The sequence below is a fragment of the Lissotriton helveticus genome, chromosome 5_1 (assembly GCF_964261635.1).
Source record: "Lissotriton helveticus chromosome 5_1, aLisHel1.1, whole genome shotgun sequence".
Classification (NCBI taxonomy): Eukaryota; Metazoa; Chordata; class Amphibia; order Caudata; family Salamandridae; genus Lissotriton; species Lissotriton helveticus.
The window spans coordinates 2,075,473,280-2,075,545,368 of NC_136065.1; the positions used below are offsets into that span (position 1 = coordinate 2,075,473,280).

The 72,089-nt window shown below is 42.1% G+C and overlaps 1 protein-coding gene across 1 annotated transcript; it reads right to left on the bottom strand.

The window, feature by feature from the left end:
• Positions 1-879: 879 nt before the first annotated feature.
• LOC144756314 (natural cytotoxicity triggering receptor 3-like) lies at positions 880-53,075 on the bottom strand. Its single transcript, XM_078646010.1, has 4 exons — positions 52,950-53,075; positions 25,753-26,094; positions 6,604-6,729; positions 880-2,505 (listed from the first exon to the last, which is right to left on the bottom strand). Exons 1-4 carry the CDS (start codon positions 52,990-52,992, stop codon positions 2,498-2,500), a joined length of 519 nt encoding a protein of 172 aa, XP_078502136.1. The 5' UTR covers positions 52,993-53,075; the 3' UTR covers positions 880-2,497.
• Positions 53,076-72,089: the final 19,014 nt, after the last annotated feature.

A 72,089-nucleotide genomic window follows, 5' to 3' on the forward strand; every position in this document is an offset into this window, starting at 1 on the left:
ACCGCAACTCCCTCCACGGGCAGCGGCTGGTCCACAATCTGGTGATTTGAAGGCCCAGTGCTGCACCACCACTAGCCCACCAATGTTGTGCTGTGTAAGCATGATCATGCTCATAATCCAGGATACCAACTAAATCTCATTTATATTCAAATATAAACCGCAGTTCTTTTTTCATCATGTCAATTTAGGCTTTATTGAACCTTACTGAGGTTATCTAATGAGAAAGATTGCGATTGCACAGCTAGCAAAAAGTAAAACTGCTTGGCGACGCTAAAGTGTAACTGTTTAAGAGACTAACTGAATGTGAGAAATGCTTAAGAAGATATGAGGGAACAGCGAGCCACAGAATACATTGTAAACAAAAGGAGTCAAAATACATCTGGATACATTGATATTACAAGGCAATGGAGGGAGGCACTGTGACATTGGATACACTGTCATTGAAAGTTATTATGCAACTAGTTACATTGTCAAGGGAAGGAGGTACTGTGTCATTGGATACATTGTCAATAAACATGATTAAGCAACTGGGTACATTGCTACTGGATGTATAGATTGTCAGTGGAAGAAGGTGCTGAACAATTGGACAAATAGATAGTTAATGGAAGGTTGCACTGTGCCATTGTATGCGAATATTGTTAATGGAAGGAGGGCCTGTACCATTGAATAAATAGATTGTTAATGGAAGAATGCACCGTGCCATTGTATGGGAATATTGTTAATGGAAGGAGGCCCTGTACCATTGAATAAATAGATTGTTAATGGAAGGATGCACCGGAAGGAGTCGCTGTACCAATGAATAAATAGATTGTTAATGGAAGGATGCACTGTGCCACAGGATAAATAGATTGTTAATGGAAGGAGGCACTATACCATTGGATACATAGATTGTTAATGGACGGATGCACTGTGCCATTGGATAAATAGATTGTTAATGGAAGGATGCACCATGCCATTATATGCGAAAATTGTTAATGGAAGGAGGCGCTGTACCACTGGATAAATAGATTGTTAATGGAAGGATGCACTGTACCACTGGATAGATGGTTAATGGAAGGATCACTATATCATTGGATAAATCGATTGTTAATGGAAGGAGGCACTGTGCCATTGGATAAATAGATTGGTAATGGAAGGAGGCACTGTGGCATTGGATACAGAGATTGTCACTGGAAGGGGGTACTGTGACATTGGATGCACAGATTAGTAATGGAAGGAGACACTGTGCATTTGCTGCATTGTGAGCTCGCTGCTTGAATGAGAAAATGAGTCACTGAATGTATCAACATGCGATAGTGTCCCCTGCATACAGTTTATTAAGAGGGAAGATGGTTCTGTGGCATTGTATCGATTGAATTTGTCAATGGTAAAAAGCGATGTTCTGTTGGCCACATTACGAATGGAAGTAGGCATGTACCAGTATCTGTGAAAAGGACCATTGTGCCTCGACCCGAATTATCACTCCTGGTAAGTTCTGCCATTGCAAGATGGCATTGTGCCATTTGATTCTTTGACAGTAGAAGAGGGGCGTGTGCCATGGGATGTCTTCTTACCATAAAGTGGCAGTCCAGAAGAATGCAGCAATCAGTGGCTTGGAAGGCTTCTCTTAGGGCATGAATGAATGTGTGGCTATAGGATGTAGAGGTGAACGGCTGTGTCTACTAGTAAACTGACCTGTATGGATAAACCTCTGCTGGTGTAAAGGCAAACTCCACTGATTGATTCAATGGTTGAGTGAAAGAATGCACTGTTGCACTATAAAGCAAATGACCGTCTACTTGTCTAACGTGTGTATTTGTAAAGCGCATGTTCACCTCTTTGGGCTGAATTATAGGTGTTTGTTGTTATCCAGTTCAATAGTACTCATTCCATGGAGCTGAGAGCAGTGAAAGGCTGGAGGACCCTCTGGGATCTGATTCTGTGGCAATGAGGGCAAACACAGATTTCTGGAGTGGAGGCTTTAGTCCATTCAGCCACCAGGCCAGCATCCTCCATATGTGTTGATTATTGCAAATGAGGAACAGAGCCATTTGAAAAATACCAACATTTAGCTAGACATTTGGCTGTGGGTCTGACGGGAAGATGCGGGAGGTCGGTTTACATCTGGAACCCGTGGCGTGATATGCTAGCAATGATCAAAATCATTGGAATGACTGTATTTGGTAAATATCCCCAAGTGGTACCACGCAGCCCATAATTAAATGGGAACCACTTGGAATTATCAGTGTATATTTTGATAACTGGATTCTAATGGGAATAATATTTTAGCAAAGAATTTTGTGAATATTTGCCAGACTGAATGAATGAATAAAAGTATGTGTAAAGTTGAGATTCCTATGCGCTGGTTCCAGATGGAGGTGTTTGGTTTCTGCATGTTGAAGAGGGCAGGAAGGTGGTGTCTTCAATCGTGATATCTGTTTGGCTGAAATTCACACACTGGTATCCAATCTGGCATCTCCCCATCAATGAGATGCACCATTTTGTCGTATTATTCATTTCATGGTTCTGGAAAACAATAGAAAATAGGACAGTCAAATCTGGGGAAGAGGTGTCTACAAACTACAAAAACCTGTGGAAAAAGCAGCCACGCCTGTCCTATTCTCCAGTGACCCTGACTCAACGTTGTCCAGCTGTTCCCATCCTCATGTAATGCCACTCCAATGGTGTTCATGCTTGCCCCATTCTTAGGGAACCTGAGGCCAAGGTTTTCAAGTCATGCTACATTGTCAGATGTGTAAGGTAACTTTTTCAGGGTCAGACACATTCAGAGGATATCCCATATCAGTTCTGTCACGGTCGCCTAAACTCAGGGAACCCTCCAAGTTAAGCTTGTGGCTACATGATCTACACTCACAGACCCCTACGTAAACGACTTTAGGGCCAGCTAATTCTGTCCTCTGCTTTACTCCTCTATATATGGGACCCCTTGTTCTGTGTTGTAACATCCATTTTCCCAGGTGTCCCCTGTCCCCCAATGCTTCAGCCTACTGGCCTCATTTATGAGAAGTGTCGCATCGCTGCTTGAAAGCAGTGAAGCAACACTTCTCTGTGCGCAAGGAATGACAGATACGTCAGTATTGCTGATGTATCTGTCACTGCAAAAGTGGTGCATTGCTGGGGTGTATCTGAAAACAGACGCAACTCCAGCAATGTGACCTTTCACATTGGGCAAGCCCCATGTGAAAGGGCCTGTGTCACCCTTACGCCTGCCATGAGGCAGGTGTAAAGTTTTGACACATAGGCGTCCTAGAAGTGGTGCAGTGAAATCTTATAGATTTTACTGCACCCCTCCTTCGACCCTTTCCTGTGGAGGAACACCTGCCCTGCTACATACATTACACTTGATGCAGGTGATGAAGCAAGATTTCGCACATTACGCGGCTTGCTGAAATCAAGAACCTCGAATCACATTATAATCCTATAATTCAATTTGTATGTCCTACTAATTTCCTTTATTTTTGATATACATGTATCTTAGTGATGCTTGCCTATGTGTTTTACTAATATGAATAATCCTTGTCTTAATATGGCCGCCGCTTGAGAATTCTCTACTGCGCATGCCTTAGTCACACTCACGTGACGTGACGTAGTTGCAGTTCTGGTGGGAAAATGTGCGCATGCGTATTCGCCTCTAATATGGCTGTCTGAATACTCACATGGTTAAGCTTGCGCAGATGCTCTCGTGTTATTGTCTGTTGCACTAATTCGTAATCGCATAGTATATTTTTATAGTAAGAAGTATAAAGTAACTACTCATGTTATATTGTGAAATCATTTATTTCTATGTTTTAATTTGTTTTCGCTTACTTTTCATGTACCGCGGTATTGAGGGTCTGAGGCAGTGCTTAAAGACTCCATATTGATGGGAGGTTCTGCGCATGTCCGTATTCCTCCGGTGGCATTGACCAAGAGCCAACTGAAGGTCTCTGCCAAGAAGCGCCTGGGAAGATGCACCTTCACCCAGCCGGAGAAGCTGACTTGCGCTGCATTAGCAACAAATGTTATTTTTCCTATTGTATTCTGTCATATCTACCGTGAGAACCCCAAAATCACTAGGCGGTCCCAGAAAATGGTAATTTAGGCTTGTAGAAGTTTGTTCTGATTGGTGTGTTAACCTATCCTAAGTGGGGACCAATCGAAATTGGGGATTCTGACACTTTGCAACATTGGGGGGTGGTACACTGACCCGAAAACAGTATATCTAGCCTAGGTTCAGCTAGAGAAATTGTCCGACTTGTCTGAATAGCTGACCTGTCACTGACCCAACGCACTCAATAGGTGACTGAATACAGAGCGCTGCTGAGCACTCTGTCCGAATTTGGCCATAGACTTTAAAGGTTTTACTAAACCTTAAGTGCTGGCGGAGCACTTTGCTGGGGAGTTCGCTAACCCAATCGGGGTTCTGACTGATAGCTGCAGAGAGGGTGTAGCGCGATCGTTGCTTCCAAACTGCGGGTGCTGGTCGTGCCTTGGTGGTCCTGTCCTGATCCTAATCTGGTTTTCCTGTCCTGTCCTGGGTGTCCAATCTGCACCTGCTGTCCCATAGATGACTGTCCTTCCTTGGGGTATTTCCTGTCCTTGACTGATCCGTGGCCAGGGTTGGTCTGCACACCTTTCTAGGTAAATATAGTGCGAAACTCTTCACTGCATCTTCTATTTTTCTGTCTTTGCTTTAATAAAGACATTTCTTTGCATACGTTAATTTTCCATGCTTTCCGCAACCTACTATAAAAGTCATACAGTATATTTTCCTTAGCATGATCCTATGTTTCCCTACCTTTTAGAACACATTCTCTCCATACTGTTTATGAAACATAACTGTGGTATATACATTTCTCCTGAAATCTGATTTTGCGTAAAGATACTAGAACTATAGCGTGTTCCATTTTTCCCCCTCCTATAAATGTATAGGATTTCCAATCTTTACCTTGTAGTATTTTTCCCAACAGTAAAGTCTAGTTCGTGATCCAAGTTTCTAAGATCCCTTTAGTAGATCGCATTGTTATAATTTTCTTATAGACTCATAAATGATTGCCCTGACACTGTTCCTCTATGGCTATGTTCTTTTCGTTATCTTGATTATTGACTGCCTTTTAATTGTAAACTTAATGATTTCCGAATCTGATTCTTAGATAAACTTTTAAAACTTCCCAGTTGTCTGTGATCATTTAATGCAAATTAGAAACAAGTTGGGTTTTGTATTTTGCCTGCTTTTCTTTTACAGCTAGCTCCCTGATCCATTGTGGATCTTAGGTACCCGTAACGGTGGATTGGTAAGTCGGGTACAATAGAAATAAATAGGAAGGAACCAGGGTTACTGGTAGACAAATTGTTAGGTCACCCGATTAATGTATATGATTGAATTGGAAGAATATCGGCCTGGTACGTGTATGGTGAAAATTATTGGCCGGGTGACCTGCGATCTCTATCACAGGTATAATGCAGCTCAGGGATTTACGAAGTGACACATCTGACTAGATGTCACTTCGCAAATATGGCGCAACATGGTGTGTTATTTATGCTGCTGCAGCATCACTAAAAGTTCTGCAACGGCGGGGTAAATGTGATGCAGGCCTTCATAAAGAAGGCCCTACATTTTTAAGTGTCTGTTTCCTTCGCACGTAACTCCAAGTCTATTGTTATTTCTTTCCCATTCAAGGTGACTGCACATGTGTTTTTGAGGTCTATTTCACTGCTGGTGGTTTTACCCTCCTCTTATGAAACACTGACATCAAGCCAGAGTCCAGGATTTACAGGAAATCAAATTCCAAAGGCCAGACCTATTATTTTTTTTTGCGCCAAAAGTGTGGTAATCCGTTCAGGGCAAAATCTAGCAAAAACTATCTCAACATCTTCTAAACAGGTCACACGCCGACCACGAGACCAGGATGAAGATACTGTAATCCCTGCTCTGCCCAGGCAAGCTGACCACCTACAGTGATGCCCGTTCTCCCTTCCCCTTCCTTTATCCCCATAACCCCTTTTCCACTATCCAACCCCTTGTCATCCTTAGCTGTTTTCCAATCTCCCCATTACCAAGGAAATATCTTTCCTCTTTGTACAGTCCTCCGCTGCTATTAGAAAGGTGTAATTTAATCGCCATCAAATACAGCCCTTCATTACGAGTGAATTCTTAACCAGATCAGATTTATAATAATCTATGGTAACTCTGTGGATCTGGTATCTTTTATTCAGAGACCTTCTAAAAGCCAGTAGATTCTCTGGGTGAACTATCAAGGGTGAGAGTAGGAAAAACCAGAGGAACTAGGATCGAATTTGCAAATTCTCCCATAACTACCCATTTCTAAGTGAGCGCCCAGGGTTCCACATGTAATACGCTGTAAGTCTGCCCCCCACCCTTTACAAATAGACCCAGTGTCTGTCACTCTGCTGGTGCAGAACTTAGCACATTTAACTCAGAATTTGGGAAAGGTAGACAAATACCTAACAGTATCCATCACAAACAGAGACACACCAGTATAAAAGGAGATATCTAATCTGTGCCTCCTAAACATTGGGAACACACTGGTACCAACCACACATAACAGTAATGTTCTGTCTTTATTCTAAGTGACAGTGTTGTGAGCTCGTGCAGGTTATTACCTTTGTGCCAGTAGTAAATAATGGACGCAAGGGCACTCAGGATCAGGCCGAATGCATAGCACACTGCGCGGAGCAGAAGTACGAAAACCACGCTCTGCGTCCCTCCATTAGCTGCCCCGTCGGTGACTGTGCAGAAACAAAAGCACAAGAGGAGATGACGTGAGTTTAGCAAACACACAAATACAATTTACTATCTTTATTTGGTCATTGACTTGCGTGTGCAGAGAGCCCCAGTCATCTGTCTTACAGTAGCAAACAAAGCCATTGACGAATCAACTAAGGAAAAATCAATCTACCTCTTATTCCATCCCTAATAAATATCACAATTGTAAGTATTCCTGAATACCCATTTGTTGAAGCCTAATAGTAGTGTGGGTCATAGAAAGCCTCTTTGTGAAATTATGTTTTTTGATTTAAGAATGCCCCTGTATAAAGGTCTTCTTAGATTTTATATTCCTGGCCTCTCACTTGTTAATGAGGAATTTTTAGGTTTTAGATTCAGGAATGTGCCTGGGCTTGATTAGATGTGTTTGGGTTTTAGATTCTAGAATGCCCCTTCGTTTATGGGCAAAGGGTCAGAGCTGATTTGCATATAGCCAGTGTCTAACCCAGGGTGGTGTGGAGTGAAAAAAACGATGGATTTAGGCCCAGATCCTTGTACTGGGGTGAATGTATGACATTGATCTACATTCTGTCCATCAACTGTGATTTTTGTAATTTTCACCCCGAGTGGGCTGGGTATGCTCAGACGTGAGTCCCAGGCTCTCCACACCACTGGAGTCAAGCTATCCAGGCTGAATGAAGGCTGATAGCCAGAAACCGGTCTTGGATGCTTGATTCCGGTCTGGGAAAGACAGGGCTTGGCAGTTCGGACTGGACTTTTCCCATGAGGCAAAGGGTCAGAGCTGATTTGCATATAGCCAGTGTCTAACCCAGGGTGGTGTGGAGTGAAAAAAACGATGGATTTAGGCCCAGATCCTTGTACTGGGGTGAATGTATGACATTGATCTACATTCTGTCCATCAACTGTGTTTTTTGTAATTTTCACCCCGAGTGGGCTGGGTATGCTCAGACGTGAGTCCCAGGCTCTCCACACCACTGGAGTCAAGCTATCCAGGCTGAATGAAGGCTGATAGCCAGAAACCGGTCTTGGATGCTTGATTCCGGTCTGGGAAAGACAGGGCTTGGCAGTTCGGACTGGACTTTTCCCATGAGGCAAAGGGTCAGAGCTGATTTGCATATAGCCAGTGTCTAACCCAGGGTGGTGTGGAGTGAAAAAAACGATGGATTTAGGCCCAGATCCTTGTACTGGGGTGAATGTATGACATTGATCTACATTCTGTCCATCAACTGTGTTTTTTGTAATTTTCACCCCGAGTGGGCTGGGTATGCTCAGACGTGAGTCCCAGGCTCTCCACACCACTGGAGTCAAGCTATCCAGGCTGAATGAAGGCTGATAGCCAGAAACCGGTCTTGGATGCTTGATTCCGGTCTGGGAAAGACAGGGCTTGGCAGTTCGGACTGGACTTTTCCCATGAGGCAAAGGGTCAGAGCTGATTTGCATATAGCCAGTGTCTAACCCAGGGTGGTGTGGAGTGAAAAAAACGATGGATTTAGGCCCAGATCCTTGTACTGGGGTGAATGTATGACATTGATCTACATTCTGTCCATCAACTGTGTTTTTTGTAATTTTCACCCCGAGTGGGCTGGGTATGCTCAGACGTGAGTCCCAGGCTCTCCACACCACTGGAGTCAAGCTATCCAGGCTGAATGAAGGCTGATAGCCAGAAACCGGTCTTGGATGCTTGATTCCGGTCTGGGAAAGACAGGGCTTGGCAGTTCGGACTGGACTTTTCCCATGAGGCAAAGGGTCAGAGCTGATTTGCATATAGCCAGTGTCTAACCCAGGGTGGTGTGGAGTGAAAAAAACGATGGATTTAGGCCCAGATCCTTGTACTGGGGTGAATGTATGACATTGATCTACATTCTGTCCATCAACTGTGTTTTTTGTAATTTTCACCCCGAGTGGGCTGGGTATGCTCAGACGTGAGTCCCAGGCTCTCCACACCACTGGAGTCAAGCTATCCAGGCTGAATGAAGGCTGATAGCCAGAAACCGGTCTTGGATGCTTGATTCCGGTCTGGGAAAGACAGGGCTTGGCAGTTCGGACTGGACTTTTCCCATGAGGCAAAGGGTCAGAGCTGATTTGCATATAGCCAGTGTCTAACCCAGGGTGGTGTGGAGTGAAAAAAACGATGGATTTAGGCCCAGATCCTTGTACTGGGGTGAATGTATGACATTGATCTACATTCTGTCCATCAACTGTGTTTTTTGTAATTTTCACCCCGAGTGGGCTGGGTATGCTCAGACGTGAGTCCCAGGCTCTCCACACCACTGGAGTCAAGCTATCCAGGCTGAATGAAGGCTGATAGCCAGAAACCGGTCTTGGATGCTTGATTCCGGTCTGGGAAAGACAGGGCTTGGCAGTTCGGACTGGACTTTTCCCATGAGGCAAAGGGTCAGAGCTGATTTGCATATAGCCAGTGTCTAACCCAGGGTGGTGTGGAGTGAAAAAAACGATGGATTTAGGCCCAGATCCTTGTACTGGGGTGAATGTATGACATTGATCTACATTCTGTCCATCAACTGTGTTTTTTGTAATTTTCACCCCGAGTGGGCTGGGTATGCTCAGACGTGAGTCCCAGGCTCTCCACACCACTGGAGTCAAGCTATCCAGGCTGAATGAAGGCTGATAGCCAGAAACCGGTCTTGGATGCTTGATTCCGGTCTGGGAAAGACAGGGCTTGGCAGTTCGGACTGGACTTTTCCCATGAGGCAAAGGGTCAGAGCTGATTTGCATATAGCCAGTGTCTAACCCAGGGTGGTGTGGAGTGAAAAAAACGATGGATTTAGGCCCAGATCCTTGTACTGGGGTGAATGTATGACATTGATCTACATTCTGTCCATCAACTGTGTTTTTTGTAATTTTCACCCCGAGTGGGCTGGGTATGCTCAGACGTGAGTCCCAGGCTCTCCACACCACTGGAGTCAAGCTATCCAGGCTGAATGAAGGCTGATAGCCAGAAACCGGTCTTGGATGCTTGATTCCGGTCTGGGAAAGACAGGGCTTGGCAGTTCGGACTGGACTTTTCCCATGAGGCAAAGGGTCAGAGCTGATTTGCATATAGCCAGTGTCTAACCCAGGGTGGTGTGGAGTGAAAAAAACGATGGATTTAGGCCCAGATCCTTGTACTGGGGTGAATGTATGACATTGATCTACATTCTGTCCATCAACTGTGTTTTTTGTAATTTTCACCCCGAGTGGGCTGGGTATGCTCAGACGTGAGTCCCAGGCTCTCCACACCACTGGAGTCAAGCTATCCAGGCTGAATGAAGGCTGATAGCCAGAAACCGGTCTTGGATGCTTGATTCCGGTCTGGGAAAGACAGGGCTTGGCAGTTCGGACTGGACTTTTCCCATGAGGCAAAGGGTCAGAGCTGATTTGCATATAGCCAGTGTCTAACCCAGGGTGGTGTGGAGTGAAAAAAACGATGGATTTAGGCCCAGATCCTTGTACTGGGGTGAATGTATGACATTGATCTACATTCTGTCCATCAACTGTGTTTTTTGTAATTTTCACCCCGAGTGGGCTGGGTATGCTCAGACGTGAGTCCCAGGCTCTCCACACCACTGGAGTCAAGCTATCCAGGCTGAATGAAGGCTGATAGCCAGAAACCGGTCTTGGATGCTTGATTCCGGTCTGGGAAAGACAGGGCTTGGCAGTTCGGACTGGACTTTTCCCATGAGGCAAAGGGTCAGAGCTGATTTGCATATAGCCAGTGTCTAACCCAGGGTGGTGTGGAGTGAAAAAAACGATGGATTTAGGCCCAGATCCTTGTACTGGGGTGAATGTATGACATTGATCTACATTCTGTCCATCAACTGTGTTTTTTGTAATTTTCACCCCGAGTGGGCTGGGTATGCTCAGACGTGAGTCCCAGGCTCTCCACACCACTGGAGTCAAGCTATCCAGGCTGAATGAAGGCTGATAGCCAGAAACCGGTCTTGGATGCTTGATTCCGGTCTGGGAAAGACAGGGCTTGGCAGTTCGGACTGGACTTTTCCCATGAGGCAAAGGGTCAGAGCTGATTTGCATATAGCCAGTGTCTAACCCAGGGTGGTGTGGAGTGAAAAAAACGATGGATTTAGGCCCAGATCCTTGTACTGGGGTGAATGTATGACATTGATCTACATTCTGTCCATCAACTGTGTTTTTTGTAATTTTCACCCCGAGTGGGCTGGGTATGCTCAGACGTGAGTCCCAGGCTCTCCACACCACTGGAGTCAAGCTATCCAGGCTGAATGAAGGCTGATAGCCAGAAACCGGTCTTGGATGCTTGATTCCGGTCTGGGAAAGACAGGGCTTGGCAGTTCGGACTGGACTTTTCCCATGAGGCAAAGGGTCAGAGCTGATTTGCATATAGCCAGTGTCTAACCCAGGGTGGTGTGGAGTGAAAAAAACGATGGATTTAGGCCCAGATCCTTGTACTGGGGTGAATGTATGACATTGATCTACATTCTGTCCATCAACTGTGTTTTTTGTAATTTTCACCCCGAGTGGGCTGGGTATGCTCAGACGTGAGTCCCAGGCTCTCCACACCACTGGAGTCAAGCTATCCAGGCTGAATGAAGGCTGGTAGCCAGAAACCGGTCTTGGATGCTTGATTCCGGTCTGGGAAAGACAGGGCTTGGCAGTTCGGACTGGACTTTTCCCATGAGGCAAAGGGTCAGAGCTGATTTGCATATAGCCAGTGTCTAACCCAGGGTGGTGTGGAGTGAAAAAAACGATGGATTTAGGCCCAGATCCTTGTACTGGGGTGAATGTATGACATTGATCTACATTCTGTCCATCAACTGTGTTTTTTGTAATTTTCACCCCGAGTGGGCTGGGTATGCTCAGACGTGAGTCCCAGGCTCTCCACACCACTGGAGTCAAGCTATCCAGGCTGAATGAAGGCTGATAGCCAGAAACCGGTCTTGGATGCTTGATTCCGGTCTGGGAAAGACAGGGCTTGGCAGTTCGGACTGGACTTTTCCCATGAGGCAAAGGGTCAGAGCTGATTTGCATATAGCCAGTGTCTAACCCAGGGTGGTGTGGAGTGAAAACAACGATGGATTTAGGCCCAGATCCTTGTACTGGGGTGAATGTATGACATTGATCTACATTCTGTCCATCAACTGTGTTTTTTGTAATTTTCACCCCGAGTGGGCTGGGTATGCTCAGACGTGAGTCCCAGGCTCTCCACACCACTGGAGTCAAGCTATCCAGGCTGAATGAAGGCTGATAGCCAGAAACCGGTCTTGGATGCTTGATTCCGGTCTGGGAAAGACAGGGCTTGGCAGTTCGGACTGGACTTTTCCCATGAGGCAAAGGGTCAGAGCTGATTTGCATATAGCCAGTGTCTAACCCAGGGTGGTGTGGAGTGAAAAAAACGATGGATTTAGGCCCAGATCCTTGTACTGGGGTGAATGTATGACATTGATCTACATTCTGTCCATCAACTGTGTTTTTTGTAATTTTCACCCCGAGTGGGCTGGGTATGCTCAGACGTGAGTCCCAGGCTCTCCACACCACTGGAGTCAAGCTATCCAGGCTGAATGAAGGCTGATAGCCAGAAACCGGTCTTGGATGCTTGATTCCGGTCTGGGAAAGACAGGGCTTGGCAGTTGGGACTGGACTTTTCCCATGAGGCAAAGGGTCAGAGCTGATTTGCGTATAGCCAGTGTCTAACCCAGGGTGGTGTGGAGTGAAAAAAACGATGGATTTAGGCCCAGATCCTTGTACTGGGGTGAATGTATGACATTGATCTACATTCTGTCCATCAACTGTGTTTTTTGTAACCTTTGTTTATGGGATCACACTTGGTTTGAGATTATAGAATGCCTCTTTGTTGATCTGATCTAATTTAATTTAAGATTCTAGAATGCCTCTTTGTTGATCTGATCTAATTGGATTTAAGATTCTAGAATGAGACCTAGTTGGGATTTAAGTTTGAGAGCAAAGTTGCAGGATGGGTTCAGAAACTACACATCATATTCTTAGATTGTAATGAACACATGCATTAATGCGCTCTCTCTCTTTATCTCTCTCTTTGACTCGCTCTCTGTTTCTCTCATTCTCACATCCTATTTATATATTACCCAGTTACCCGTTAAAACTGCTGTGATCTCACTTGCAAGAAATATCTGAAAAGGACAGACGTAGAGATAGAAGACAATATGCTGTTTGCTAGAAAAATTCGCCTATGAATAGTAAAGGACTGTTGAGAGGAGTCTCTAGTTTCATTTTACCTCTCTCAAACTAAATACTGATCTAAGGGCTAGGGACGCTAACTTCTTGCTGAACCACGAGGTCTGGACTAGGGAAACCTGCCTACTGTTGAACGTGTTTCCTGAGACTGAGAGAGTGTGGAAAATCCACGAAACAGAGCAATTTGAAAAACACCAACAATTCACTAGACATTTGGCTGTGGACCTGACTGGAAGTTGTGGGAGGAGATCCGTTCACAGGTGGAACCAGTGACTTGATATTCTGGCAACTATCAGAATCATTAGTAGACTATATTTGCTAAGTGGTGCCACTCAGCACATAGATACATTGAAATCACTTAAAATGATCTTTGATAAAGATCTCTCACTTAAACCACATATAAACAAACTTATAAAAACCTGTTTTTACAGACTTAAATTTATGTGAGAAAGGATTGCCACTCTACCACCCCGGTACCAATCTCAAGGAGTTTCAGCATTAGTCCTGTTCAGGATTTACTACTGTAACTTGCTCTACCTGGTGTTACTGGAAGCATGTATAGCTAAGAAACAGCAAATTCACAATTTGATGGCTCATAAAATAGCTCATCAGGAGCAAAATGCGAACGTTACTGATAGAAATTTGCCCTTTTCACAAGGTCATCCTAGATTTTTTTTTTGCCTTTTTGTAGAACCCTATTTTTGCTGACTGTATACCTCTGTGCACTTTATCCTGCTAACCAGTAGTAAAGTGCTTGTGGTTATCTTTTCAACATGATGGAACCGGCATACCCATGATTGGCATATTTAACTAACCTATAACTCTCTAGTATATGGTACCAAGGGGCGCCCAGGGCCTGTAAAATAAATGTCACTAGTGGAGTGACGCACCCATTGTGCCATCCACTACAGTGACCATGTAAAGATGACTGTAGTCTGCCACCAGTAACAACAACAACATACCGATCAGGTTGGGGACCCATGGGAATATTTAAAGACCTCAGCTCTGGGAACATTTCCAAACTATACTCAACAACAAAAGGGTTCCAGAGGGTCTAGAAAAATAGTGAGTCAACCATGCAAGTCACCAAGAAGCATATCAACCTACTGACTAACTACCAACAATGGTACGCCGGGACGCCCTAACAGATGGTCCAAGGTACCCATCAGTCACCACTCGGAACCGCCCTTCATCATTTGGGATTCCTTAAGTAGACAATCGATATACACACACTATTCTCATGAACAAAGATAACCAAGATGGTACAATGGTTCCTTTGACTGGAATAGAATTTGGTATGGTCATACACCTCCTTTGGAAGTTAAGTGGTAAGTCATCAGGTGACTGATAGTGTGCAGTGCAAAAAAGAATATTAAACGTAAAAGAAAGAGGTGAAAATGTGCAATTAAAATTGGATTGGGGAGTAAAGAACAACTTTATTCGGGTGATACTCGCCCTACCAAATTTAAAAATTTGCCAAGACAGGTTAGAAAATAACTGCCTAGAGGTGGTACCAGGTCGACATGTTTCAGCAATAATGGATGCAATTATCCTTGCTTTCCTCAGGACCTAACAACAAATGGATTGCTACTACAAAAACTAGAAACAGTGAAAACAGTGAAAACACAAAAGTAAAGACAAGTATAGAGATCACCTGAAAATACTAGGTGTCACTTGTTGTCTTGCTCTCACAAATCGTGTGTTAGTCACAGATTTGTAAGAAGTGAAGACCTCACCCCACCTGGCAGCAGCTCAGGAATGATGAGAAGCACCGCTCTAACCGTCGGTACTCCAGCGCCGGCATCCGAACCGACTGTCCTCCCCAGTTATTTTCTAACCTGTCTTGGCAAATTTTTAAATTTGGTAGGGCGAGTATCACCCGAATAAAGTTGTTCTTTACTCCCCAATCCAATTTTAATTGCACATTTTCACCTCTTTCTTTTATGTTTAATCTTCTTTTTTGCACTGCACACTATCAGTCACCTGATGACTTGCCACTTAACTTCCGAAGGAGGTGTATGACCATACCAAATTCTATTCCAGTCAAAGGAACCATTGTACCATCTTGGTTATCTTTGTTCATGAGAATAGTGTGTGTATATCGATTGTCTACTTAAGGAATCCCAAATGATGAAGGGCGGTTCCGAGTGGTGACTGATGGGTACCTTGGACCATCTGTTAGGGCGTCCCGGCGTACCATTGTTGGTAGTTAGTCAGTAGGTTGGTCTGCCACCAGTATCCTGCCCTTGCAAGTTTTAGCTGAAAATTTGACCACTTAATAACTCCTTTGGACAGGCCTAATACTTCCTTTTAAATATGTATAAGTTGCTTATAAGCCACCCATAACTTGGCCTTGTTGCCTTTCAGCCGAGGTGCATTGTATTTAAAATTAGGACATGTACAAATTAGATGATAAGCGTGTACTTACAGTGAAAAAGCTCTAAAAGCTATTTTCATAGTAGATCTGGGTAGCTGTTCCATGGGAAAGCATTGGTATACAATAGTAAGTTTAATAAATGTTACCTCCACCTATTAAAAGCCGGCACAAATTACATTTTGGACTTTTTGAAATATCTATTGCAAGTTCAATCCACTGATTTAATCAGATTTGTAGTAAATATTTTAGAAAGATGACTTTTAAAAGGTTACCTTTGTCCTGCCTAAATTCCATATAAGTTAAATCTGCATTTTTTTCTCCCACTTCTGCCAGCCATTAATTAGCATTTGAATAGGTGTGATTGAGGTGGGAACTTGCTCCCTAGACAGGGTAAAAAGACCCTGAATTTGGGAAGTTGTTGTGCCCTTGTCAGGATTGCCAAGGACTTTAAAGAGGCCTACACTATCACAAGCAGATGTAGATAATACCCAGGCCTGCATCCTTCTTTTGTTCCCCCAGCCTGCCGTCCTCCTTCACAGTGGGCCTCTTGTTGACATCACAGTGTCAGATCATGTTTCATATGACATTTGGGGCACATTTCGAAGTAGGGCAGCAGATTGCCAAAACAATGTGTGTGTATTTACTGTCTGGTTGCTGAAATCTCAGCTTTTTTCTATCAGTTGTTGTCTCTGAGTTAGGCATTGGTGTGGAGTTTTGGAAGTTTTCTGCACTCGTGCTCGGTGCTCCGCGGAGATCGAGAAGTGCAGAAAACTTTTCTCCATGCAGCAGAGCGGAGTTTTCCCCCCCTTGTGCTTGCCAACAGCACGAGCTACTGCCCAGGTAGAATATGTACCCGAGAGGCAGTAAAATCAGCGCAAACATCCGTTCGCGCCGTACTCCACCGCTTGCAGAACTCTGTGGAGTTTTTTTGTCATTTCACGGAGTTGCCTACTCTGAGTTTGTTGGGGGTGCAAGGACTGCCTAAAGCTGAATTTTAGTATTAGATGTGAGAGGACATTTAGATCATTACATTACCCACACACAACAAAGCCCTCGCATCCCATAGTATCCAAAGACTTTGGCCAGATTTAAAATACCCAAAGGAGTAGGGTTAGCCCTTGACACCTTTACCCCATTGATGAGGGCATCACCGGGGGTCATTCCCACCCTCTTGCTAGTGACAGGCATAAATGTGTCATTTCCAGGGACCCACTACAGAACATTCTGGCCCTGTGGAAGATCGGAAGAGGACTGAATCTGATGTCTGAGACCTTAGAAGAGCCCAGAAGACTGGACCTACTCTCTCTCTCTCTTGTACTGAGGGCAAAAAAGATGACTCCAAGAGCCAAAAGTCTGACCCCCTCCTAAAGCTACAGGGACACAATAAGCTACAAGAAGCCTTTCCCTGCAACTGCTCAGCTCAAAAGTGGCAACTGGACTTGGACGGGACCCTTCTGTTGTTCTCTTTCTGCCACTCAGAGTCTCAAAATGCCTCCTCTGAGGTCCTGGGGGCTTTAGAAGTGTAATCATATGGTGGATTGGGCCTTAAAGGACTAAAGTCAGAAAATAACGTTTTTTACCATGATGAACCTAGTTAGTGTATTCCACCCATGCTTTATCACTTTCAGCATCAAATCGCTCCTGTTTTACTGTGGCCATTGAATATCATTGGCACTTTGCGCTTCTTGGCAATATTTCTACTTAAACTTTAAAAAGTCATATCTTCGGTTCTCCTTATTGGATTTTAGATGTTTTGGTGTCATTTCATTTACTATATTTTGCTCTATTTGTCTCGTTCATTTGGGGATTTTTATTGCTTTGCATTTTTACTTTATTACTTTTGTGGTAATGCCTAAAAACTTTACACATTGACTCTAAAGTCTGTCTTCTTTGTGCCATAGATACGAGAGCCTACGAGTCTTGAAAATACGGGCTGATGACTGCTAATTATGGCCAGCGAGAGAGAGAGAGATGTGCCAAGTGTTTTCGAACACGGGAGGAGGTGGGGTGGGGGGAAGAGTGATTAATGTGCAGAATGGAGCGCCAGGTGAGCCCAGAAGCCTGATGGGGGAGACAACGGGAGGATAAGTAGTCAAGAAACTGAAGACTAGACTGTAATGTGTATGATGGCTGAATGTAACGCTAAGGTCAATAGTCCCCTGCCTGACCCCAAGATGGCTGCCATAGTGGTCCCCTCCACGTTGTTTTACTTCCCTGGGACAATAATTGACATTGACCAGACCTTGAACCTATACCCTAACCTGCTTACACATCAGGACTTTGAACCTGCTTAACTTACCCCAGACTGTGGAGACCAAGCGATTTGGCTGATGCCCGGTGAAGCTACCAGATAGCTAAAAGAGGAGATTGGTTGTGGACCTCCCCTGCCATCACCTACCCAGCCGGACCTTGGGCAGATTTTCCCCTTGTCTCTACATCCTATCTTCCTCCTACCCCTTTACCCTGTATCCCCTTACCCTTCCTTGCTCCATTCACCTTGTCCCCTATGTCCTTTAAATGCTTTTCTTGATACTTATCTAACTTTTAACTGATGTAAATTGCAACATTATTGTTCCCCATGTAAAACGCTCTGATTCCTTTGGGTCTAGCCAGAGCTATACAAAACTCAATAATTAAATATGTCCCCATTTAGTAATCTTTCTCTCTTTGTCTACTTCCCTAGCTCCTATCCCCTCTCCCCTGAATCTCTCCCCTTGCCTAGTCCCCTGTTCTTTGTGCCCTTTGACTAAGCACTCCTTCTCCCCTTGTTGGGGAAAGATCCAATACTTATACTCTGGAGTCTCAGCGAACCCGCTGAGAGGGTCCACTGCACCAAGGAAGCCACTCATACTTAAGGTATGGTATGACACCCCTTGCCAAAACACTCCCTCTCCCCTTTTTGGGGAAGGATTTTGTATATAGGCCTTGGAGTCTCAGAGACCCCTCTCAGAGAGTCCACTGCGTAAACAGAGATAGGGAAGTGATACCACTTCCCCTGGGATCACAGCTTACTGGACTTTGGACGTTGCTTTGACTCGTATACCGGTTTGTGTCCCCGTCACCCTTCCACTCCTCTTCCCATGCTGTGTCTCTCACCCTCCCCTCCTCTTTCCCGCCTTCATTATCTGTCTACTTCCCCTGCTCCTACCCCTCCGAATCTCTGCCCTTGCCTGCTTTTCCCCTTAACTATGTGTGCTTATTGTTTATCTCGACCTATATTGCCATGCTCTAAGAACTGTGTAACCTTTGTAATGATGTAACCTGTAACTTTGATCTGATACTCATGTAAAGCGCTCTGGAACCTCCTGGTCTAACCAGCACTATATAAAACCTTTAAAATAAAAAATAAAAAATCTTTAGTGATACTGATCACTCACCTGCATGAGCGTGTAAGACTTCTAGAAGAATGCTGTTACATGATTTTAAACTTCTGCTAGTGGTACCACATTCAAAAAAGACTACAACCTGGCCCACAAACATAGAAAGACCCAGCCACTGTCTGATTCACAAACCTGCATGTGTAAATCTTCACCTCTCCTACCGTTTCTATGGAAAGATCGTCACACATGTAAGTTCATTACTAAGGGGCATATTATGATCTCGGTCGTAAAGCCTCTGACCTTTATGACCGAGATCGTTGGTTGCAATTCTGACTGGCTGATTACAATACAACCAGTCAGAGTTGAAAACTGGGTGGTCATTCCTGCTGGCTTCCGACAGGCTCCAGGAGCCCGACGGCCAGTCGACGACTGGTCCGTAATCCCATAGGAAGTCGTTTCTGCCTTCAGGATTACGATGCTAGGTTTCGACAGGCTTTCTAACATTAAAATCCTATCGGAAAGTGAGTTTGGGGGCCCTTTGGAAGGGCCCCTTTTTCTATGCGGCCTCTAGTTGGGGGTTGAGGGGGCTCCTATGGCGCCTCCCTTTTTATTCCTGCACCTTGTGCCTGCCATGTCGTGGAGGGATTAACACAACCTCCCATTTCCCTATGGGAGCTTGTGCTATGGCAGGTTTACAGCAATAACACATGCTCTCATAGGGAATGCTACCGCACCGTGTGCATATTGTGCAGGAAATATCCCATATTTAATGGGCTATTTATATTAGGCTGTAATCAAAGATTAACATCAAATAAACAGACATAACAAAACAATCCTACAAACTTCTACAGACTAAAGAGATTTGATATAGGACATAAATGGCTAAAAATACCCAATAGCTAACGAGTGAGGTAGAGAAGATAGTGTAATATACTGACGACACGTCTTTTAGACAGCGTTTCCTAAAGCAGTTTTTTTATTTTTTATTTCTTAGCATTGTAATAGCAAGTTCTTCTATTAGCTAATTTAATGGTACTCATTGGAGTGAGGTAGATTGAACGGGTGGCGTGAACTGAATTGGGGTGGGTGGATTGGATTGGATTGGGGTGGATTGGATTGGAGTGGTGTGGATTGGATTGGAGTGGGGTGGGTGAATTGGATTGGGGTGAGGAGGACTGGATTGGAGTGGGGTGATTTGGAGTGGAGTGGATTGGAGTGGGGCAGAGAGGTTTCAATTTGGAGTGGGACAGATTGGAGTGGGATAGATTGTTTTGGATTGAAGTGGGCAGAATTGTTTTGGATTGTAGTGGTTCTGATTGTAGTGGGGCACATTTGCTTGGATTGTAGTAGGGCAGATTGGAGTGGGACAGATTGTTTTGGATTGGAGTGGGGCAGATTAATTTGCATTGGATTGGGGCAGATTGGAGTGGGGCTGATTGTTTTGGATTGGAATGGGGAAGATTGCTTTGGATTGGAGTGGGGCAGATTGTTTTGGATTGGAGTGGAGCAGATTGTTTTGGATTGGAGTGTGACAGATTGTTTTGGATTGGAGTGAGGCAGATTGGAGTGAGTCAGATTGTTTTGGATAGAGTCGGTCAGATTGTTTTGGACTGGAGTGGGGCAGATTGTTTGGAATGGAGTGGGATGGATTGTATTGGAGTGGATTGGTGTGGGGTGGATTGTATTGGAGTTAAGTAGGGTGGATTGTGGGGGACTGGAATGGATTGAATTGGGATGGAGTTGGACAGATTGGGATGAGGTGGATTGGAGTGGAGTGGAGTGGGGTTGATTGGAATCGGGCAGATTGGAGTGGGCAGATTTCTTTAGATTGGAGCAGGGAAGACTAGAGTGGGGCAGATTGTTTCGGATTTGAGTGTGTCAGATTGGATTAGGACAGATTGTTTTGGATAGGAGTAGGGCAGATTGTTTTGGATTGGAGTGAGGCAGATTGCTTTGGATTGAAGTGGGGCAGATTGTTTTGGATCGAAGTGGGGCAGATTGGAGTGGGGCAGATTATTTTGGAATGGGGCAGATTGGCGTGCGGAAGATTGGAGTGGGCTAATTGTTTTGGATTGGAGTGGGGCAAATTGACTGCACAGTTGGAGGAGGGTAAAGAAATAGGGACAGGGCAAGTGAGAGAGGGAGAAGAAACAGGGATGGACGGATTGGAGGAGAAAACAGCCTGGACTGGGGGAAGGTGAGATTCAAAGAAGTAAAACGGATGGGTAAGAGACAAAAGAAGCAACATGGACTTAGGTAAAAGAGGCAACATGGACTAAGGGAAAGGAAGCAACATTGACTTATGGAGAAAAAGCAACATGGACTTAGGGAAAGGAAGCAACATGGACGTAGGGAAAGGAAGCACCATGCACTTAGGGAGAAGAAGCAACATGGACTTAGGGAAATGAAGGAAAATGGACTTAGGTAGAAGAAGCAACATGGATTTAGGTAAAGGAAGCAACATGGATGTAGGAAAAGGAAGCAACATGGAATTAGGGATAAGAAGCAACATGGAGTTAGGCAAAGGAAGCAACTTGGACTAAGGGAGAAGAAGCAACATGGATTTAGGGAGAACAAGAAGCACCATGGGTTTAGGGAAAGGAAGCAACATGGACTTTGGCAGAAGAAGCAACATGGAGTTAGGCAAAGGAAGCAACATGGACTTTGGGAGAAGATGCAATCATGGACTTATGAGGAAGAAGCAACATGGACTTAGGGAAAGGAAGCAACATGGACATAGGGAAAGGAAGCAACATGGACTTAGGGAGCAGAAGCAACATGACAGGGAAATGAAGCAACATGGATTTAGGGAGAAGAAGCAACATGGACTTAGGGAAAGGTAGCAACATGGACTTGGGGAAAGGAAGCAACATGGACGTAGGGAAAGGAAGCAACATGGGCTTAGGGAGTCCAAAGTTGGAATCCCTCATAGCTACGCCCCTGTTTGTATAGCAACCCACACTAGGAGTAGAAATGAATGGATGATCGAGAAAACCTTGCTTTAAAAAGGCAACTGCCTGGCTCACTGAGCTGAATACTTGTAAATCTGGGGTTCAAATCCTATTAAAGCTGATATACCACAGCTTTCTCCTGATTATCAAATGTGGTGCGAGCGGAATAAAGAATTGTAGCCATTGGTAAAAGATGTTAGCTGAAATAAACAACTGCTTCATGCAGCAGGATGGCTCAGTGAGCTGATCTTCACACATAACAGGATGGCTCAGTGAGCTGATCACCATCATTGAAGTACGCAGTTTCAAGCAGGTTGTGAGTATGAATCTCGGAAAAGAAAATTCAACCTTCCGTGCAGGGCAGCGCTCCGGCAAGAAATAGTAAATGTAAATGTATTTCGATTTATATAGCGCACGATTCACCCAGGGGTCTCAAGGCGCTTGCTTAGGGAACCCATCCTGGTATTCCCCTGTGAGAGATACCCCGGCAGGGTATTCACAAGGTGAAAGCCAGGCATCCCGCCGCGAGGGGCCGTAGTGGAGATTAAGCAAGCTATTGCCCAGAGTCGCAGAGTGTGACCCCGTGAGTCGAGTAGGCACCAGAGCGAGAATTGTCGAGTCCGTGGAATTATTTGAGCCCGAGACCCGCCGAGGCGGGGAATCGAACCCTGGTCCACGGCTGATCTCAGCTTCCGGGTCTGCCGCCTCTAACCACTGAGCCACACTTCTCCACTACCTGAATGATTACGTACCTGAAATAGAAAGTGTTTTTTCAGAGTGCCAAAAGTGATGTGCATGTGTGTAGAAAGCGAACAAAATCTGGAAGTTTCAGGCAAAGGCTCTTCGAGGCTGCGGATGTAACGAGGATCGGTCTTTATTTTGGTGTGTGGCTGAGAGTATCAAACCTGCCCATTTATGTACATTTCCTCGCAGATGAGCCATTCACAGTAGCAAATGGCCTTTACTGACCAGCAATACCAGTACTGCATACTATAGAGGTAGCGACTGGAGCTGTACACAGCAAACAAAGATGGTGGGGGCAGGAGATGTGCTCATGGGTCATAGACGGCAGTGGCCGCGGGCAAACCTCCCAGAACTTGGCCGCAAATAGTGCTGTGGTCATCATGACTCGGGAGCCTTTGGGTAGGGGTGGGCGGAATTTGCCTAGTCGCGGTATGCAAAGCTCCGCGAAACGGTAAGAAATCTCCGAAAAAACATGCTGAAATTCCATGAACATGTGGAATTGCTTGTTCGCGATGCTTTTTTCCTGTTCGCTATCGCTGTTTGCGTGCTCGGGGGGGGGGGGAAATATCTTGTGAACACGCATTTTGAGAACGCGAACAAGCAAAAAATTCCTCAAAGCCGTGGATTGAATTTTGGGCAATTTCGTGTTCTCTGTGGAACGCGAAATGACCCAAATTTCTCAAATTCCACGAGCGGAACGGAATTTACTCCCTAGGCCTACCTTTAGGAAGCGATTTTTAAAAATAAATCCTCTGTGAATCCACCTAGCCAGCTACTGTTTGTAGCATGGCAAAGATACAAGAGAAGTTAGAGATGAACCCCAGTATCTTTTGGTGCTCAACGGCCATGTTAGAATGATGGTATTTACAAACCTTAGAAACCAGAGATTTGCCCAGTGTAACTATTTGGTCTCTTTACAATAGCTAAACAAGTAAAATTGTTGTTAAAGTTTTTGTCAGTGTTTTTGTACGGGAATTATGTGGTGCCTATTTTACTAGTAACAATGAGACTAGAGCTTTAGTTATTAAACCACAAACATTTTTAAGTATATTTTGTTCAGATAAATGACCGAGAATACTGATTGCTGTTGGTTGAGATGTAACTTTGGCCGTTTGGCTCTAGGGACCGAGACTGCACAGTTTGTTTACCCAGCCAGATTTAGCTGCTTAACCCCAATAAAGGTCAAACAAGCACTTGATTAAAAATATGAGTTGTTGGCTGCAAAGAAGTCTTATGTTGCTTAAATAAAATGTACCTGGCATCAGTCAATATCATGTGCAGAAACAGAAATCACTAGAGTTCTCTAACTTGTGCTAATTAACATGTAGCTGGTGAATCAAACACCCACTAAAGTGGTGCTTGTGTAAAGTGATCCAATACCTTCAGGTTGAGTTCACGGCATGTGGGAACTTGTTTACAACTAAAAGAGGGAGCTTCAACCGGGCCGGCAGCAGTAGCTAGGGAAAGGGAAAGGAACGAAGAAAGACTTATAAATAGAGAAATATTATCACCAACAGGGAGAAGCATAACCAGGCACAGGATCACCTCTAGGAACTGGCATTAGCAAGAAGGGCCCGGTTTTTGCACAAGCATGCACAGTACAATGGGCACAGCTTATTTGTGCTTGATAATGAGCAGGGATGGAATATGGGGCCCACTTGCATTTTCTTGCATGTCACCTTGCTGTGGTCTAGGCTTCCAGATAGCTGCATCCATCAAGGATCCACTCCTGGTCTGGGCTGCAGCCACATGTGCAGCTGTGTGTACTTTCCTGGGAGAGGCTTTCGGAGCAATAAACTGTGAGCGCGAGCCAAGAGCAGGTGTGTGAGGGGGGGGGGGGGGGAGAAACAATTTCAAAACAAGCTGTTTGTTGTGTAATTGAATGTTTTAACAAGCAGTGATGAGGGAGGGGAGGGTAGGATGGGTGGAGAAGCAATTTGACCTAGATCTTTGAATGCAGAGCAAACACGTGCATGTGTGTAAGGTGCTCTTTAACAAAGAAACAATTAGTTCCTGAAAGATTCTAAAATGAAAGCAGTGAAGGGAAATTGTCATTTGTCCCTGCTCTCAGGGCAGGCTAAACCCAGGAAGAGGAACGATAAATGCATGTCATGGACAAATGGGAAGAAAGAATATGAGAACGACAATGGAGCCAGCAAATGGGAAACCTATGGGCATGCTGAAGCCCACAAAGTATATACAACATATATACAATGTGTCTCAAAGAGACAGCACAAGGTCTGTCTCGCTGAGGCCTAAAAATTGTCTAACTGTTGTGAGGGGCAATTCATTTTTCTATGAGCACAGTGCATTAATAATATTTGTTCTGAAAAAAAATATTACTTTCATGTTAATAGCAAACATACACAATGCGCTAAGGATCTGTGGCAATAGCTAGAGAGCCTCAAAACCTTGCACAAATGGCCAACAAGAATTTGGCAAACAGAAAGCATTTCCATTTTGGAAAGTGGAATAGAAGAGCTGATGATCTAAAATACATAATTTTAATTGATACCATGTCAATTAACTTGAAAAGGCATTCCATGGAAATATTTTTGCTAGAACCGCACGTATATACAGTGGAAGAGTTTGTCCTGGATGGAGTACGTCTCCACATTTAGTTCAGTCAAGTGCAATCCTGTACATTTGAGAAAAACCAAGTTTTCCATAAGAAAATAGTCTGCAGTTTTTTGTGTATATGTGCCCTATTTACAGAAATAAATATGAAGAAAATTTTAAATTTCAGACCAATAACACTATAAAAGACATACCAAAATAGGTTCCACTTCCTACACATTTTTCAAAATGTATAAAATATTGAAAATATTAAGTTTAAGTAACTGGGCAATTCAATTTGTTGCCTGGAATAGCAGAATCCCTCATCTACCGTTCGTTTAATCATACTGCCCGCCTTCACATGCATGCCCAGTGCCCCACTGATCCCACCAGCATGGCGCATTTACCCACTTTATCCACAGAGGCTCTATAATACATTCTGTTCACTAATCTATTCACAAGCTACTTTTCCTCCTGGGACTTAACTCCAGGCAGAAAAAAAACCAATACAATTTAACAAAACTTTGCAAAACCAGAGAAGAATTCAAATCAAATATCCTTGGGCCCAGAATGCACTAAGCCAAAGTACAGTTGCTGTAAAATAACCTTCAAGGCATTGTAATGGTCATAAACTACTTTGTAAGTTAGCTTTTTATTTTTTGAAAGGTTTTCCTATATTTTATCCTGAAAATGACTTTTCACAATCTACAGATATATTTGGTATATTTGTCTTCACTGTCTAGTTTTTGGAGTGTTTTGTGATGTTTCAACGCCCATGCTAATCAAATTTGAAATGTAGAGCTTGGAGCTTTTGTTATTTTGGTGTTCATTTTTGAAGTATTTCTTTATCTATTTCTACTTGATCTCTACCTAACATCCCTTTCCACTTACCATTGGCAGACACATGCAGCCTGGTGCCATTTCCGCGTGCCTTCCCTTCTGCAAGGAGCTCTACCTCACATATGTAGATGCCCGCGTCGTAGGACCGCACGTCTCTCAGTTCAATGTCCGCTTTCTGCTCTTCTTGAAAGCTCCTCTTAGCCGGGCGGTAAACTCGACCCCAGAACTCCCGTGACTCGCTGGACACCTTGTTGTCACTAACATTGTCCTTGTACCATTGATACTGGCCCAGCGTTGAACCACTGGAGGTGCTATACATGCACTCCAGGGTGACGGAGCTGCCAATGTTCGCATGAGTGGCACTGGGCTGGATAACGCTGAGTGACTTGGCACCTGTGGGTACAAGAGTGGGCCAAAAGATTCATCATTAGTAACACTGCCAGAAGACTTGAGGGCCAAGAAGATCAATATCCTTCTTCAACAAATAATTTACAATGATCTTTGCATTATCACAGCATATCCTACTATTTCAAATAAAAGGAATCATGCATTTCCAATGATGATATCTTAAATTATATTAGTTCTATTGACGAATCTCTATTTCTTATCACTATTCTGTTTGATATGTATCATTGCAGCTGGCATTCATTTGAAGACTTATTGAATCTCTGACTACCTTGCCAATGGCCCACTGGCCTTTGGTAGGCAGAGGGCAACCTACATCCATGCCATTGCTCTCATTTCAGCACAGAAGAGGACCTACAATTAATAATGTCCTCTACTGCGTTGCTAAATACTGGGATGTGATCGCACATCACAAGGAATGTACCCTTCTACCTCTGGTCGATGTTCTTCATGCACCTATTGCACGCCTCCATCTTATCCACCTGACGGGATGCTTGTAGCCGGTCAGATTTCAGGATTGCTTTTTCCAGAATCGCTTTTTTTAAGAAACAGCTTATAAAAGTTGAAAACTACTGCAAAATGTGATCTTTATAAGAGAACATATCTGGCATGCCTACATTTGTTGCAGATCAATTGTCCTGCAAAAAAATTGTCTCGCCAGGAAAAATCTCCTAAAAATCTTTTTGGCAAAGTTGCAGAAAGACAAATTTTTGAGGTGACATTCTTCTAAATTATACATTTGTGCAAACCTATTCTCTCAACACACGCCACCTCAAACCCATTTGGCAAGGTACCTGAGCTTCTCTTCTCAGCCTTGCCAAATTATCGCAAATATTTCCACATGCAAGGTTCACCTCTATATGCAAGAAACACTTTTTTACAATTGCTAAACCACTTTTCAAATTCCCAAAAGTTTTTGGGGCGCTAATCAAAGGATTCACTCTCAACCTACCAGACGCTACTGTATGGGTGGGTTTTATGGGGTGGAAAGTAAACACCGCTCGAGTTTCTAAACATGTGCAAATGTACACATTTGTAGGCGTTCACAAATTCATTTCCAACCCTTTCCCTTCCAAGGCACATTCTGTTGTGCCCTAAACTTTGAAACACATTGAGTGTGGGAGCACCCTGGTGCTGAATTAGGGAATTACATGGTACCATACCAGGACAAAAACAGCACTGAAACACGCATGGGCAAAGTCAATAGATTTGGTGTTGGCTGCCAGCCTGTTGCCTTTGCCAATGAGCTTTTTTTTTGTATTTCCGTAAAACTTATTTTTGCAAAAATATGAACAATGGGAAAGTAAGTGCACATACATTTCTTTTTTTGCAATAAAAAAACACGGCCATTTCTGCTTGTGTCCTCTCAGCAGACATCCTATAATGTTTTTATAAATAAAGTTTAGCAGAAACATTCAAAGATGGCTGCCCTTGTGTGTCCATGTTCACGCAAGTGCACGCAATGGTTGCCAATTTGTGAATGGACTGAAAATTCACTCAAAGGTGGTCACCCTTGCATGCATGCAGATGCTCATAGAATGGTGGCCATTTTGAAATAGGTAAATAAATATCCAAAATAGTGACAGCAAAAGGAATGCTTGGATATGACACACTGCAGGTGGTGGCAAGGAGTGCTGCCAGGACATCAGTGTTGAAAATAAGTAAAACAAAAACAAACAAAAAAAGGCTACAATTTCCCACAAGTCCCTGGCTCGTTCTCTGTGGGTGACAACATTGAGCTTGAGCAAAATGTCATTGATTAACAAATTGGAAACAATAACTCAGGTCTGCCTTGTTGTAAGCAGTGGTAGGTGGAAAAGAAACGTGAAGTCCAATGGCGAGCAGACAAACGGATGAGTAACGCTAAAGGAAAGTTCCTCCTGGTAAATCTAATTTTATTTTTAAAAGTACCTCAAACAAAATGTCTTGGTTAACACTAGGCCTAAAAAGAAAATCAGCAACTGCTAGCAATTTAGGGAAACTAGGAGACATACCTATGGCCAAATCAACCAATGGGAAAGAGTGAACAAAAAGCCAATGGTCATCAGGGCTCCACGCCATCCACTGGTACCTTACTGGTACCTTGCTGGGTCACGGAGATGGTACAGCGAGAGCAAGAGATGAGGGTGATGGACAGATCTAGAAACAGGGCCAGCTTTTGCGCTGGTGGGACCTGGTGTGACAATCTTTTTTGGCTCTCCCAGCTTATGACCTCCTTCTCAGATTCCCTTTATCACCCAGGCAAAAGTGTCCATATTCTTCACATGGCCCCTCTCTCACATACATTTCTGGTAAAGGCTGGCTTTACTAACCCACTCAGCAATCCAAATAAAAAACAGATTTGTTCTATGCAGCAGGCATATTAACCCTCTGTGCTACTTTATGGAGAGTGAAAACTGCCACCAGATAAAACTCCAATGTCTCTCTTGCAGAAACATTAATCACAAGAGTTATTTTGACATTTTTATCGCTGCCTGAAAGCTGGACGCACAAGGAACTCTGCAGCAGGTGCTTTTAAAATCATACGTTTTTGCCAAGTACAGCACCTCCACCTGAGGTCAGCGCTCCCCCGCACTGGTTGCACCGCCCTAAAGCAGGCCCTGTATAGAAATATGTGGCTACTCAGGAAAAGTTCAATGTGAACCTACATTAAGCAGAACACCGGAGAAAGGTCAGCCATGCTGTATTTAAATGGAGGAATTGCATCTCTCTGGAAAAAAAATCTTTGACAAACCACTTAAGCCACACCACGCAAACCCACTGCCTCCAAATCTGCACCCCGCCCTCTGCAAAGAAACTGGAGCAAGGTCACCGAGGAGCACGTCAACTCCACCCTCAACAGCGATACCCTCACCTCGACCAACGCCAACTCTGCAGTCAAAGAACTTCACAGATGGATCACCAACCGTGCAGACAAGCTCGCCCCCCTCCACAACCTCGACAGACAGTGCCCCAAAAGGCCACCTGGTTCACCGCTGACCTCCAAGAATCCAGAGGCACCTGCAGACCCCTCGAGAAGAACTGGAGAAACAGCAAAACTTCGGAAGATCGCACCACTTACAAGAATGCCATGACAGAAAACCACCAACTCATCAGATCCACTAAAACGACCTTCATCCAAAACAAAATCAACAGCAATGCCAGCAACTCCAAGGAACTCTTCAGCATCATTCAGGAATTCACCAAGGCCCCAGCAAAGCCAAGGACATCACACCCTCACAGGTTGTAGTCCGTGGAGGCGATGGCGTAGGGCATGATGAGATTGGCGATGGTGGTGGTGAGCATGATTCGAGGTCCAGGAGGGTCTGTAGGTGAGGGTGCTGCATAGGGTCATTCTGGGGCTGGTTTGGATCTAGAAATGGAGGTCTTCGGTGGTGGGCGGCGAATTGGAGGGAGCTCTTGTGTGCGATGGTGAGTCCTCCTCTTTGGCGGTTGGGGTGGTCCTTCCTCTAGATCTTGTATCCGTCAGGGATGGCGGTGGCGATGATGGGGGTGGAGGTGGGTTTGGTCCATGTTTCAGGGAGGAAGGTGACGTCTGGCGAGAGGGTGTCGAGGAGGTCCCAGATCTCTAGAGCATGTCTGTGTAGGGAGCACATGTTAAGGACGATGCACCTCAGGGCTTCGGGGATGCTGGCATCCGGCGCGAGAGTGGCGTCCGTGGGGGTGGGGAGGTTGAAGATGGATTGTTGGCAGTATCGGCAAAGAGAAGTGGCCGTGGGTGGTATTTGGCATAAACAGCTGGCAGTTGTTGTTCCTTCTGGGGTTGAGTGCGAGGAGGGCAGCTGAGTTGTAGCGGTGGGTGGTCGGAGAACCAGAGTCCCTGGTGCAGGTTGCGGTCGGGTGGCGGTCGGGTGGTGGTCGGGTTGTGGGCGGGCACAGACGGGCTTGCCTTTGGCGTGCCAGTGGCGCGGCCACACAACGTCCGCCATTAAATAGGGAAGGGGGAGGGAAGTGCAGTTAGAAGGCGGGAACCGGCAGGGGAAAGGGGCCCTGGGGGCAGCAGCGTCAGGGAAAAGGGCAGCAAAAACAGGCACGGAGGACACAACAAGAGCACAGGAATATAACGAAAGAGGGCAGAATAAAATTAAAATCAGACATTAAAGGCACAAAAAGACAAAAGACAGAAAACCGGCACAAAAAGAAGACAGACAACAGCGGAGCAGCAGAAGAGCAAGGCTCTTCCACTAGACCACCAGAGATGGGGCACAGTCAGGAGCCTCGAACACCTACCTTACGCTGAGATGGAGAGCTAGTTCTCTGACCAGGAGGTCAGAGGTCTTGCTCAGATGCCGAGCAGTGGCCACCATTAAATAGGGAAGAGGGAGGAAAGTGCATATGGTAGGAAGTAGCGGGAACCGGCAGCAGGGAGGGGCCGCGGGGGCAGCAGCAGCAGGGAAAATAGCAGCAAAAAACAGGCATGGAGGACACAATAAGGGCATAGAAACAGAGTCAGGAAAATAAGGAAAGAGGGCAGAATAAAATTAAAAGCAGAAATTAAAGACACAAAAAGACGAACAACAGACAAAGACAGAAAACGGGAACAACATGATGACAGACAACAGCGGACCAGCAGAAGAGCAAGGCTCTCCCACTAGACCACTAGGGATGAGGCACAGGCAGGAGCCTGCGTGTAGAGGAGGACCTCGAAGACCTACCATAAAGAGGTGAAAGTGGCAGCGGCAGCGACACAACAGCGGAGCTGCAGGGGCGGAGAGCTAGGTCTTTGACCAGGAGGTATTAGGTCTTGTTCCTCACTTTGCATCTGAGTTTTTAGGATTTTTTCTTGTTCATATTCTACATCCTAAATCAGAACGTAAGCTGTGAACTACCAACACTCCCAAGAGCTTAGCACAAATACGAGTGATGCTTTTGTAAAGGTTCACCCAGGCCTAGTCTTGAACCTCTAAGAACATTCACAAACAATATTGTACATATGCTTTCACTGGTTTTCTCTACTATTTGGAGTAGATCTAAGTTTTTTCTTAATTTAAAAAACTATCATGGGGTACGTCTGGAAGCTGCGACTATGGGTAGTCCTATATTCTTCGTACAAATTCTATTTTATTATTAGTAAGTATACAAGCATATATTTGCTCATATGAACATTTCTGTGCATCTGCAAATGCACTTGTTAACAATTCTTTCTTCTTCTCTTATTAACAAAATTCCTTTGCTTTCATCCCCATCAGTTTCGTGGATGTCCCCGTTTTTACCTCCAAAAGGATTTACATCAGACCTTGACACAAGGGGGCTGATGAATGAAAATGAACTTAACCTTTGATGGTCTCAAATAATGTCTGTGTCTGTTCTTATGCTACATGTATTAAATAAAGCTTGTTCTAACACACAGTGTTTTATTTGTGCCAGTGGTTTCCAGTACTCATCACCAGCACTTAATTTTCTGCACCAGCTATAGTGAAATAGTCTGAATTGTCACACTTGTAGAAGTGCGATGGTTAGGTATTTTGTTGGTACTGCCCTTGGCAGTGCTGGCAGGGTATAGGTGGTGCATGCTGCAGTGGCCTTCCGAGAAGGACCCTGGCACTTCATTTTTTACAAATTAAACACTGCTCACACAGCCTCAATCGCTGGTTCAAGGCACATTCCTATGTGTGTGGATTTCACAAAATATAATATGTGGTCCTAACTTTGTGACTAAAAGTAATATGGGATAATTTAGGATTAAGAAATTCACACATTGTTAGAGGAAGTTGAGAAACCCTTCCTTCTTACATTTGAATATATATTTTCCCTAACACTTCCTTTTGTGCTTCATTTCCCCAGTGAAGACTGGGGGGATGTTTGTCCTTCCCATTGTTTCTCTAGCAAGTATTGTTTCCCCAGCAGTTATAATGGACCTTACAAGTTGTAATTTAATTGTACAGGTGTGCGTTGTGAATGTGCTTACAATATTTGTGAATATCAAAAAAAGTTTCTCTTTAGTTGGTGTGCACCACACTTGGATGGGACTTCCCAACTACTTCCTTCACAAACCTGAAAACGCACATACGTGAAACGTCAGTGGAAAAGATAACGCTTAAGTTATACACATCTACATAAGTTAGGGATCCTACTTACCAGTTTTGTAACTTTCTTGAACGTGGTGAAAATTGTGAGGGCAAAAAATGGTCCTTAATGAATGTTCTTTGTGAATCAAGTGCCTAATATTCAACTTTTTTCAAGAAAGGAATGTGTGGAGTTGAAACTTTTTGATTACTCACAAAGTTCACTATATTGTGGTAGAACTGCCAACCTACGAATATCTCAAATCTATAATCAATTACCAGAAAACTACTCCTCGCCCAAAGGAATACATTTACTCTCAGAAACGTTTTTGTGTGAATACATCTTAAAACATGTATAAAAAAGGCAGTTTGTGAACAGCACTTGTCATTTCACATTTAGGAAAGGCACTACTTGTAAGTGTAAGGTACACTTGTGCAAATGGCTAAAATAATCAGATCCTATGGGCCCTATTCATAAACTTCACGACCAATTTCACTTTTTCTATGCCTGCCCGGAATCCACGAAGTGCATCGTGGCTGGCATAAGGCCAGTGAAATACAGAAAAACCTCTGCAGGTGTAAGTACACTAAAGGGGTAGGTAAATAGTAGTTTCAAGTCGTAGCTTGCCTTCAAAGTTTGGAAATGCCCACAAGATTGGAAGTATGTTGGTATTCTCTAACTACAATCCAATCCATTTCCAGATCACTGACACAATATCAAACACAACAATGTAGACATAGAGAAATATAGTGTCAAAAATATCAATTGCAAAAATATCATTTCCCTAATACTTATAACGGCAATTACAAAAAATATTGTTTCACACTAATATTGTTAAAAAAATTAAAAAATATTGTTTTAGGATAAATAATTTAAAATAGTACATCTTAAATATTTTAATATATTACATTAGTATAATGTGAATCAAAGTAAATAATTTTTAATATTACGTATAAAAATATACTTATATAAACACACACACACATATATAAATATGTATGTATATGCATATATACATATAGTTATAATGTTATATATATATAACTAATCCTCTTCAACATGTTTTCTCCAGAAGAATAGCCAATCCACATAGGCACTACATTTAATCACCACTCTAGAGGCATCAATATATTAAAATATTATATATAATTGTTTATTTAATGCACCATTCATGACAAAGAGCCTACGTATTTTGGCAAATGCCTTCTACCAGGCATATACATATATAAATGAAACACAAAAACTATTAACAAAACTGCAAATCATATAATTATTAAATTATTAAATATAAAAAACTATAAAATCCAAAAAATGATGATATTTAGTAAATATCTATATATATGCAAATAACATAAAATTAAACAAACAAATAATATATACATATATATATGTATATATATATATATATATATATATATATATATGTGTGTATATATATATATATGTATATATATATATATATATATATATATATATATATATATATATATATATATATATATATATATATATATATATATATATATATATATATATATATATATTACCTACTGGCGGTCGCCAGTAGGTATATATAGTTAGGATTTTTTCTCTATGGGATTTTTGAAAATTCTATGTCTAATAACTTTGGCGTTTGTGGACGGAATTGGCTGAAATTTTCAGGAAAATGGCACATTTTGTTTCTGAGCAGCCCTTGAAAAGTTGGGGGGGGTTCGTCAAGGGGGGGCCGAGAAAAAAGGGGGGTCCCAAAACGTGTTTTTAACATTGAGTTTTCCATAGGGCGGTTGGCCTCACTTTTAGCCCGAACGGCTGAATGGATTTGCACGAAACTTGGCAAAATTGTAGGGACTGGTAGCCCGATGTGCCTTTTGTAGGTCTCAATATATGTGCTCCAGTGGATTTTGAGAAATTAACGTTTAAAAAAAGATATATATCTGTAACAGCGGACCTGGCAGCGTCCCAGGACGCGTACTTTTCGCGCAACGGAGCTTTGTGAAGCGAAGCTGATTGGTTCTCCGGCGTCTGTCAACATTCCAAAAAGTCCGTAGCGGCCGCCATCTTGTCTCTCGGTAGGATCGAGAGACAAGACGAGGTCAAAACAAAGGGGGAAATAACTATAAGGGGGCATAGTAGATCCTCGCTGACCCCCTAGGTTTGATGTGGAGGTTTTAAAAGGGCCCCGCGGGGCAAAAAAAAATAATAATAATAATAATCGAACGGCTGAATGGATTTGCACGAAACTTGGCAAAATATTAGGGACTGGTAGCCCGATGTGCCTTTGCTAGGTCTCAATATATGTGCTCCAGTGGATTTTGAGAAATTAACGTTCAAAAAAAGATATATATCTGTAACAGCGCTCCGCTTCGCGTAACGGAGGTTTGCGAAGCTGATTGGTCATTCTGTCACTGGGCTATAGTTGGGCTACATCTGGCTGATATTTGGGCTACATTTGTTTTTTTGTGTGTCTGGCGGCCATCTTTGGGCTACATTGGGCTACATTGGGCTTCATTGGGCTACATTGGGCTACATTTGGGCTCCAACATATATATAGGCCAATGTAGCCCAATATATATTTTTCAAAGTTAATTTTCGTAAAAACCACTGGAGCATATATCTTGAGACATAGCAAAGGCACATCGGGCTACCAGTCCCTACAATTTTGCCAAGTTTCGTGGAAATCCATTCAGCCGTTCGAGCTAAAAGTGAGTCCAACCGCCCTATGGAAATGAAGGAAATGAATGGGTAATTTGTAATTAGCAAATAGCTAATCGCAAACTAGGAATGGTAAAGAATCGCTATTTATTCCTTAAAGTTCGCTATTTAGGAAATGCAAAAAACTTTGATGATACATATGGCGGTTCATCTCTAACAAGATAAGAAGCATAGGGATACATTTATGATGACTGGCGCATCACCAGGGATGTGTTAGTCATTCTGTGCCGCTGTTCCGTCACCTATGGTGTGCTGCATTTACAATGCGGCGCATCATGGGGCAAAAACAGCACAGATGCGTGATGTATCTGTGCCGTAAAGGTGGCGCATTGCTGGAGTTGTATCGCAAGTGTGATGAAGCTCCAGCAAGGGTCGGGGGTGCCCCTGTCGCAGGGTTTCTGTTCTCACACAGAACTGTGGACAGAGGATTGGAACCTCGGCGAATTAGGGTGTCCCAAAACTCACGTTAGTAATCAAAAACTCCTTAGCAAGCTAGGTACAGTGTCACATTGGATATAACAAACTCTCAATGTTTAGACAATCCAGAATATGAACTTATAGTACCTCAGGATACGTGGAACTCATGAACAGTCGGTCGTTATATATTTCTTAGAAACCAGAACATGGAGTTAAGAAGAACACATGTGTATTTGAAATGTTTATTTACTAATGCCGTCTTCTCAGGCGTAGTATCTTAGATAATACAAGTACACATATTATCAGTAGCAAAATTACCAGCATAGTTACTAGTACATAAAAAGCGAATGGGGATAGTATGTTAACATGCTGTAAATGAATAAGAGTTAGCAACACTTATAAGCAGCCGCGGGCCGTGGAGGGAGTTACGGTGAGGCAGGGAGGCGGGGAGGGGGAGAAGCAGGGTGGAGAATACAAGTACACATATTATCAGTAGCAAAATTACCAGCATAGTTACTAGTACATAAAAAGCGAATGGTGACAGTATGTTAACATGCTGTAAATGAATAAGAGTTAGCAACACTTATAAGCAGCCGCGGGCCGTGGAGGGAGTTACGGTGGGGCAGGGAGGCGGGGAGGGGGAGGGGCAAGGTAGAGAGGGCTCCACCCTGCTTCTCCCCCTCCCCGCCTCCCTGCCTCACTGTAACTCCCTCCACGGCCCGCGGCTGCTTATATCTCACCCTCCCTAATACACATATTATATTATTTGCTAAGAAGGTCTCTTTGTGTTGGTTTAGGGCGTGCCCATACTTTAGTGTCTTAGATTTGAAGGAATCACATCAGCATACACCAGCTCTCTCTTCATGTGAACCGCATCAACTGTTGTGTATGTGTGTTCGGCAAAGCAATATAAAACCCGCCTCATGCCCAGAATTGGCAGAAGTTGCACTTATGTTATGAGTATGAAGTCGTGGAGATCAGACCTCATAACAATTCTGTATCGTGTTGTTCTTGAAACTTTAGCACTCGCTGTACAGATATAGTTTAACAAGCAAAGCAGATAGTAGAGCAATAACATATTATTCTCATGTAAACCACGATGAACTACTAGGTGGAAAGCTAAAGCAACAACTAAGTGTCGTGTGCAGAAGTTGCAAAAAAGGAAAAATGGCATTTAAACCGGTAATGAGCCCATGCTAACTTAACACGGTGTAAAGATATCCAGGACCTAGATGACACCTCCCCATGATCCGGAAACGAACTGAATAAGATAATAGAAGTGCCATCTCATGAGAGCAGATTGCAAGTTTATATGTGGACGGTCCGCAAGGTAAAGCATTAAAAACTAGGAAAATTTAATGCTAAAGAAAAATAAAACAGCCAAGTACTTTATCGAGTCTTAAGCCAATAGGCAAGGTAAATAATAAAAACTTGACAAATAAGTCAATGAATTGTCAATGAAATGCTAGTACTCAGCATATCAAACATGAAAAAGGTCTATGACATAACTGTGTATGCAAAATAAGCTGCAACAGCCTCCAATAGGAAGTCACCGTCTTCATTCGAAAACAGTTCAGCCATCCAATTTAAAAGCGGAAAAGAACATACGTGCTCTCCCAGCACCGGATCCTCTATCACCATCAGAGGACAGCTCGGTGGGTTTTCAAGAAAGCTCTGTTCCAAGAAAGACTGTGCTGCCGCCAGTAAATTCCAGGGACCAAGTAGTCCATGCATCAATGCCACAGCCATAATCCTTTCGCCAGGACAAACCAACTCGTGAGTAATGATAGGAGTCATCAGCTGATTAAAGTCGACGTCAGGAGAAACCGGTCCGCAGAGACACAAATCAATGGCCCAATCGAAATCACAGGTCAGGCAGTGAAATACAGGCTGGACACAGGTGAAGTAGGAGAATCGAAAAGATAATCCATATGCCGTGCTTAATATCGCCAACGGCATTGGGCCATAATATTCTAGCATGCGATTGCGGAACAGTGTCAGCAGCTGCAGGGTGGGAGGTTGCATAGGAGGGACATCCATATTTAAAAATGTAAAAAAGCACAAGAGCGTCCGCTGGTAATGCAAGTAAAAATGCCAATCCACGAAGCAGAGTGGAGAAAATAGAATGAAAGGAAGCAGGGATGACTCCAAAGATTTTCTCAAATGAAGTCACGAGACCACTGGTAACAACTTTAAAAAAGTGCGCCAGGGCCTTTGTGGAGGATGCGTTAAAGATAGTCGGAACCATCTTGCTGAAATTGAAAGGCAAATCTGAATTGAAAAGGGTCTGCACCTCTGTACGGGTGTTCGCTATGTGAAGCACGAAAATTTCACGGGCCGAACTCAAGGCCACCTCTCTCTGAGACAAAAGAGCTCTTATTCTTGCCATGCCGTTGAAATCTGTCCCAAGGTTGGTATTTGTGGCCAGATTGAAAACTCCCTATGTTCATGTGTGGGAGGAAATAGAACATTTCTGCAGCAAATAACCCGTTCACTTACTGTTACGATAAAAGGAATACTTTTAATTAACTCAGAACAATCTTCATTATTGAGCATCAAATAACTACCATTTTCCAACAACTTGAACGTGGGGATGATAGCAGGAACTGGCGTGCCTTGCAACACGCAAGCCATATTTGGTCGGTGTTTGTTGCATGAACCGTGTAACTGTATGTGCCTACACATTAGTGAATGATCTGGCGTCTCAGTGCATTCCTCTCCATTCAGATAAACTTCTTGATCATCTTTGAAACATCTGTATGTGTATGGAAGCGACCAGACCTCATGAAGAAAAGCACCACCTAAAGGTTCATAACGACCTATTGGTATATATTTCATACAATTTGAAAACTTATATAAAGCAAAAGGCAGCGTTATTAAACCGTGGATAAGGCACGTTGCCAAAAAACCCGCAATCCTCTGCTGATGATGTCACTGAGCATGTCATGAATGATGTAATATGTGACATCATCAGCAGTGGATTACGGGTAATAGTATCTCTAGTTTACTCCCCTATAGCTGTCTTTCTTTTAACATAAGTGTCTGTTTCCTTCCCTTATACTTACTGTTTTTGGTTCGCTTCCGGTTCGCGTACCGGCGAGCGAACTGGGAAGCGAACTAAGAGAAATAGAGGTTGGCACAGTTCCAAATATTGTACCAATTTTTTAATAACGGGGAGGTAGTTCTGAAAAGAACTTTTTTTTTAATTGTTTTTGTTGTTTTATATTTTTTTTATTATTTTTCGGAACATTTTTTTACTTTTTTTGAATTTTTCTGAACAGTTTTATATTTTTTGGGGTTTTTCTTGGAGGGGGCAATGAAAACGATTCATTGTAAAGGGCTCAACAGGAGCAACAAAACAAAAAAAGAAGTATTTATTATTTTGGGCGTTTCGTACAAACTTGCATATGATAGTCAATAGCTCTGTTGATCAGAGTGATGCTTCTTTCTCCGTAGGAAATGAATCCATCGCAAAATACGCAGATGTGTTTTACTTCACCAAATTTCATTTGTATATTTGGCACCATCTCCCTGCCCTCTGGTCCCGTTACTTCCGGTACAACAGATCTTCTGGCCATAATAGGGAGATTATCTAGGTCGTTCCGAAACTGTGCAGCACTGTAGTTGTTAGGATGCCACCTAGTCATATGGCGATGCATTGTGTAGTTTCCGAAACTGTATTTTTTCTCGGTTCCTCTGGACAGTCTATCTTGACATATAAGGCAAGTTACGTATCTTGCATTTACTTTTTTCTGACCTTTGGGAATTTTAAAAAATTGCCAAATGAAGTTTTCTTTCCGGTGAGACGTCCTGGGCTGCTCAGGCAAAAACTGCCTCTCTTCGTGCTCGTCGTCCTGTTCCTCTTCTTCCTCTTCTTGTTGAATTATAACTTGAGCAGGTGGTCCACTCTTCCTTGGATGTGGTGGAGGTGGTGGGGAAGCACCAGCTGAAGCTACTAAAGAAGCCATTGCTCAGTGATCACAAAGGGTCTTTCTCTCACAATGATGAAAGTCAGAGTGAGGAAAGAAGGAGGGATTTTCATCATTTGGGAAAAACAAGAGTTCTCAACCAATCAAAAGTGTTCATTTTAGATTATATGACCTAGTCTTACATCATTAGGAAACCAAAAGTGAAATGAACCAATGAAAAGTGTTATTACCAAGTCACATGACTTGCTGTGTTTACGTTAAGCGCTTTGCAGGGCCTCCCGGTTTGCTTCCAGAAACCTGCGCTTTGCGACTCGCTTCGCGTACCAGTTCGCTAACGTAGCACGTCATATGACGTATCACGCGACAACGTGAAACGTCATGCGGACGGGAGGCGTCACGATGTTGTTTTCTAACGCGGCACTTGCGGTAAAGAAACGTTTACCGGCTCGCGGTCTATTTCGCGGCATCAAGGTCAGCTAACGGGAAGCTTCCCGATTCGCAAAGCGGGAACGAAGAAAAAAAAATATTTAAAAAAAAAATTATTCATAAACATATAAAATATATTTTTGGATTTAAAGAAGAATACATTTTACAGCTACAGATATTAGCTGTTAAAAAACCAATGAAATTCACAGAAAAAACCATAGGTTATAGACCATATATAGTTAGGAATTAGCATTTACAAAACCTTGAAAATTCACTGAAAAAACCATAGGTTATAGACCATATATAGTTAGGAATTAGCATTTAGAAAACCTTATTTTACTCACACAAAACCATTGAAATTCCATATATAGTTAGTTGCACTAACTATATATCGCGCACCCGCAATCCACTGCTGATGATGTCACATATTACATCATTCATGACATGGTCAGTGACATCACTGATGACATCACTGATGACATCTCAAATGACATCACTGATGACATCATCTAGTGTCTGTGTGTTTTTGTAAAGTTTAAATACGTTTAACATATTGAAGAATGACTGGATGTATGGAAGACTGAGTGTGTGTGTGGCTGGCTGGGAGGTGTGTGACTCTGTGCATATCAATGTGTACTTGTATCAGTGATTGTATAAGAGAGTAAGTATGTGTTAGTATATGTGTGAAAAGTATGGTGTTCTGTGTTTAACTATAGATGAGGAAATCGAAGTGTGATTGATTCTTCACAGGACTGACTAGGTGTATGAGTGCATATGATAGTGTTCTAATAATAACTGACTGTATGTATGAGTAATTGTATGGGTGAATGAGTGAATGTGTGTGTAGACGTACGAATCAGTGAGTGCGTATGTAGTAACTGGTATTGGTGTGTCATGATGTCATCAGTGATGTCATTTGAGATGTCATCAGTGATGTCATTTCAGATGTCATTAGTGATGTCATCAGTGATGTCACTGAAGTATGGTGTTCTGTGTTTAACTGTATTGATGAAGAAATGGAAGTGTGATTGATTCTTTACAGGACTGACTTGGTGTGTGAGTAACTCCATGGATGAGTGGCAGTGTGTGACTGTCTGCATAGGTGTATGAGTGCATATGATAGTGTTGTAATAATGAGTGACTGTATGTATGAGTGATTGTATGGGTGAATGAGTGAATGTGTGTGTAGACGTAGGAATCAGTGAGTGCGTATGTAGTAACTGGTATTGGTGTGTCATGATGTCATCAGTGATGTCATTTGAGATGTCATCAGTGATGTCATCAGTGATGTCATTTGAGATGTCATCAGTGATGTCATCAGTGATGTCACTGACCATGTCATGAATGATGTAATATGTGACATCATCAGCAGTGGATTGCGGGTGCGCGATATATAGTTAGTGCAACTAACTATATATGGAATTTCAATGGTTTTGTGTGAGTAAAATAAGGTTTTCTAAATGCTAATTCCTAACTATATATGGTCTATAACCTATGGTTTTTTCAGTGAATTTTCAAGGTTTTGTAAATGCTAATTCCTAACTATATATGGTCTATAACCTAAGGTTTTTTCTGTGAATATATATATATATAAGAAAGGGTTCCCACCACAGTAAAGTCACAGGAAACACAGAAGACTCGCACTCCAGGGTCCGTGTTCGTATATCGTTTATTGGTGACGCGTTTCGACCAGGCGGTCTTCTTCGTTAGCTATATATATATATAGATAGATAGACGCGTTTCGACCAGGCGGTCTTCTTCGTTAGCCATATATATATATAGATAGATAGATATAAAAAAATTAAGAAAAGTATTGAAGTCTGGGAATAATAGCCAAACTATTTCCACCCCAGCGTGTGCACCAGTAGGGAAAGCGTTGGACTTTAGAGGGGTATAATGTACTATTCCCACTCCAGTCTGTGCAATTGTAGGGAAAGCATTGGTATTCAGAGGGAATACATTTACTATTCCCACTCCAGTCTGTGCAAAAGTAGGAAACGTATTGGACTTCGGAGGGATAAAACGTACTATTCTCACTCCAGTCTGTGCAACAGTAGGGAACGCATTGGACTTTGGAGGGGTAACATTTACTATTCCCATTCCAGTCTATTTAACAGTTTGGTAAACGTTAGACTATGGAGGTTTAACATTTACTATTCCCACTCCAGTCTGTGTAACAGAAAGGAAAGGGTTGGACTTCTGAGGGATTAAATTTACTTTTTCCACCCCAGGTGTGTCGCCTTCAGTTAGTGCAGAATGCGAAAGCAAGGTTGGTGATGGACCTACCTAAGTACCATTCAGTCTCAGCCTCCCTCATTCCGTTGCACTGGTTGCCTTTGGATCGTAGAATTCTTTTTAGGACTCTTTGCTTGACCCATAATGCCTATCATGGTTTAGGCCCTGATGGTATTAAAGCAATGTTTCAGCGCTATGTCCCTACCAAGCAATTTAGGTCTGCCAGCAAGAATTTAATGGTAGTTCCCAGGTACAAAAAGGTTAGATGGGGAGGCAGGGCCGTCTCCACGGCCGCTGCTAGGTTGTGGAACTCTCTTCCTGACAGGTTATCAGGCCTTGTGTCTCACTCTCTTTTCCGCAGGGCCTTAAAAACCTGGCTTTTTACACAAACTATGATATGATAATCTTTATTCGACAGTGCATTAGTCCTCTGTAGTGCCTTGATGCCCTTTGGCTAAGTCTGCACTTTATAAATCTAATATTCATTCATTCATTCATTCAGTCTGTGCAACTGTAGAGAAAGTGCTGGGCTTTGGAGTGGTTAAATATAATATTCATACTCCAGTCTATGCAACAGTAGGGAAAGCCTTGGACTTTGGAGGGGTAGTAATTAGAATTCCCAATCCTGTCTGTGCAGCAGTAGGGAAAACATTGGACTTCAAAGCAGTTACATTTAATTTTTCTACTACAGTCTGTGCAATAGTAGGAAAGTACTTCACTTCAAACACATACCATACTTTATTAAACCTATTAATTTAAAACAAATATAAAACTCTTAAGATAAACATTATTAAATAACCCAAATATATACATATATTATGTTTTTTAATTAAACAATTTACATGAATAGCAAACAATTTAATAATGAATTATTAATTACATATTTTTTATGTGTTCTTAATTAACTTCCTCCGCTATACCTTACAAACCTAGACGTCCACACTTAAATTATAACTAAAATAAATAAATTTAATACAATTAACAAAATTAATAATCAATTTAATATTTAATAATACATTCCTAAATATTTCTTCAATAATTATTACTAAATTTAATGTCCCACCCTATGCCCCTACAAACCTAGCAGCCCGCAATTAAAATATAACTAAAAAATATAATTCTTTCACAATGTACATTATTAATAATCAATTAATATATTAATAAATAATAACATAATAAATAGGTGCTAATTATTAATGCTCAAATAACTTCCCACCCTATGCCCCTAAAACTCTAGCAGCCCACACCTTATACATTACTATAACATATAATTATTACACAACTTACGGAATTAATGACCAATTCAATAATTAATAATAAAATAATAATTGATTGTTAAATAATTATTACTTATCTTCCCACTCTACACCCCTCCCAAACCCAGAAGCCCGCTCCTAATATATAAGTTAAAAAATGTAATTATTACAACATTTACATAATTAATAATCAAGTAAATCATTAATAAGAAATTAATTGTCCATTAATTATACTTAATCAACTTCCCTCCCTATACTCCTAGAAACCTAGCAACCCACTACCACACTATAAATTAATATTAGCAGTTAAATTGAAAACTATAAATCACCTAAAGTTAGAACCTATATTTAAAAGTATTATTATCAGTTATACTCACAATAATAACACATACAATTAATACATGAACAAAAACACATAAAGATAATAAAAAAGCTAATATTTACAACTATGTTTTAGAAAACAATATTAACAACAACGATGTTCTTGATCAAGATATTACTTGCCTGAAAGAAGCGATATTCTCAAAAACAATGTTTCTCCATCACAATATTTTTGTATCACAAAATTTTTTCCAATATGTATGTAACTCCATATTTAAAACTCAATATTTTGTCCAAATACCCAAGTTCCTCACAGCAGGCGTAAGACTGACGCAAGCCCTTTCACATGGGGCTTTCCCCCTGTGAAAGGACGCATTGCTGGAGTTGCGTCACTTTTGTGACACATTCCAGCAATGCGTGACTTTTGTGCTTACAGATACGTCAGAAATACTGACGTATCTGTAACTCCTTGCGACATGATGCGTCATACATTAAATATGACGCATCAATCATGTCGCAAGGAGGGCGCACTGGGAAGTCACGCATCGCTGCTTTCACGCAGCGAAGCATCACTTCTCATACATGAGGCCCATATGTATTTATGCTATTAATTTTATGGGAACGAACCTTACAATTTCTATATTTTTGTTTGAAAACCTACTGATTGTAGCATATCTTTTCACTTTGGAAAAGAATGGATGGGACATTTTATGTCACGAGAAGTGTCCTTCCGAGACAGGGACAGGGGCTTAACGCAGAAAGGCAGATGTAAGATTAGTAGGCTGTAGGGTTTATTATAGTTGATTAGTTCATGGTCTGTGTGCTTCGAGCAGGCCTAATGTCTCCCAAATTGTTCACTAAAATGAGATTTTATAAAAAAAACAAAAAATGAGCACATCTCAACATGTCCCAGAGGGGCACAGATTCACACCTTAGGTTGATAGCTCAGCAGGTTAATGTTCCCCCTGCAGATGTGTGTGTGACTTGTAGAGCTGAACTTCCCATCCCAGTGCCTGGATCAGTGGGTCACCATGACAGCTGCGGATATCCGTGCCTGATTTGTAGAGCAGAAGTTCACATCCCAGCAAGAGAGCTCGGTGGTTAATGTGGCTGCTGCAGAGATCTGTACCTCAGGTGTCAATCACACGTGTGAGACCCAAGGTCACACGTTGTTGTAGTAAGGCGCCTGCAGAAGAGGCCTGTGAGTAACGGCCACTGGTTTCAATTTTAGCAGGATAGCCTATTGGGTAAATATTCGTACTGCAGAGAAACGTGTGTATTCAGTTCATGAGTTCCCCTTTAAGCAGTGCCATATAAAATCTAACACAAGGATTAATTAAAATGGTGATTTGCACAGTGTAGGCTTCGATATTTAGTGAATTCACAATGCTTTCCAAGGCATAGTCCAGTTCACAATGTTTGTGAATTGTGACATAAGACCACGCGGAGGCATGTCCTCGCGTGTACTGTGCTTACAGTTTCAGGGAAAAAGTAACGATTGTTTCAGCACTTTCAGGAACCCCTGAAAACGGACTTCTTTCAACTGGGATCAGCATGGAAGATAGGTCATATAGTTTTATTGAACGAATTGTTTATATGTACTTTTTCTGATTGTCTCAAAAAGCAATCGAATAAACAGCTAGATGCATCAAACAAAAATCTGCTCGCAAAGGGGCAGATTCTCAGAATCTGCCCCTTTGCGTACGGTATTTTTGCATTTGGGATGCATCATCCCAAATGCAAAAATCGCAAATAGAGAAATCGCTAAATTGCGATTATTTGCATTTAAGGAATCTCAAATTGAGATTCCTTAAATGCAATGCATGAAAGTTTTAAAAATAGCGAATTCGCTAATAGGGCACGCAAATGCAAAAACTTTGAAAAATGCACTAAAGTGCATTTTTCAAAGTTTCATGTTGCGCACACACATGCCCTAAGGGCATGTGTGTGCGCAACATATGTGCACAGATCAATTTCAGGGGTGCAACAGGGTGTCCTTTGGACACCCCTGCACCCTTGAAATCGCAATCTCAATTTGCGATTCGCTAATTGCGATTCGCAAATTGAGATTGTCTTCCCATTCATTCCTATGGGCCTAGGCCCATAGGAATGAATGGGGAGGTATTCCTTAATTGCGACACGCAATTTGCAAGTTGCAATTAAGGAATTCTAAGAAATCGCTATTTTTTTTGTGATTTCTTGATGCATTCCATTTTGCTTTTCCTTAATAGCGAATCGGTATTTTTCGCTATTAAGGAATCGCAAAATGGGTTGTTGATGCATCTGGGGGAAAGTCTCTTTGAATTGAATTGAATTGAATTGAATTGGGTCATTTTGGGTAACATCTGCCATTGTTACTCTACAAGCCCCGTTGGACGAGACGTTGGACGAGACGTGTCCCTTCTAAACGCAAGCTGCATCTCCGTCTAATTAGCGCTCCGAAGTTGGTGACAAGCAATGCACAGAAAGCAATGCAAAATTATGCTAAAATAAAATCAGTTAAATATAATATATATTTTGCATCTAAAAATCAATCTTTATAAATAAAAATGGATCTAAACATGACACAGCAAATCGGTGTTGATAACCTTAATATGTTAATTAATGATACAGTGCTTCGCTATATACGTTCGTCGTGTGCCTTCGTCAATTGTTTCTGAAGTACAGTACAGTCTTCACCTTTCGCAAAATCAACCCTTGATTTAACTAACAACTAAAAAGTGCTAAACTTCTCACCAAGCAAACTGCGTGGCGAAGGCGTAGGTCGTATGCAGCGGCAGACTTTCCGCCTTTTAATGCTCTATTGGAAGGTAGTGGTCCTAGGAGGAGGCAGTTTATACTTAGTCTTTATAGACTTAAAGACGGCCTTCGACCTGGTCCCACGAGCATTATTGTGGAAAGTCCTTGACGGTCTAGGTCTACCTCCCTACCTTCTGGCCTTATTGGTAAAATTCCATGCAAACAACTTTGCTCAAATCAGATGGGGTGCCCTGGGAGAAAAAACACCGTGTATCCCAGTAGACAGGGGCGTCCGCCAGGGGTGTGTGCTTGCCCCCACTCTGTTTTCGCTGTACGTAAATGGAGTGGTGGAGCATCTTTTACAACATCCTGCAGATGCACCATCCCTGGCCGGAAGGAAAATCCCGACGCTCCTGTTTGCGGATGACACCCTCCTGATTTCGAAGTCACCCACAGGCATACAGGCGCTACTTACCAGCTTTAAGGCGTTTTGTGATACCAAGGGCTTAGCAATAAATATTGGCAAGACCAAATTTCTTGTCCTCAACCCCCCGAAGAAAACTGTTAAACTCCCCACTCTAGACTCCGTTCCATTAGAACGGGTCAAAGAATTTGACTATTTAGGCATACGCCTCTGTGATAGCATGAACTGGAAGGCCCACCACCAGAAAGTGTTTCTAACCCACAAGAGGGTTGTGGGCGCTCTACTTAAAGAACAACGCGCCTCCTCAACAAAACCGATTGGGCCACTTCTTGACATTTATAGGGCCAGGGTTGTGAGTGCAGCATTGTATGGCGCAGAACTTTGGGGAACCCAGAGAGTGGACACTTTGGCCTACCTAGAAAATAAATTTCATAAAGACTTGATGAGGCTACCCCAGAGCACTCCCACAATCCCACTCTTACTCGACGCAGGTACCCGCTCTATCTGCGAGCAAGCTAAATTACGTCCCTTATTGCTGTGGTCCAGAATTTGGAACGTTCCTGAACTCCACAGCTATGCGGATGCCCTAAAAGACGTTTTGTCCCTCCCTGGCTGGCACAAGATCACCTGGCTTAGAGAGGTTAAGAAGGCACTTATCTTGCTTGGTCTAGGATCTGCGTGGGAAAACAAAACCGCACCTCCCAAACAGGAATTGAAGAGGGCCTATTGGTCTTGGGTCGATAGCGAGAGACTGGGCAAATCTAACCATCCAAAAACTGTTGCCAACTTCCTGATGGTAAAATGTAAACCCTCCAGAGAAGCTTATATGGACTTGATCCACAGTCCTTATGATAGGGCTTTATATTTTAAATTTAGGGTTGGGGTTTTACCTTTATGCCAGTTCACTTCTACCTGGAAACCACCCTTGCAAACTGTTTCCGACTGTCCATTTTGTGAGCTGAAAACAGAATCTGTTGCACACTTTTTATTTGAGTGTCGAGCCTATTTGGCTCCCAGACGGAGGTGGTTGAAGCCTCTTTTCAGGAGCCTAGGAACCCGTTCACACCTGGAAGCTTTGAGAATACTGCTCTCAGACACAAGTCCCTTCTTTGCCATCTGTTTGGCAAAATTCCTAGGATGGGCTTGGCGTATAAGAACCACTAAAAAACTGATGATCCAATAATGTCTCCCCCTTTTTAACATGTTTTTCTTGTCCAAATGGACAGATCTTTTTTAAAGGTACAATGAATTGTAAGTTGTTTGTTCGATTATTGTTTTATACTGTGATGTTTCGCTTTTATGATATGTTTTTTTATATCGAAATAAAGCTTACTACTACTACTAATTGCGACACGCAATTTGCAAGTTGCAATTAAGGAATTCTAAGAAATCGCTATTTTTTTTGTGATTTCTTGATGCATTCCATTTTGCTTTTCCTTAATAGCGAATCGGTATTTTTCGCTATTAAGGAATCGCAAAATGGGTTGTTGATGCATCTGGGGGAAAGTCTCTTTGAATTGAATTGAATTGAATTGAATTGGGTCATTTTGGGTAACATCTGCCATTGTTACTCTTCAAGCCCCGTTGGACGAGACGTGTCCCTTCTAAACGCAAGCTGCATCTCCGTCTAATTAGCGCTCCGAAGTTGGTGACAAGCAATGCACAGAAAGCAATGCAAAATTATGCTAAAATAAAATCAGTTAAATATAATATATATTTTGCATCTAAAAATCAATCTTTATAAATAAAAATGGATCTAAACATGACACAGCAAATCGGTGTTGATAACCTTAATATGTTAATTAATGATACAGTGCTTCGCTATATACGTTCGTCGTGTGCCTTCGTCAATTGTTTCTGAAGTACAGTACAGTCTTCACCTTTCGCAAAATCAACCCTTGATTTAACTAACAACTAAAAAGTGCTAAACTTCTCACCAAGCAAACTGCGTGGCGAAGGCGTAGGTCGTATGCAGCGGCAGACTTACTAATTTATAAAACATTATAAAAGACTCACAAAAATTCCATGGTCAAGGCCAAATCAACATTTTAGCAAATCAGATTACCGGTGCAGGTAACACATCTAAAATTATTTTTATGTTCTGAATTCTGTAATCAATCCTAACTGTGAACCTCTTACAACCACACCAACACAGGATGCTTGTAATAACTTGCTATCTTCTTCAATTAAAAAAAATCTTAAGGATTGTTACATATATTGTACCTGCTTAACAGGTTTTAAAGACCTTTCTAGATAAAGAAACCAAAACAGCGCTTGAGTGTGTACTCTTGGACGTTCTTTGTCAGACCGACAAACAAACTATCAAGGTGTGAGCATCGGGCCTGAATTCAGGGCCCCTTTGGACCCAGGTCCAGCCCAGTCCATATAGGGAAATTACTCATACCTTTCCTCTTAGATATTTTTACTTCCCTTTCCACCTGGAGGAAGGATATTACCTCCTGCCTGCTCTCAGAGAACGGTAAACTAGAGCCAAGAGAGGTCTCCAGCTCCCGTCTTATCACCCTCTAACGTGCAGTTAGTAAAGTGCTAGAAAAGGCAGACTCCAAGCAATTACCAGATTATCTATGAAACAATAACACCACAGATGATGAACAGGTCAACTTCAGACCGAAGAGATGCACTGAGCTTGCCCTTGTTTTATGCTACGGAAGAACTGAACCCCATACCCGATGAGGGACATTCATTGAGTGTCATTTATTTAGGCTTCCCTGCAGCAGTTGACCATCAAATCTTGATTCAACATCTTGAGAACATCGGCATTGGTGGTCCTTGCTTAGATCCCTTGCTTTTCCTTAGATGGAAGAACGCAAGCCGGCAAACTGGTTACATTTCTATTTGATTTGATTTCAGTTCTTGAGGGATCTGCAGGGATCATCTTTGTCGCCACTGTTATTTAAAATTTAAGTTCAATCCTTCAGCATGGTCAGACGGACTGTACTTTGGGCATGACTTATTATGATACCGGCATGGACAGAAGGCAATAATCCTTGTGGTGCGATTGGAATATCGATGCATATTATATAGATCACTAAACTTTTGGGGTGATTTACATGAGCTGTTCCCAACTTCGATATATATTATTAACAAGATGTAATGAGATTCTTGGCTTTCAAGACTTCACATTCATAGATTGCTTTGCTGACCTTCGTGATATAATTCACATCCCTGATGAAGTCGAACTATTGAACGAAACACCTTGGCTGGGCTTTATGCTTCTAATTGGAAATGAAAATAAAGATTATATGGAGAAAAGAAATTTCAAGATTCCCCGCACTTTCATTTTGTTTCAAATTTCATGAATTTGATATTGTTTATAATCTATTAATGTACATATTTGATTATATGCTCCTTTTCATTATTTATTTATTCTAAGAGAAGGTTTCTTCTTGTATAGTGTGACTTCTATAGCAGTGGGGTTACGAAAAGTGGAGCATTACGATTTAAACACTCATTGGAACTAATATACTGGTGCAGCCATTTCAGCCCACACTGCAGTTTCTCTAAAAAATAGCCTTCAGCAAAATGATACGCGCCTATGGATGCAACATCTATTCCTACGCTTCTGATATTCAGATCATTGTTTCTTTGGATAAGCACTTTAAATCCTTGCTTGTCATGCTTCAGGCCTGTTTGTTGACGATGGCTTCCAATGTTTTTTTTAAACTCCATCCCAGAGAACCTGATTTACAGAATCTAGGAAAGCATAATGATCACTCAGATCAGTCATACTCACCCGCTAGGGAGGTCCTTGCTCCAGCAGAGTCTTTGGAAGCCAAATTATTGGGGGTCCAACTGGGTAAAGAACTATCTTGACAATCTTAGGGCAATGCAGCATGTTGCTCTGGCTATCATACTTTATGTCTGTTGAGGAAGGCCCTCTGCTTTCTTCAAGAGATTATGCAATCAGTTATTTCTACGTGTGTATCATCAACGTTGTTTCACGTGTGTATCATCAAAGCTACTGAACCAATCTTTATATTCATTTCACGACGGACCTTGAGCGCAAAGTAAAAGACTAGGAAGTGCTGCAGTCCTTCTAGTCTGATATCTGAGAGAATACAATCATGTATCAGAAGTTAGGAGGATGCTTTGCTGGCTCCCTGTATATTAAAAAGTTCCTATGCCTTGAACGTAAGGCTTTTTACTTACAGGGCAATATAGGCTTGAATGATGTAAACCTAAAATTCCTGCTCATTTGCTTAAACCTGAAAAACACAAACTGCTGCAAATTTCAACAACAAGCTTTAGCAGGAGGGGAGGACGCTCCTTCCGATTCTTGGGAGCCAAACTATGGAATCAGATGCTACTAGAATAAGGAGAAATTCTGCATTTTGTCACGTTCAGGAAGGGACTCGTCTTTTCTCTCAAGCAATACCCCTGTCTTGGTTAGTGGTTCTTCAGCCCCATGCAGCCCTTTGGTGTTTGTGCTCTTTATAAGAATTGAATTAAAAATCAAATTTAAAAATCAAATCATCATGATCATACAATTCCCAGATCCAATAACCAAAATGCATGCCCTACGTGTACAAAAACGAGAAATTGAATTAATCAATAGTGTGGTGAGATACCACCTTCCTACAACTAGTGTTTTAATAGATTCTTGAGAAATTGAAACACTCTATAAACAACCTTATTGGAAGGGCCTTCCAAGCACAATTTCAAAGATTCCAAACAGGTTCCTATTCTATATTGTTTAAACATCTGGGATAAGATATTATCTATTGTAAGAAGCCCATGAATATATTAATAATAATATGATAAAGACTCTATCAAGGGAACAGACCCTACACTTACAATTAAAGTTTCTGTTATCCCATAATCCCACGCGAGCCTTTAAAATTAATCTAATGCAAATTGTTTTTGGTGTAAATCAAACATGTGCCTGGCATTTCCATGTGTAGGTCAGTGTGACTGTTTGTGCATACGGTACTAAACAGGCATGAATAATTTACAAATTATTTTGAAAGTCCATACGTATTTTAGTATATGTGCCCTCCTTAGCGTAGGTGTTCGTATGTATAGTCTCTGTTAAGAAAAAAAATACTAAAACTGTTGCATAATTCAAAAAGTTAATATAATCTGGAAACCGCAAGCTTTGGTCAGGATTAAGTGTACAAGCTTTATATAGTCCGGAAATATAAGCAGAATTTTTTGTCTCAATAATGCAAAATATGGTTCATTTTGCAGGACACTTCTTAAGCCTGATTTATTCCTAAAATGCCCGGAAAAATGCATTTGGGTAAGCAAACCTGCCTCGACTTCAGAGTTGTCCTGCAGCTACAGATTTTACTGAATCTGATCAATTGTAGAGTGTGTAAAAGACACAACCATGTTAAGATGTTTTACAGCCAAAGTGAGCTGTGTGTTGCCAGAGGGGTCCCCCTGACACTTGCGGCTCTGGGCAGAAAAAACTGCTGCAAACCCCAGAATCAGGTCACGCGGATTGTGGGGGTAAAAGGAGTGAACATTTCCATCCTTCATACAGTTTTATACGCAACTGTAAAATCGACGCACAAACAACAGATTGAAAAGAGGCCACGTTGCACCACAACAGAAGGCTGCTGATACGGTCACACGCTGTTGACCTACAAACCGAGGCCATGGGTAGGTCTCGAGCGTTCACTGACCCCCGCCACCCAAGCGTCCTTGACACACATTCACAGACCCTATATGTAGCGCACACCACAAACTGAAAAGCACCTTGCTCAAGAATTAAAGGTGCAAGTCTAACCACGAACGAATGCTTCCTACATTATCGACATCAGACGGATTAAACGGCGAGTCGGCCACAGCAACATTTTAACGTGTCCTAGCCGCTTCCACGCAAGTGCCTGCCACATGGCTGTGTCCTTATTATTATTTGATATTGTTAAATCCGTCTGTACAGATCCACAGATAGTACTAGAGCCCGAGAGATACTTTCACATATGTAAATAAAGACTGGTGTATCCGCGGACAGATAGATTAAAATACCAGTTATTGGTTCCTTATGTAGGATGCCGACAGACTGACTGACAGACAGAGTGATTAAGAGACGGAAAGAGAGGTCGACTGACCTACACTGAGAGAACATGTGAGAAACAGGAGGAGGCCTTGAGAAATAGATAATCAAATAGGCTGGAAGATGGCTATTGTGTCAGAGGGATGACAGGCAGATAGACAGGTACGTAGATAGGTAGATAGATAAACAGGTAGATACATAGACAGGTTTATCGAAAGACACACTGGTAGATAGGCAAACACACAGGTAGATATTAAGGCGGGTGGGGTTAGATGGATAGATAGACAGACGAACGGACAGATGAGTGGATGACAGATAGACGGGTGGATGGATGGACTGACAGGCAGGTGACTTACTTGATAGAAGAGACAGGACGCAGAGTACGATCCTGGCACCCATGGTCCCCGCCGAGAAGAGCTGGGACAGCCGGAGTCCGCGCGTGACTCCCCTCCGGATGGCTGGCCTCTCTGGAAGGAAACGGCCTCGCTTCAACCAGGTGCGGCCTCTGGCGGGCCAGACGAGGGCTGCTGGACCCTCCCCTGTCGGCCATGGCAGCTGCTTCCGGTAAGGTCAGACATCCGTAGGCACGTGTCCCCGTCTATGCTAGACTTGCGGTGCCCGAGACAAGGCTTTTCAACCCACCACATTCGGCCTCCGCGATTAAATGCTGAAATTGGAGGGAACGAGAAACATGTTCTAAGTACCAAAATGTCCAGGACAACGTGTGCAATAACAGATTGTTAATTCGAATTAAAACATTATAAATGGAGCATCAGAAATCGTTTAAGGTACCAGTCCTCTGTCTTAAGGAACTTTGTCTCCGGAAAACAGAATATTTAGTCGAAATGGCAGTGTAGAGTTTGGTGTAAGAGGCAAATCCTTGTCCTCTGGCATCCAGATGTTGGAAATGATCTTTTTCACCACACTGGCACCATTTAGGGGCACGCCTCACCTAGGCCTGGAAGATATGTGACCACATCACCCCCACCCTGATGGAACTCAAATGAACTCAATTGAGCAGACCCTACACGACACAGCAAATCTCATCCAGGAAAGAGAGAAATACGACCACATCACCACCACCTGATGGACCATAATGGACCATATTGAATGCAGCCTATATGCCGCAGCACAACTCCCCTAGAGCTGGAAGAAATACGACCACATAAGCCCCAACCTGAGGCGACTCATATAGAACCTCTTCAATGCATCCTACACGCTGTCGCACGTCTCATCAAGGGCTCGACTGCCTTTGTCTAGGTTTGTGATATACAAATACCACATACATAGAGAAAATAGAAACTCATCTGTTGGAGGACCTCTGGCCAGTTGAAAGCTTTCAATCCCAATGACCTATTATCTGCTATCGTCGTGGTGAAGATAATTCCGCAGCCCTGTTCAAAATCCAAGCAGAATCCTCAGAGGAGAATATAGAATGATCTTTTCCAAACTTTAAGACTGAATTCTATCTGTACTAAAGCCTTTAATCAGGATGTCTTGTTTCTTGGGACGACTCCTGACACCACCAAACAAGGGTAAAACCCCACTCTTTAGACTGAATAATTTGCGTCTTAGATCTGCACGAGGTATAGAATAGTGATTTATACCAAAAATATAGTATTTACCAAAAATATACAAAGTGCATAGGGTGGATATTTTACTATTTAAGTTCAGAGTGTCCTTTTACAAACTCGCAACCTGCCTCTGTTGCCACAAATTCATTTGGAGGATTTTTCTTCCGCACCCAATTCTAAATCAGGCCCATAGTTCTCTGCAAGAATGAGCCAGGTCTCTGGTGTTGGATATGCTTTTTCAAAGGGATGCAACCGTTTTTACTATTTGTTTATATTGGACATAGGCTTTGGAGTCGAGTGAGTGGGTTGCAAAAAATCGGTCTTTGATATAAAATTACAAATGAGTGGGTTACATAGAGTGGAGAGTTGGGGCTTTGGTATCAAAAATGTGGGTTTCAGGTGCAGCAATGGTGTCTGATATCCAAAGAGTGGATTATTTGGAATCAAAAGAGTTGGGTCGCTTATATCGAAAGAGTGGTTTATTTGGAATAGCAAGATTTGGGTCTTTGATATCGAAAGACTGGGTTATTTGGAATGGAAGAGTTGGGTCTCTGATATCGAAAGAGTGGGCTATTTAGAATAGCAAGAGTTCGGTCTTTGATATGAAGAGATGGTTTTTTTGGACTAAAAAGAGTTAGGTCTCTGATACTGAGTAAGTTACATGTTTTATAAAGATTTAGATTAAGATTTAGATCTTTCATATTGAATGAGTCGAAACCATGGCATAGAACAAGTTTAGTCTTTGATATAAAATGAGTGGATTTTATGGTTGTAGAAAGGGTTGGGTCTTTGATACAAAATCAGTAGGGTGTTTTATATAGAAAAAGTTGGGGGTTAAACTAAAATTAGGGGGTCACAAAGTGTGTAAGATATTTGAATATCAGTTGTCCATGGTTGGTATATAATTGTTAAAATGTGGGTTTCAGGGGTCCTCTTTTGTGCAGGTAAGTGTTAGATGGTGAGGGCTGTTGATTTCTGAAAAAGATTTTTGGAGCAGAATTTGCAATTCTTTAACTTCTTTTCCTTTAGAGATTTTCCATTTTAGTTAACTACAGAGGGCAGTTGGGCAGTACACTGAGTAGGTATCGGAGCGGTGTAACTTGTTGAGGCTTCTTTTAAGCCTTGTTTTTTTGTATTCATTTTTATTGAACCATTTTACCCTTTTACTTTAAAGACACCCTAGACAACAGGTATGGTAGCACCAAGTTGCAAGTGCACGTCAGAATATTACAACATCTGAGCGCCATTATTAATAACGACTCATCATACCCAGTGGCGCGCCACTTCAAAGAAACACATGAGAGAGACATTCATTGTTTGAAATATTATGTTATAGACGCCATACCGGTCCTTCGTAGGGGTGGCAACCGACAGGGTATGTTGAGACAGAGGGAAGCGCGTTACATTCTCAACATGGACAGTAAAGTCCCGAATGGCCTTAACACCTAAGATGAGATGCATCATTATTTATAAAATCATTAAACTCATTATTATTTGCCTTCAATTCCCAGATTTGACTTAACTCTACAAAATATCTCTATGCTCAGGCTTGAGCGCAGATAGATTTATGATGTTTTAAAAACAAAAATAAAAATATAAATACAAAATTAAATTAAATTGTGATAAGATACTGGTTTCGTCAGCTGCCCCGACTCTATATAGCCAGCTTTTTAAATAGGTTTTATAATTTTGACACCATATTATTTTCACGAGTGTCTATATTGAGGTAATAGATATTTATATTATATATCTATTTATTTACTGTTTCAAAATGTTTGCACTTTGCACAATAGACACTTTAATATATGATGGCCTAATCGGAACCTTCGATGCGTTATTTATTGTATTTATACTGTTATATCAGATGCATATGATTTAAACAGTGTGTATTCATACAGAGATTTGTTGAACATAAGACTCATACAGAAGGCCATGGAGTGATAGAAGTTTACATCGTCAGCTGTTATTATTCCTGCACTTTAGTTTTTAATAAATTTTGCTCATATGTGGTGCTATATATTTATATATATATATATATATATATATATATATATATATATATATATATATATATATATATATATATATATAAATATATATATATATAATTTTAATATATAGATGAGTGCATATATTTTAAAACAATTTTTATGTTGTTATATTTATAAATATTTAATTATTTATTTATTTATTACATGCATTGCACTTTATATGAACACATGAGCAATAAGCCAATTGGTAAAAAATGGGGCCTTGAATAACTGCCCAGTAACTTCCTTTTCATGCATTTGTCAGCCTTGTGAGGACAGATACTTCTCTGTTTTCCCTTTCTATGGCCATGTGATGATGAAAGGGGAACGTGATCAATTGTATATATTTGCACAGCAATTCATGATTCCTTGTGTGATCAAGGGCATTCGTTGCCCGAAACGCGTTGCAAGGTGCATGATAAGAAAAAGAAAATAAACACGGCTTGAATCCAGCTGACCTAGAGTCCGTTTACTCAGTTCGCCGAAAGGAGGTTCAGGAGTGTTTTTTGATTATATATATATATATCTATACTACTATTATGAAGAGAGAACTCGGAACCTTTGAGGCAGGTAAACTCAAGAAGTACAGCACCAATCATAACACCCAATACACCGTTGTAAAGGGTAGTTTCAGCAGATGGACATAGGCTATACATCTGGCCACCATATACATTAGAAAGGTAAAATAACATAGGGGGGTAAAGTAGTCCCCTAAAGTAGTCCCTTCTGGGCGTTGTAAACTACAGTGGGCGTGTCGTGAGCGTCATTGGGGGCGTGGCATGGGCCGTCTCATCAACCTCAAAGTTCGCCACCTTCACTACAGTGGGCATGTCATGTGCACCGTCATCAATCAATGTGGGCGTATTGTGGGCATCAATCATATGGCCGTCGAAATGGCCGCGAACTACAAATGAGGCGCTGACGCTTTATGCAGAACTTTACATATATCGATGTGGAAATAGCCGCGTATTAACAACAATATGCCAGACACAAATCATGCACAACGTTCAGCATATGGCCTGGTAAATCGCAGCGTACTAACATTAGCATAAAAAGGGGCGCGGCTAACAACAATCGCATGTCAACATACGTTTCTCATCATTGGACGCGTCAGCAATGTGGGCGTACCGTGGCCGTCAATCATATGGCCGTGTCAATGTACTCATGTTCTCACGTCATGGTGTTCTCAGGATTGGACGCGTCCGCGTAGGGAGAGGGGCTTGCAATACAAGGAAGTAAAGAAAAAAATAGGTGATTTCCGGAAAACATTGAGGATCCGCCCAGACGTTCAACTTTAACTCTTTTGCAAAACACTCGCAGGATTACTCCTAACGGCTCCGTCTCACGGCTACACCAAGGTAGGCAGAGTACGAACAAAAAAAGGAATAATCAATAGCATTCAAACAAGCAGAAGCAAACAAACGTTTACGCACAATAAATATTGATCATCACGCACGCACATTGACGAAGGCAAAAATTACAAATCAACACGCACACACAACGAAGGAAGTAAACATACGCCCAACGCAGAGGCACTCAAACAGGCACTCGAGAACGTACATTGACGCCACACAAATACAATAATTCATCACGCACCCACAACAAAGGAACTACATAGACGGCAAACGTGCAGGCACTCTAACCAGCCATACTTTTTCAACCCCGGACAACGTCGGGACGGGCTGCTAGTATATATATATATAAAAGAACCTTAATGCCACTATGGCCATTTTATATTAAGTATGGAGTTGGTACATGAGAATGCAATTATTGACCCACTAGGGGCGTGAGTTAACATGACATGTGATTTAATAAATGCAATACATCACAACTGATGTTGTGAGAATAGAATGCACTTTTGCCCACAGTGATTTATTATTTAATTTAATGAATTGCGATGTATGACTTTATGAATTGCATTATGAGATAGAATCATTGATTCGCCCACTGTGGCGTGATTAAATATGATTGTTATCATGTACACAATTCGGGATAATAGTCAGATAATATGGTAATCCCAATTGTATTGAGTCCGTCATTTATTTTTATGGCCAACAATGACGAAAATGAGGAAATCCTCGAGTTGAGTAGTCACTTGTGTATAAGGTTTAAGATGGTTCAAGAGTATGAAAAAGTATTATTTTTCGCTTGATGTCATCAAATGTAATTTACACCGTCCTTTTTTGGAATTTTTGTTCGTGCTTGCAGCACGAAAAGTATTTTGTTTATTTTCATGAATGACATTGTGACCGTGACTATATTACTTCTATACCAATGAGAGTCCACTGACTCGTGACTAAGGGGAGGAGCCCCGAAACGCGTCGAGTGACTGATGTTTTGCTGCTCAAAACGCTAATAAATGAACTTTTGAGAAAAACGCCGATTGCGTCCGTACTTCATACTGTCCTTTGGAGTTTAGGACTTGTGTGTGGATACCTTGGATATATATATATCCATATGTGTTGTAAGCTGGTGTGTGTCTCAAAAATAGGAAGTGAACGCTGACAAACACACTCTTCACTTACCGGCTACACGAGGAGGGACTGTTAACACAGTAACATGTTCTGACTCTGCCACTAGGCCAGCAAACCGATTACCGGTGAAACCGAGCCTTTTTGTAGAAACTCACTTTGTAAACCAATCCCGGCCTTGAGAGTGACACACCCTTTTCACAGATACGCCCGAACAGCAATGACGTAAACGTAATAAGATTACGTAGGGTGTAATGGCTAAAACTTTAACATGTGGGTAATGCAATTTATACAACACAGGGCTCACCAATGCAAACGATACAAAATAACTAAGTGTGGTATTTAAAGTATTATGATGCGTTCGAAACCCGAGCAATTCTAAAACATGATGGTAATGTTTAGAAAACGTATAAATTAATGTGACATTTGGTAATTGATGCTTTCGCTATAAATGTTGAATTCATGTGATTGGTCACGTATACATGTGGGTGTAACCCAAGTCACCATGGTAACAAACCAATGCCAATTAGTGATGTTAATTATGACTCATGTGAGTATGTAACATGTGTATATATAGCGCAACTTGCAAGGGTCAGATGTTAGTGAGGAAGGCGGGAGTAGCCGCCGAAACGCGTCTGAGCAGAAGCTGATGTAAGAAATAAAAACCCTTGAACTAAGATACACGGAGTCAGCGCCTTCTTTGATGGTGAAGTTTGGTTGGTGTCAATACAAAGGGCTGGAGTCCTGGAAGCCCAAACGCTGACCCTCCTCGTTCTGGCAGCACTGTGTCGCAAAGGACAATTCTGTGGTGAAACTTTTGGAGAAAAAGACACACAGTGCCCCCCTAAGGATCGAAATGCGAAGAGTCCCGAGGAACCTGTGAAAACATCTGAGACCGGCAACCTGGAGATCGACGATCGCTGGAGAGCAGTCGGGGATTTCTGGTAAGCCGTGACTCGATGCGATTAACGGGAACGGGCGCAAGGGAATGATCTAATGGGAGAGTGAGCCCGAGTGTGGAAGAAACTCAAAACCACACGGGCTGTGTATCTGTACAAGCGTCAAATTTATTGCAAATCAATCAGCATGGCTGCTGAATGGGAAAAGGGAAGAGAGGAGGCTGCAAAAGACATATTTACTGATACAGACACGGGGAAAGGCAATAAGACCAAACAAAGTGCTCAAACCCAACCCAAAGAAAAAGATGAAACTAAAGTACTTTTAAATGAGTTGGAGAAACTACGCAAAAAAGAAGTCGCAAAGTGGTGGGAAGTAAAATCATTATCCAGGTACCTGGATGTAAATAGAATTCCCAGAGGTCTAAGAGTACTAGTAGCACCCACTTATGAAGACCCCGACCCTGAAATGCTGCAAATGTGGGCAGAAAACAGTGCAAAATCGTCAGAAAATATGTTGAAAATACTGATCCAATTTGCAGCAAGCGACAGAGCGAAAATGATCACACGGATTGAGGAGATACTAAAAGAACTAGACTTGAAAGAAAATAAGGAAGAAATTGCAGAGAAAATGAAAGAAATCCAAAAAAGATTAGATAAACATGAGGCGGAAATCAAAGAAAGAAAAGCCATTAAATTTCAGAGGGACAGAAATGATTATTTAAACGGAAGGATATATACTTTCGCGAGAAAATTTGACCAGATAAGACAACAACCCCTACAAAAAACACAGAGTAATCAACCCGGGGCTACTGAACAGAGTGAAAATGAGATAAGTTCCGAATATGACACAGACAATGAAAGTAACCAAGGTGCAGAAATGCTTGGACCAGCACCAACTCCGGCACAGGAATTTGCTTTTTTACGCCTACAGCGCCTCAGAACATTGCGTCCAAGAAGTACGTTAAATCAAGGAGAAGGGCCAGGCAAGAGCAATCAGACCCAAAAACAAAAACAAAAAGCAGGAGAAGAAAAGACAGGAGATGGGGGACAACAAGCACAAAAGGAAGAAAAACAAAAGAAAAAACAACATCACAGATACAACAGACACCGATGATGGATACACACAAAGATAACACAGTCATAAATCTAACAAACATGGAGTTATCGAAAGAGGAATTGGAAATCTTATCTTTAGGTTTGACTTTCTGCAGTAACACGAACTTTGATTATACTCAAACGAGAATTGATTTGTTTTTATATGTGAGAAAACGAAAACTGCAAAAATATTTCTACAACACCAAAACGAGCACCACTGACCTAATGGCCAACAATGACACAACCGAAATGCTGAATGTAGAACACATGGAAGCACTACAAGACCTCATAGACCTGGAAATGGAAAATGAAAATGCAAACGAAGAGATCACACCGAGTGGGGCTGCCCTAAGTTCAAACATTAATATTTGGCAAACAGTGAAAACAGGTTTCAAACCTAAATCAATATTTGTGCCAATAATGCCGAAAGATGGGCTGGACTTGTTCGCAGAGTATGTGATAAAAGACCTAAAAGAACTTTCCATTGTGAGCACAAAACAACGATACAAACAAAATGAAGATCACACTAGAAGATATAATGCACTAATGGAGAAAATAAAAGCCAGGTCGGACATCGTTGTGAGATGGTCCGACAAAGGGGGAAACATAGTTCTCTGGCCGCTTGAAATGTATAACACCGAGGCACTGAGTCAACTACAAGACAGGGAATGTTATACGAGAATAAGTCCCACTTACCTGGTAGGCATTCAAGAAAGATACCACAACGAGCTGTATAAATGGAGAGGAAAAGGCCTACTTAGCAAAAGTGAATTTGAATTTCTAAAAACTGATTATCCTGTTACAGCGCAAATGTATCTAATCCCCAAGATACACAAAAATGACAAAGTGCCACCTGGAAGACCAATAATTTCGGCAATAGGGAGCCTATTCGAAAATACAAGTGTGTTCATCGATCATTTTCTTCAACCCGAGGTCAAAAAACTACCAGCATATATAAAGGACACAGGAGACTTCCTGAGAAAGATCTATGATATCAAGTGGAAAGAGAACTATATATTCTTGACACTAGATGTCCAGGCCCTATACACGAGCATTAGGCATAAGGACGGTCTGAATGCCATAAAACATTTCTTGGGAAAAAGACCTATCAACCAATATGAACATACCAAAATGCTGCTGGAGATGGCTGAGTGGTGCCTTACAAACAACACCTTTATATTTGATAGACTGTTTTATAAACAAATCCAAGGTTCAGCGATGGGCACTTGCTTCTCCCCCAGCTATGCGAATCTGCATATGGGCTGGTGGGAGGAGCAGGTGCTTATGACGCTGCATGGAGAAACAATGAACCAAAATGTTGTTATTTACAAGCGCTTTATTGACGACATTTTTATTTTGTGGGAGGGCAGTGAGGAGAGTGCGAAAAGTTTTACAGAACAGCTAAATGAAAACTCGTTGAATCTCAAGTTTACTTGCAATGCAAACAGGGAGAGCATACAATTTTGGGATGTAGAACTATTTGTAGAGAATGCCAAAATACAAACACGCACCTATAGGAAGCCAACTGCAGGCAACGCAATCCTCCACGCCAATAGTTTCCACCCGACACCACTCAAACAGTCTATCCCATACGCAGAATGCCTCAGGATGACATGCAACTGCAGCACTAATGAAGGGTTATCAGAAGCAAAAACGAATCTCTTTACGAGATTAAAACACAGGGGATACACTGACAAAACATGCAAAACAGCGGAAGTAAAATGCAGCGCTAAAAACAGACAGGAGTTACTATTCCCAGATGTGACAGAGTCTGGAGCCCGAGCACAGGAGAGGTAACCCCCCAGGTTAATTACGGGTTTCAATCGCCACCACGCTAACCTTCGAAAAATACTTAGAAGGCACTGGCCATTGATCCGTAATGACGCAACCATAGGCAAGATAATGGGTGATAAACCACTAGTATCGTTCAGGAAAGCCAGATCTATGCGTCAACAATTGGTTCACAATGCTCCAGCGATACAAAAACAGAAAAACTGGTTTCAGTCACAAAAAGGTTTCAAAAAATGTACAAAATGCAAAGCCTGCACTCACGGGAAAAACACAACGAGCATTACTGTACCCTTCCGTAAGCAGCCCTACTCCATCAGAGAACACTACACATGCAAAACGGAATATGCCGTTTACGTGCTTGCATGTGTATGTGGTAAACAATATGTAGGGTCGACTATCCACCCAGTGCATGTAAGAATTTTGCAACACCTGAGGGCTATCACAAATAAGGACCCAGCCTACCCAGTAGCAAGACATATCCATGAGACACATGGAGGAGACGCCAAAGGTTTGACATATTTTGTCATAGACAGCATCCCAAGGAATGTAAGGGGCGGTAACCGCAAGCTTGCGTTACGCCGCCTGGAATCCAGATACATTATCTTACTGAATTCCAAGATCCCCTCAGGGCTGAACGCAGACGAAGCCCTAAGTGTGCACATTTAGAGCAGCCTACCTCTACTTTACCCAAGTACCTTATAACAACGACCCAGATTGCGCCATCACTGTAAATAAATATTCACGATCAGTCACATGGAGTCTATACCAAAAAACCACACCAATCACTATATGATTATACATAGTCCCTGTATACTGTAACAATGATTTACCCACATCATATGAGGGTTTGTATTCAACACAAAGAGAGTTGTTGCGCACTTGCGCGGTATTTAACTTCCATATGTGTTGTAAGCGGGTGTGTGTCTCAAAAATAGGAAGTGAACGCTGACAAACACACTCTTCACTTACCGGCTACACGAGGAGGGACTGTTAACACAGTAACATGTTCTGACTCTGCCACTAGGCCAGCAAACCGATTACCGGTGAAACCGAGCCTTTTTGTAGAAACTCACTTTGTAAACCAATCCCGGCCTTGAGAGTGACACACCCTTTTCACAGATACGCCCGAACAGCAATGACGTAAACGTAATAAGATTACGTAGGGTGTAATGGCTAACACTTTAACATGTGGGTAATGCAATTTATACAACACAGGGCTCACCAATGCAAACGATACAAAATAACTAAGTGTGGTATTTAAAGTATTATGATGCGTTCGAAACCCGAGCAATTCTAAAACATGATGGTAATGTTTAGAAAACGTATAAATTAATGTGACATTTGGTAATTGATGCTTTCGCTATAAATGTTGAATTCATGTGATTGGTCACGTATACATGTGGGTGTAACCCAAGTCACCATGGTAACAAACCAATGCCAATTAGTGATGTTAATTATGACTCATGTGAGTATGTAACATGTGTATATATAGCGCAACTTGCAAGGGTCAGATGTTAGTGAGGAAGGCGGGAGTAGCCGCCGAAACGCGTCTGAGCAGAAGCTGATGTAAGAAATAAAAACCCTTGAACTAAGATACACGGAGTCAGCGCCTTCTTTGATGGTGAAGTTTGGTTGGTGTCAATATATATATATATATATATATATATATATATATATATATATATATATATATTATATATATATATATATGAACCAAACGCCAACTCAATAAGAATGAGCCCGACATGTGCTGACTTCCCAACAGGATTTATTCGTGCAAAAAAATTAAAGCAGAGTACAGGAAACGCCAGGTAGACACGTTTCTAGCAAGTATGTAAGCTTTTATCAGTGCCGGTTCCCGTTTCCTTTCAGAGCCTTGCACCTGGGGATACTTGTAGTGTCTGAGCAGTCTCTGGCCACTCCTTCGATAGTTTCTCCCCGCCTCTGCTCGTAGCTGTACTGCCTCCTATGGGGATGATGGAAACAGAGGAATGATGGTACAGCGAGTTCGACGTGTCAACCCATACAGTGAATGGCTGGCAAATGCGCAGTGGCTTGTCTCGCTGTATTCCACTCTACCGCTTTCATCCACAGGGAGAATAATTCGCAGTACCTGGTGGGGCCCTGCAGACACGCTGCAGCCGCCTTCCCCAAAGTAATAAGTCTCCGCCTAATAGCATATGACCACTCGGGGGGGGGGGTGAAGCGCTGTAGTTACATACCGAGTCCAAAGTTGCTGACTTGGCGCCTCACACCAGATCAGGCGGGCATGTCGGTAAGCAAGTGAAACAGCATACTGGCTATTTAAATGAACCAAACGCCCACTCAATAAGAATGAGCCCGACATGTGCTGACTTCCCAACAGAATTTATTCGTGCAAAAAATAAAAGCAGAGTTCAGGAAACGCCAGGCCGACGCGTTTCTAGCAAGTATGTAAGCTTTCATCAGTGCTGGTTCCCGTTTCCTTTCAGAGCCTTGCACCTGGGGATACTTGTAGTGTCCTGAGCAGTCTCTGGCCACTCCTTTGATAGTTTCTTCCCGCCTCTGCTCGTAGCTGTACTGCCTCCTATGGGGATGATGGAACCAGAGGAATGATGGTACAGCGAGTCCGACGTGTCAACCCATACAGTGAATGGCTGGCAAATGCGCAGTGGCTTGTCTCGCTGTATTCCACTCTTCCGCTTTCATCCACAGGGAGAATAATTCGCAGTACCTGGTGGGGCCCTGCAGACACGCTGCAGCTGCCTTCCCCGAAGTAATAAGTCTCGGCCTAATAGCATGAGACCACTCGGGGGGGGGGGTGAAGCGCTGTAGTTACATAAATCATTGACAACAAATCCTTCAATTAAGCATAAATACAAATTCGTCTCTATTCCATATGAATCTTAAGATTGAAAATGTTAATAATTAACAATGAATAGTATTAGATCCATAATGAAGCCAAACAACATTCAACAGTGCTACCTGACATAAAATTGGGAATTAAATATATTAAATCAATACTTAAATCCTTCCAAACTTTAAGCACAGCATTAGTTTATTCATGAGAGTGTATCCAATTCGACAGGGGCCTCCAAATTTTCCGGGGCCTGCAAAAGTGCAGTTTTGTGATCTATACTAATATAATAAAGAGAGAGCCCAAACCTTTGAGGCGGGTAATCTCAGGAACCACAGCACCAATCACAACACCCAATAAAGCGTTAGAAAGGGCAGTTGCAGCAGAAGGACATAGGTTATGCAGACGCCCACCATATACATTTAAAAGGTAAAAGAACCGTGCCAGCAAAGTAGTCCCTTGTGGGCGTGTCTGCGTTGTGCTGGGGGCGTGTGCTGTGGGCATGACAAACGCTGGGGGTGTGTGTTATGTTCCGCCCTTCATGCCATGTCTCATATTGTGTGCTAATCCCACCCTGCTCCCTTTAAATACCCCTGCACCCCATAATCATAACCCACCCTTACTCCTTAAAATACCCCAACACCCTTAAACACTATCCCATCTTAACCCTATAAATATACCCTGTATCACAAAACCAAAACCTATCCCTAAACCCTAAAAATACCCCTGTACCCCAAAACCCAAACCTAGCCCTGAACGCTAAAAATACCCCTGTACCCCTGTACCCCATCCTAGCCCTGAACCCTAAAAATACCACTGTACCCGAAAACCACCCCTGAACCCTGAAAAACCCCTGTACCCCAAAACCCAAACCTAGCCCTGAACCCTTAAAATACCCCTGTACCCCAAAACCCCAACCTACCCCTGAACCCAAAAAATACCCCTGTACCCCAAATCCCCAAACCTAGCCTATAACCCTAAAATAACCCTGTACCCCAAAACCCAAACCTAGCCCTGAACCCTAAAATACCCCTGTACCCCAAAACCCAAACCTAGCCCTGAACCATAAAAATACCCCTGTACCCCAAAACCCAAACCTAGCCCTGAACCCTTAAAATACCCCTGTTGCCCCAAACCCAAACCTACCCCTGAACCCTAAAAATACCCCTATACCCTAAAACCCAAACCTAGCCCTGAACCCTAAAAATACCCCTGTACCCCAAAACCCATACCTATCCCTAAACCCTAAAACTACCCCTGTGCCCCATAACCCAAAGCTATATCTGAACCCTTAAAATACCCAAACACCCCAAAACATATACCTCAGTACCCCAAAACATATACCCCTATACCCATACTTACCTTATCCAAACATTTAAAAAAAAACATGCTTTTACCATTCATGCATTTACAACGAATTTCGTTGTAAATGTATGCGTGGTAAAAGCATATAAAATGTAATGCCATGCGTTATAATGGCATTGCAGAGTCATGGTACTTTCGTAATGAAAGTATGCGGAGTGATGGTATGCGGAAATAAAGTTGCGGAATAATGGGTGTTTACCCTCCGCCGGTAAGTACATTGGTGGCACGGCGGCCCACATCTCCAGCAACATACTCATATTTTTTCACCACCCATTTGAAAAATGCACAGGTCTCTCTCATTGATGTATACAACAAACTACTTAGGGGGGGGTCAAAGGGCTGGTTTACCGACTCAGACTAGATACATGCCCCTATCAGGATCATAAGTGTACAAAAAAAGGGTATCTAGGAGTCTAAAAGAAGTGAAATCTAATCACAAACAAACATTGGCAGGTGGAAACTACATTCATCAATTGCATCACGTGACAAGATGACAACACATTCACGTGAGGCACATATTCTAGTCGGAAAATTTTCCCATCAGTTGTCTAACTGTGCCGCCACTATCACATCATTTGGGTTCTCCTTACCCAGGAGTGTGTGCCCTCACGGTCACACCAAACGCAATGGAGGACTGTGAAAACAAGGAGACCCTACAGATAGTATCTGTTAGGCGAACACCGTATTAAAAAGTAGTGCAAAAGAAGTGACTAGTGATAATATAAAATTAGGTAAAACTGAGTAGAAGAAAAACATTTTTTAATAGTTTCTCTCAGCTTCCTAACTCTAAAAAAGGGTGTACAGGGCAGATTTAACAAAATATCTGCTCAGCGAGTGGTCAACATGTTTCTGCATATAAGGAAGTACCCATGCATTCATCAGGACCTAGTTGGTGCTACTGCTGTAATAGTAGTGATAAATATTAAAAGGAAAAATGTCACCTGGTTTTCAGGTTCAAATGCTCCACCACAATCCAATTGATGTGGGGTTAGCGCCTCACCTCACCTGGCTGCAGCTCAGGTAAATGAGGAGCACCGCTCTCTCTGTCGGTGTCTCCAGGCGTTCCTCTGCGCTGAACTTGGGGAGGCTACTATTACAGCAGTAGCACCAACTAGGTCCTGATGAATGCATGGGTACTTCCTTATATGCAGAAACATGTTGACCACTCGCTGAGCAGATATTTTGTTAAATCTGCCCTGTACACCCTTTTTTAGAGTTAGGAAGCTGAGAGAAACTATTAAAAAAAAAAATTCTTCTACTCAGTTTTACCTAATTTTATATTATCACTAGTCACTTCTTTTGCACTGCTTTTTGCTACTGTGTTCGCCTAACAGATAATATCTGTAGGGTATCCTTGTTTTCACAGTCCTCCATTGCGTTTGGTGTGACCGTGAGGGCGCACACTCCTGGGTAAGGAGAACCCAAATGATGTGATAGTGGCGGCACAGTTAGACAACTGATGGGGAAATTTTCCGACTAGAATATGTGCCTCACGTGAATGTGTTGTCATCTTGTCACGTGATGCAATTGATGAATGTAGTTTCCACCTGTCTCTTATTTTTTCATGCCAATGTTTGTTTGTGATTAGATTTCACTTCTTTTAGACTCCTAGATACCCTTTTTTTGTACACTCTCTCATTGATGGCCAGCACCGACATACACTTTTAGACACACCTCCCGCCACAAGTTCTGGAATTGCGAACTTTAGAGCTGGGGAGCTATGTTCGAATCTCGGCATCAGCTCAACATCCTGTGATTCCAGGCAAATCGCTTTGTCTCCCCGTGCCTACCACAAATGAATGTGTTCTTCTGTAATGTAAATTGTGCTCATGCCATGTTGTCGAGTTTGCGCTATATAATATTGCAAGGAAAAATAAAGTAGGGAAACTCGAGTTCACACACTACTGAACCCGCACTCTTAAGTGCATCAGCAGTGCACTGTGAATCAGAGCGTTTCACAGGCCTGTCACAGATAAGAAATGCTATCTAAACGAAATCCTACAAAACAATATACTACTGGCCGGCAGCAATTCATACTCGGACAACGTCGGGACGGGCTGCTAGTTATAAATATAGAGAAAGTGCCCCTACCATTGCTGGAATGATGGGGGTTGGAGATCCAGCCAAGCTAAAGCAATGCACAGCCAGCAAACTGCCATCGCCATGAATATTACCTGAGCCCCCGTCCCCAATATCGACTCACATATCCCAAGCTGCGTATTCTGTGGGGTCAGGCAAAACTATAGATTAAGGATCTCCCCTAAAAATAATGCAATTCAATTTAAGGGAAAGAGGCAAGGGCAAGAACAAAACATATGGACCAAATCAGCTCTTAGTTCCTGACACTGAGGGCAGTTTATCCCAACAACTGCCCTCCATTTTGCTATTTTAGAAGGAGTAAAATATAAATCCAAAATCGTTTTTATAATGCTGGGATTGTAAACTAGAAGAACAAAGTACTGTACAACCTAAATCCAGGGATTCAAAAAAGGTGAGATCGTGTAGGTCAAGCCTCTCCTGCCATTTGGAACTGGAGCTGTTAAATAGGAATAAAACGCAACTGCTAGTTAATAGTCAAGCGGTAACCCAGGACCATCAAGTGGTGGAACAGGCGGTATATCTTGGGGTCATACTGCTAGGGTGGAACAAATTGTTGAGATAAATATGTCTCCGGCCATTGATAAAGCTAAAAAATATTTCCTGAGATGGGACAATCTGCATTTATCAGTTATGGGGCGGTGCAATTTAGTTAAGAAGTCTCCCGAAAGTGCTGTATATCTTTCGAACCATCCTTCTTGAGTTTGAGAGTTTCTGGTTTAAAGCAATGGACACAATGGTCTCTAAGTTTTTATGGTCCTCTGGAAAAATCAGGAGGGCAAATAAGTTATTGACTTTATCTAGGGAAAGAGGGAGTCAGGCTCTACCTAACGTTAAGTAATACTACTTAGTGGCTGCTGTGCAGCATATGTGTCCACTTTTCGATAATAAAGTAGTGGAGTGTGGGGCTGAGGATTTTGTGCCATCTATATTTAAGCTTCTGATTGATAGGCCTATAAAGGGATGTTTGTTAAAAGTTTTCAAGCCTAATTACTATAAAAAGACGCGGCTCAGGACTCTGATGGCTGCTTTTAAAAATTGGGCTGGTTTGCGGAGAAATTGAGAATAAGGATATATAGTTGGTATACTCCTGTTTAATGGAATAGTTAACTACCCAAAATGTTTCAGGATAGGTGTTTATTGAATTGGGAGAGACTGGGGCTTGAGAGATTTTCAAAGGCTTCCCATGGTGTCGTTTAATGAGCTTCGGGCTAGATTCGATATAGGTACAAGGGATTTTTTTTAAATACCTCTAACTTCGGGATTTCTTACTGAAAAAGGTGAGGGGTTTGGTTGGATTTTCTAGGATAGCCTCATTGGATGTTATAATAGGCGAGGACAAATGTACAATTTCTCAACTGTATAGATGTCTGAGTAGGGGGCCCCAGATGATCTTGAAAAACATAATTCTTTTAAGCCTTGTAGTATGTTGCGGAACTCAAACTCTGCAATATTTGGTGGGTGATAGTTTTGAATTACATTCTCCACTTGGTTATTTATAGAGTTGACTGTTTCATAGCAACTATTGGATTAATATTTCATACATTTCCAGTGGCTACATTCATTGCCCATGTGCTCTTGGCTGTGATAGCCGCCTAGCTTTGTGAGAAGGGTTTTGTCCATTTAAATCCACTGAAAGTGGCTTCACTGGACATGTTGGTATCTGTAGTTGATTTTGAAAATAAGAAAAACAAAGTTTTACTCTCACGTTCTATGTGGTGTTTTAATTAGCTTGCTTATTTTGTTAAATTTACTTATATTTACTTAGGTTTTTGTTGTTGTTTTGTTGGATGTTTGAAGGGCAATGCACTCTGGTTTTTTAGTTCGGCTTCTTTTGCAAATGTGTTCTTTTTTCAATTCTTGGAAGTATGAAAGACAATGGAGACAATATAATTATGTTTGATAATATTTATAAAACAGGTATATTAGGTCTTTTGATGTAATAGTTTTTAAATTATTGAAGTTTTCTTATTGTTGGTTTTCTTACATGATTGGACAGCATGGAAGGTTTTTGTCTTGATGTTAGGGGGCCGCTACGATAATGGTTTATTTTGTTCCTTTACAGTGCTTCGTTAATAAGATATGTGTTCAAATTTTATAACCTTTGTTATTTTGAATATGATTGGATATGTGTTTTTTATTTTCTTTGTTGTTTTCCTTACATTTAAAGAGCTAATTTCGGTATATATGTGACATTTTTTAAATATTCTGCATAACGTCTGATGTCAGTTTATGTAATAAAATATATGTATAGTTTCATTATTTTAGTAACATTTTATTTCTTGATATTTTCCATTTTGATATTAGTGTTTTAATTATGTTAATTGCAAGTCAATATTTGATATTTCTTTAATGTGTACTTTGAAATTGTTTTATTATCAATATTTAGAAACACAATATTAGCCTTGTTTAGATTTTTGTGTTTTACATAGGGGCTACTCAAAGTGGATATTGTGGTTATCAATATTTTTGAATCAATATTGTTGATCATCAAATTATCGTAGTCGATAATTCAGTAATACCCATTCTGGAGGTTATTAGCTTTGTCAATGTCACCAGGCACCATATGTACAAATCGATTGACCACTTCAAAATCCTTTTGAGAGCCACAGTTTCAACCCACTTCACTTGAACTAAATGGACTCACACCCCTGAAAACAGATTTGTAAAAGGAAAGTGCAGGGCTGAAATATGAGGTCTTTGATGAGAGGGAGCATGTGGCAGCCCATGTTGAGCTGCAGAACCTTCTGATGTTGATATTCTCAACATATTCTACTCTGAGAGAGAACATTCACACCTGCTTTAGCAAACTCTTGATGAAGTGTTATAAGCAGGAGTAAGAAGTAAAGTGTGTCACACTGGCAGCTATGTGAGGTGGGAGAGGTGTGGGACTGTCCCCTGGTGTTGACAAGCAATGGAAATAAACACTGACCCTCAAGATGCAATGCGGTGATGTGGTCACTGGTTACTTACTATCCCAGCACAGCCTCTACGCGGGGCGCTTATCTCACAGGAAGGCCTTCACACTGCTCTCTAACCCACAGGCGTCTATTTCTATGAATGTTAACAAGCACAGATATGCTGGCCCCCTGGCCCCCACCTGCTGAAAGATCTATCTTGTCTCCAGCACTGCTCTGACAATGTTCACATTTAAAGATTGCCAGCCACAAAATTTCCCAGATACTTGTAACAGATTTATTGGCTGAACACATATACAGGCATGGATAGCGACACCAAAATGCATGATCCAGAAACCACTTACCGGCGCCACCAGCAGGATGCAATGTTTCGTATTTGACAAATTTACAATTTGAAATACAACCCAATTATAAATACAA

What these genes read in the sequence shown, in the direction of transcription:
- LOC144756314 (XM_078646010.1), bottom strand. Translation starts at nt 52,992, where the DNA reads ATGGGTGCCAGGATCGTACTCTGCGTCCTGTCTCTTCTATCAA. An exon ending in CGTCCTGTCTCTTCTATCAA is followed by an intron (nt 26,095 to 52,949) that starts GTAAGTCACCTG and finishes TTGTACCCACAG; the next exon opens with GTGCCAAGTCACTCAGCGTT. An exon ending in GCTGCATGTGTCTGCCAATG is followed by an intron (nt 6,730 to 25,752) that starts GTAAGTGGAAAG and finishes GTTTCTGCACAG; the next exon opens with TCACCGACGGGGCAGCTAAT.